This window comes from Crinia signifera, chromosome 2, assembly GCF_055691185.1.
Source record: "Crinia signifera chromosome 2, ASM5569118v1, whole genome shotgun sequence".
NCBI classification, from domain to species: Eukaryota; Metazoa; Chordata; class Amphibia; order Anura; family Myobatrachidae; genus Crinia; species Crinia signifera.
This window is the reverse complement of record NC_139218.1, coordinates 293,973,547-294,045,635: the sequence shown is the minus strand read 5'-3', so window position 1 is coordinate 294,045,635 and position 72,089 is coordinate 293,973,547. Positions and strand designations below refer to the sequence as shown.

The 72,089-nt window shown below is 41.6% G+C and overlaps 1 protein-coding gene across 1 annotated transcript; it reads right to left on the bottom strand.

Moving 5' to 3' along the window:
• Positions 1-24,419: 24,419 nt before the first annotated feature.
• On the bottom strand, positions 24,420-55,528 carry EDNRB (endothelin receptor type B). Its single transcript, XM_083168817.1, has 8 exons — positions 55,288-55,528; positions 54,239-54,735; positions 38,035-38,147; positions 37,610-37,814; positions 36,377-36,526; positions 31,344-31,477; positions 30,037-30,145; positions 24,420-27,507 (listed from the first exon to the last, which is right to left on the bottom strand). Exons 2-8 carry the CDS (start codon positions 54,680-54,682, stop codon positions 27,355-27,357), a joined length of 1,308 nt encoding a protein of 435 aa, XP_083024943.1. The 5' UTR covers positions 54,683-54,735; positions 55,288-55,528; the 3' UTR covers positions 24,420-27,354.
• Positions 55,529-72,089: the final 16,561 nt, after the last annotated feature.

Below are 72,089 nucleotides of genomic sequence, written 5' to 3'. Positions count from 1 at the left end.
ACGAGATACAGTAACCGAAGCCTCACTGAGGGCTTACCTGTTCTTCTCTTGCGATTCGCTGCTCCAGGGCACTACTGCTCCGTCCAGTCGGGTACAGGATCCAGCTCCTTCACCTCCACGTGGGGAGACGCAACAGAGCTTCCTGTGGGGGATCTTCCCTTACATACCCCGCCGCGGTGGCTGCTGGGGCGGGGCGCGCGCCGTCGACGGGTGAGTGCGCGTCGCCCGCTGATGACACGCCAGATGACGTGTGCACGCTCAGCCGTGCGGGGGCCTCGGGCGGCTTCTAAGCATGGAGCCGCGGCTGGGGGCCGGGGGGAGGAGACACCTCCGTGCCCCTCCACACATGTATGCCTGCTGTCAGTGTGTATGTTTGGTGCTGTCAGTGTGTATGATTGGGTGCTGTCAGTGTGTATGTTTGGGTGCTGTCAGTGTGCATGTATGCCTGCTGTCAGTGTGTATGTTTGGGTGCTGTCAGTGTGTATGTTTGGGTGCTGTCAGTGTGTATGTTTGGGTGCTGTCAGTGTGTATGTTTGGGTGCTGTCAGTGCAGTGGAGGTCTGTCATATTTAAAGCATTTTTTTCCTTCTTGCACTGCAAGAGCTTCATTGAGGAGCGTGGCAGCAGAACCAACAGCTACAGGGACTCATTGATATGGGACCATCATGGAAACGGACGCCTCAGACTACTGCCTCCCCTGAACACAGGCCACAAGCAACAGTCAAGGTGAGTGGGGGTGGTGGCAATGGTGCTGGGATCCATTCCTGCACTGTGACCGCAGAAGGGAGGCTGATTAGGAGGTGACAGGCTGTACAGGGAGATATCACCTGTGACTGCCCGGGGAGCAGGGAAAAAAGAGTACAGGAGGCAAGCTGTACTGCTGGGGGTAGAGGGAGAGGAGGCTGGGTCTACTGCTAACCCTTCCCTGCTATGGGGTAAACCCCCTAACCCTGACTTCCACTGCCAAACCCTCCTGCACCCTAACCCCCCTCCCACAGTCTAACCCAACTTCTCCCTTCCCACGGTCTATACCTCTCCTTCAGTAGCCTAATCCTAACCTCCTGTCCAGTAGCCTGACCTCCTCCCGTGTCCTAACCTTTCCCTCCAGTAGATTATCCCTAACCCTCCCCTTGCGCATCCTAACCCTAACATCACTCCCGTAGTAAATTCTATCCCTCCCCTCTGGCAGCCTAACCCTGACCGTCTCCTCCGGCAGCCTGGCTCCTACACTTTGATCCTGGCCCCTACATTTTGTGTTCAGGATGCAATGCACAAGCCCAAACAGAAATGTCATCGTGTTCTAAAGTTTTGTCATGTAGTTACTCCCCCTCGTGTCATATGACCACGCCCCTAACCACGCCCATTTTTCGCCACGCGCCTTAGGTGCGCACCACAGTACCACTAAGACATTTATTCTACTTGCACCACTGGCAGGATGTAAACAGGCAAGGGGTCAGAGAACCAGCTAGTTTATGCAGTGGAAGGGTACGACATGCGCAGAGCTTAAACATTGTTCACCTGTGTGAACACGCTGGGTACTGAGGCAATCAGAATGAGGGCCTATATGATTTGTCTGGGAGTTCGATGGAAAACATTTTCATGTCATCTTGTGTGTACCCAGCATAAGAGTGGAGCTGCTATGTGTGATGGAGTATGAGTAGGGTGTACAAACCATAGAAAAGGAAATTTTCTGTGTTATTATTATTTTTTTTGCAAAACCAAATACATGCAGCATATTTTGTGGCATCACACATAGTATATGCAGAGTGAAAAAGCTGATTGATGATCTGGAACTTCTACTGTAATTTCTCACAGATAACGACTAACTTGACTGTGTTAAAAATAAAATGAAAACAACCGATGTAAAATATCTGAAATAAAAGTACATTCAGAGTCGCATTCCAAAGTAGAAGTTCATTGCACTATGACACAACGTTCTGACACTATCTGATGTCTAAACAGAGTTCCATCATCCTGACATACTACATTCCTATTTTATTTACAATATTTTCCATTAAAGCAAAGATTATTTAGGTCATACGCGTGTCGGGTTGTAGACAGTTTTTGATAAAAATAAAGAAAAAACAAACCAAGCTGAAAAGTATACCAAAAGTATTTGTTACAACTTGGTTCATTATTCACTATAAATAGTTATAGCTATTCCTGAAATTCTAAATTCACAACAAAATGCACAAATAAAAAATAAACATACAACTTGTAATAGAGTACAGTGCTACAAAAAAGAAAAATGATAGTCTATATTTATTATATTTAACTAGAAATATTACATAATTTAGATGTGTAAAGAAAAGGAACAAAAATGATCTCAACATTTTTAGTAACCAAGTTTATAACACATAACAGCAAGACAGGGCAGTTATCACAAAAATAAAAGTTCTCAGCTGCTATTAAATTATATAAAACAAAACCATTATCAGATCTGGGGATAAATATTGATATATTTCTGCTGCTGCCCTTTTGTTAGTTCTGGATTTAAACAAGAGTACTAGAAAAGATATAGTGGAATATTCCACCTTAGGGAGATCATTGAATTATCAATAATACAATAAAGTACACCCAAGATATCAGATTTGTTAAAATCACAAGCATAAAAAAATAAAATGATGTTACACTCACACACATATAGTATTAATACTACTTGTCACTGACCCTTTGAATATCCAGTCTAATAGTCCTTAGGGGGTAATCAATCCCGGCAGATAATTCTGATCTTCGACGTTTTAGCGTAGAATAGATCATATTCGCTTTCTACCTATTTAATATGTTTTCATTTTGTTTCTGACTTTCTTGAACATTTCGAAAGTTGGAAAAGATGTGGATCGGTGAATCCACGTGTTTTTCCATGGAAGCGGACTCTAACGCGCAAATTTAGCATCCGCTTCTACAAATGCAGATTTGGCTTTTCGAACAGCCGAATTTGCATGTGCTACCCAATATTTCTGAGTACTGGAAATATTGGCCAGCATTGAATACTCCCATTAGTAGGAATTATTCAGACAGAGCTTCCAGGTATTATATGGATTACAGCTTCAATATATATGTGTATGTCCCTTTGAATTTTTAAATAGAAATTTTCTTTATTGCTATTTGCAGGGGAGAGCGCTGTTCGTGTAAGCGCTATGCTCGACCCTTATAGCCAAGTGTTGCCGGTACTATGCTTTAAGCTGCTCATGATGTAATAACCGGTAGAGTGCCTGCTCTGTATAATAAAATGTCCGGTGCTGTTATCAACCTCCCCTGAGTGTTTCTTTTCCTGAATAACCGCACTTGGAATTATGGATTATGCTAGGAATAATTATGGTGTTACCCTGATATCATGCATCTTTAAGAAATGTGGCAATGGTGTCACTCAGCGATCCATGTTTTTTCTCCTTTTCCCCCAATCCTGTATAGCTCCCTGGTCATAAGAGGGTAGTTAGTGACAAGAAATCCTTACATGTTTCTCCATTGACAGTAAATATTACAGTTTCATCAGAGGGCAGATATAAAGGATGTGATGATACCTCAATGAAACTATAAACAGATACAAAAAAATGTCTGTATTAATGTCTTAAAAGTCTTATTCCTAACACACAGGAAAGAGATAAAGTTGTGGAATAAGATGATGGGCGTACCCAACACACAGGATGACTTCAAGCTCATAAATGTCATGATAGGCTTGGTTTGTGGAACTGGTAGGGGAGGTGTAGTTAAGTAAGCAGTGGTTAATATGGGATGGAAACTTGGAGGTCATATATAATTCTTTCTCATGTAATGATTGAAAGGGGTATCCCAAAGGAGGTATTGCTAGAAGAAGATGGAGGACACTGAAGAAACAGCAGGTTAAATGAACAATTTCTGATACAGTTCATTGAGGAAGAGCAATACGAGATGGAGCATGTACTGCACACAAGGATGAAAATAGGCACTTGAAAACTGTGAAGATTTGTAGTTTATGGAAGATGTCCAAACTGAGAAATATTGTAAAGAGTTTGCTGACTGATGATGATATGGGACAAAAGAACACTGTAAAGAGGTCATAGGTTGTGGCTGATGATGAAGCTGAAGGATATTGTGAAGAGGTGGCAGATTGTGGCTGAAGACGAAACTGAAGAATACTGTGAAGAGGTTGCAGGCTGTGGCTGAAGACACAACTGAATAATACTGTGAAAAGGTTGCAGGCTTGTGGCTGAAGACTGTGGCTTAAACACTGTAGAATTGAGGACCGTGGCTTTAATACTGTAGAATTGAGGACTGTGGTTTTGAGACTGTGGAATTGACGACTGCAGCTTTAAGACTGTGGAATTGAAGACTGCAGCTTTAAGACTGTGGAATTGAAGACTAGTTTTAAGACTGTGGAATTGAAGACTGTGGCTTTAAGACTGTGGAATTGAAAACTGCGGCTTTAAGACTGTAGACTCAAGAAGGTGAAGCACTGCCAGACCCGGGTCAATACCCCGTGGTGGGTACAGCAGATTTCCTGGTGGCAACTCAGAGGACTAGTGAGGATGCTGAATTGCAAACAGACCGCCAGGGAAGAACAGTAGCTGGACTGGCAAGGGTTAACCAGGTGCACAGAGTAAGAGATCCTTACTGCATGAAGTAACCTAAAGCACACTGGCATGAAAAAGACAGGTTATCCTGTTGAAACGCGTTGGCCCGGAGAGGAGCCTTGCTGTATTCTACACTGGGTATCACTACTTTTGTGTGGCTATGATTGGTGTATAAGGCCAATACCCCAGTCACCAGGTACCGTAGTTTGTTTCATCTTGTGTTCCCAGTGATTGTCGTTGGGAATAAAATTGTGTATCTTCACCTAAAGAGGACCTTGTCTTATCTTTCCATAAGGAGTAATATATGGACTGACAATCCATTGATGAAGACTGGGGTCCCTCTTTAAAGATACCTAGATACGTCTGTACTAGCCATACTTACCTGTGAGTATGGTAAGCATTCAACGTAGAATAAATTTTTCACTTGCGGTGAAATCCCCTATAAATGCTAAAGAAATCTTTATGAGCACCATTCTCGTTTCTGAGCGTGAGTACGGGTACACTTTTGGAGACCCTTCTCCCTGTCTTTGTGTACAAACACCCTCAGACTGTTAGGACCTAACCTAACACATTGTTCACATTCTTTTACATATTCCTTGGATGGAATTGGTACATCTGTCAGAGCAGACTTAGGTCTACAGTCATTAGGTCGACCCCGGAAGGTCGACTGTCCCCAAGGTCGTCAGGGTTAATGGTCGACATGGGTCAATGTCGACATGACATAAGGTCGACATGGGCCAAGGTCGACATGGGTTTAGGTCGACAGTCATTAGGTCGACATGAGTTTTTCACTGTTTTTTGACCCGAATGTCTTACCGTTTCCCCCTTAGATGTGGTGACAAATTTTCATCGCCCCTGGTCCTCTTCTCTACAAACTGTATTTATTCGGGGTTGAGTGGTGACCCCTTTCTTCGGACTTGGCAGAAGAAAAGAGATTGCGCCTTGGGACTGTTATATTTGTTTGTTTTTGTACATCTGTAGGTGTGTATAAACTGTGGGCACCCTGTGGCAGCTGACATCTGATGACATCACATGCCCGCTCCTGTGTCACGGACTCATTAGCATGAGAGCATGTTCCCATATGCTAATGGGTATGTCCGGTGCCCCCCACCCTTCCCCACCTGCTGTGTAGGGTACATGCACTCGGCGAACAGACTGTTTGTCATCGGTGCACGCACCCTGCATCTGCACATGCACAGAAATGCATCTGCACATGCTCAGACGCACACCATTGGTCCCCCGTGCAAACACATGGGGGACCGAAATGATTAGAATAATGTCCCTTGCTTCCTGGCAGTCACTGCTCCGCAACCACAGCACGCGCCCGACAAGGAGACCGCCGGACCTTGAAATGAATGTAAGCCTCAGAATATTGACAATAATAGTTTCTTTCATAGACTGGAAGATTTTTTTCCTTCTTCATGGTCTGCTGTCCCAACAAATTGTGTAAATAGTGCTCAGGGCATAGAGGGAAATAAAGAACAATGCCCAATCTGCAGATATGTTTGTGGTACAATAAACAATAATGATAACGTGAAGGAAACTGATTGGTGGGCGTTGTTATTCCACAGTGTACCTCAATCACCTAGTGTGTTACAATGGAAAGTAGATGGAAAGTATATCAAGGTACTGTATCTTTATCCAAAGTGACAAAAACAAAGGGTGGACTTACCCTGACTCACAAGAAACAGAAGTAGTGTGTTCATATAACGGTTTCTTTGTTATCCATATAGTTCTTTCAAATCCTCTTGGATCTCCAACAATAAGTACTCGAGGTTCTAGTGCCACTAAAATAATAAGGATACACCCATAATAGTTTCTTTTTAGATGATAAAAGTGCACCCCCCTTAAACTGGCTCAGGAATGACAAGCGTACACCACTCACTAAGCAGTGTAGAGGTTTGTCACAGCTAGCAGTTTCTTTGGCACCTGGGGTGAAATGTAATAGGATGAGAGATTCAGAAAGTGAGAGATTTGGTAAGAAAGCTCCAGTTTTTTTAAAGCGGCAATCATTTACACAGCAAAACCAGTTTGCCTTTGCAGTGTAAATGATTGCTGCTTTAAAAAAACTGGAGCTTTCTTACCAAATCTCTCACTTTCTGAATCTCTCATCCTATTACATTTCACCCCAGGTGTCAGGGAGAATTTAAGACTTTTCCTTAAAAAAAAAAAAAAAATAGTAAAATTTACCTGGGCATATGGATTAGTAATTCTTCAATGGATTATAGTGGCCAAAATGTTCAGCCTTTATTGGAATATCTTAAACCAAATCCTATTCCTGTTGTAAATGTTTTTTTTAAATGACAGTCAGTCTGCTTAAAATGGTAGTTCAGTTCAAGATCCTCTATATTCTTTTACTATCCCTGTTTATCTCCCTCTGGTTATTTTTTTGGAAGATTTTTTTAAGAAGTTTATAGGTAGATCACGGTACAACAAAAAGGTACCTCAAAAATTCAAAAGAATAAAAGTATACAAAATAAATATGAAGAGTCATTTGTGATCAAATATAAAATATGATCCATTTTAACAATTTTGTAAATAAATAAAAAGAAGAGTTTGAGTAATGTGATTATTTAAGAAGAGAAAAAGGAGAGCCAGAATAGAAAACGTGAGAAAAGAGAAAGAAACAGTAAGATAAAAAAGGGAAAAAGAAGACACAAAGAGATAGAAAAGGAAAGAAAAAAAAAGGTAGAAAGAAAGGGTGAAACCTTGACAAAGTACAAGAATGAAATAAAAATAAATCATGGCTCAGTCAACAAGGCTCAATATCAAATAGTGAAAGGAGAGGTGATTTTCTGGGGGGAAACCCAAGGGGACCATATGTCATTTTGGGGCAGATTTATTAAGCTTGGTGAAGTGATAAAGTGTCTGGTTTTATATCACTGGCCAATCAGCTCCCAACTGTGAAGTTACAGGCTTGGTTTGAAAAATGACAGGTAGGAGCTGATTGGCCGGTGATAAAAACCAGACACTTTAACACTTCACCAAGCTTAATAAATCTACCCAAGAATTTCTTAGAGCAAGATACAATTGGTTGGGAAGGTATACCTTTAGGTCGCTTGGATCTCACGATCCGGAGAAGGGAAGTAACAGAAGAGAGACCCAATTTGGCAGCCTCATTATATGTCTAGACCTTCCTTGCCTCAAAGTTTCACTATTGAATACAGTGAGCTAACTGGGTTGCAATAAAGTATCGCCTGTAATACCCATTCCTCAAATATAATAGTACATCGTCAGCATATAACGCGATTTTGTTATCAGTTAACCCAACCTGCACACCAGTGATGTCCGAGTTGCTTGGTATTTTCGCAGTGACGAGTACCATTACTAGTGCAAAAATGAAGGGTGAGAGCAGGCATCCCTCCCTGGTACCACTCCTGATTCCAAAAGAAGGGGAGGTGAAGCAGTTAACTGATACAGTGGTTTTTTTTGTATTTTTAATGGATATGCATTAAAATGTCGCAAAAGTAGGTTTCTTTCTTAAATTTATGTAGAATAAGTTGTAAAAATATATATTAAAGTAGTTAAAGGCAAAATGTGCCTATAATGTAGGCCATATAGAGTATTGGAGACGGTTTAGGAATTTCCAGTGTGAGCTTCATTTGTCCTGTTTTTATACCATAGCATGAATGGTGATATTAAGGACTTTAATCATAGGTCACTTTAAAAACTGTATGTCTGCACACAATAGTTTGTTAAGCTTAACACAATTTGTGATGAAATGCTTAGCTCAGAAGTGTGCATGCAACAGGTGCAGGACAACAGAAGACAGGGGAATGAATGGTTAACCTGTCCTGCTACCTGTGATGGACAAATGCAGGGTGTATGAGGGAGCACAGAGACAGAGCCCTATATACTGTAGGTGAGGTACTTTGCCAAGATATTGGTGATATGTAAGAAATACCACTGGGTAAATCCAGTGGTTACCTCTGCCTCTAGTGGTGAGCTCTGTTGGAGAGCTGCAGTGGCGCCTGACGGGCCGGCGGTGATGTCACCTCTATATCGTCTTCCCCCTAGTGCTGCCTCCTGCGTCTGTCCCTGGCCTGTAGATGCCGGTCACGTGAGTGCACCACACCATCTGCATTGCCAGTATGTTAATGGCTGGCACTGGTGCTGAATTTACAACATGGATTGCCTTAGTTAATAACACCATATCCCATGATAGATATCTATTTAACACTTGTCAAGCTGAATATAAGTTTGTATGAATCTGGCACAGGTGGCTACATTCTAAATGTGCTAATGTTGCCTTTACTTAATTCCGAACTATTTACATTTGGCAAAAGTTAGACATGCATTCGTTAGATAGTGGCAAAAATTAGACATGCATCAGGCTGACAGTGACAAAAGTAAGGACACAAGTAAAATGTTGACATGGAAAATCAAAATGTGTACATGGACACTGTAGAAGTATACCATGTCTCCTCGCATGTCTCACAGTGCTCGCCATGCTTTGGGTAAGGTGTTTCACTGCGCTCAGCACTCTATTCCATTCTCCCTCTATGCCCACTCAGATGGTAAAGTATGAACCAGATGGTAAAAAAAAAAGATGTTTGTCGGGATATTGGTTGTGTTGGCATGTCTAACTAATGTCTATATAATGCAGGTCTAACTGATGCTAATGTCTAACTAATGCATGTCAAACTTTTGTCAATATCTCACTAATGCATGTCTAACTTTTGTCAATATCTCACTAATGCATGTCTTACTTTTGTCAATGTCTAACTAATGCATACAGTATCTAACTTTTTGGAGTCGACCTATTGACTGTCTGACTAGACATTGTTTGTCAGCGATCTTGAACTCCAAATTTCTTGCTGTTGTATTATATTTGACTTATGTTCGTATTCATAATTTTGTACCATTTTCAACAATGTACCATGAACTTTTGCTTTATTCATGCTCTATTCCATATTCTTTCGAAGTTTAGATATTGGCCCTTATTCTGGTTCACTCGCAAAGGCAAATTTCTTCTTCAAAGGACAAAACCATGTGCACTGCAGGTAGGGCAGATGTAACGTGTGCAGAGAGAGTTAGATTTGGGTGGGGTTTTACTTCAAATTGAGATCTATATAGCAGTGTAAAAATAAAGCAGTCAGTATTTTCCCTGCACCGAAACAAAATAACTCACCCAAATCTAATTCTATCTGCACATGTTACATCTGCCCCACCTGCAGTGCACATGGTTTTCTTCCATTTGAAAAGGAATTTGCCTTTGCAAGTGAACCAGAATGAGGGCCATTGTCCTTTGAGTACTCTTTTAACCCCTTCCAATGATTTAGTGAAGCTGATAGCACAGCACTATACATACTGAGTAAAATAAAATCATGTCCTGCATTGATGAAACGTAATAACAGTGAAAGTATCAGTTGTCATTCTGTCTCAGCACTGGGTTTGCCATACTGTGAACAGGCAGAGGTTGATCTATGGATTAAGGGATCTGGTTCACTCGCAAAGGCAAATTCCTTGTCAAATGGACAAAACCATGTGCAATGCAGGAAGAAGATGTAACATGTGCACAGATTTAGATGAGTTATTTTGTTTCTGTGCAGGAAACATACTGACTGCTTTATTTTTACACTGCAATATAGATCTCACTTTGAAGTAAAGCCCCACCCATATCTACATCTGCCCCATCTGCAGTGCTCATGATTTTGTCCATTTGAGAAGGAATTGTCCTTTGCGAGTAAACCAAAATAAGGGCCTATGGCTGCCATGCATAAGAATTTCCTTGCAGTCACCTTTCCTGAATAGAAGTTTGTTATTAAAAACAGCTTTTATACATTTTAAAGCAGACTTCAAATAATGTTGCTTAACTTACTGTACATTTCAATTTGACTTTCCTTTTACAAGCATGAATCACTCTGTCAATGGTATATAATTATATCAGTTACTGAGCATTTACATTTTCTCTGTTTGTAGAAGATAGTTTAAGAAATGCTAAAAAAATAATAATTTTGCTATGGTAAGTTTGCTTGTTGGCATATATTTCACAGGAAAAGTGTTGCACGCACTGCTTATTAATTATTTAATTAATGTTTAGTTAGTCTCAGCATCTGAAAGGAACATCTGTAATGGGCGGAACATATGGATGAAAAAGAAGATCATAAATGCTGAAAACCTTTGAAGAGATTCAGTGATTCCCATGAAGCCTGACTGTATATTATTGAAACGGCATCATAATAATTGGAAACATTCATACTTTCAGTAATTTTCAGATTCAACTGTCAACAATGACTAAACTGGAGAAATTAAGTGGTAAAGAATAATAAGTGGTGTAAATATCAAAGGGAGACCAGGTAATTTCTATCTAATTGCAGTTGAAATAGAGGACATGACTTACTCGCCCTGAGTAGCAATAGGAAAAAGCACCAATGAGAAATAGCTCAGTCCCCCAGAAACATGAATATAACACAAAAAATGGGTATTTCTAATCACACTCAATCTCAAAATAAAGGAAGATAATTACGTGTCCAGGAATACTGAAACAAAGGGAAAGGTATATTCATGGTCACTTCAAAAACTTCTTGGGAAATATTGTCTCAGATGCAAAAATCAAGTAAAAGATTTATTCAAATTGTAGTATTTAAAATAAGTTCTTGAATACATTGATTCCAAAGGAGTGGTATCTCTTCTGGTATGTGGTTGTCAGTCCTTATGGGGTCACCCTTTGTGCTGAAGCAAGTAGAAATGTTTACAGAAAGCTTACATTCACTGTGTGAACAATAAACATATAAAGGTATCTTTGTATACAGTATATGCTTACATAAATGCTTACATCATCCTGGTGGTACTGTATATCCTGACATAAAGGTTTCTTTGATGTTCGGTCACAGGACCAAGCACCAAGCAGATATATGAATCTTTTATTGATAAAAAGCTTATATAAAATATGTTGCGGGGGTATACAACAAGATGGCAAAACAGTGGGAGACTGGAATGGTGCCCAATTTCACAGGGTCTAGGGGCATGCTTTTAGGGAAAGGAGAACAGAAGCTAATTCCAAGTTGAAACATTGGCGGCTGTGATGCGCACGCATCACTCTGCTCCATGGGGTAACCGCACAGCACATATACAGTATTACATAGAGAAAACATGTACTGTATGTTTATTTGTGCTAAACCAGCCCCTATTCAACTGTGTGGTCAATGCACTGGCTATCACTATAACTTTACTTCCATGGTACGCACAGCTTCATGTGCGTGCAAGACCCGAAGGCTACTGTGGACTAGGAATGGACTACTATGAATTGTTTTTAAGTAGGATACATACATTTGCTAACTGTGTATTGACAAGGCGCAGTTCTAGGTAAGACCTATTAATTTATAAGCCACTTGTGGGGTGGAATTTGGGGCATGGTGCATCCTGGACTGATTTGGCTGGGCTGCTTCAAGGTATCACAATGTTAAGGTGCGTACACACAGTGATATTTCACTTTCTATTTGACCACTATTTGGATCTGGATTGGTTACAAGGTTCACATTGGATAGTCTTGCCTGCCAAGAATATTTTTCTATTCGATTTACACTACACAGGAGTGTGCATTATGATCGAATCTGCATCAAATGTAGAAAAAGTATTTGATTTTCTATTTGATTTGATTTTGCTTCTATAAGCAAAATTGAATATAAGAATACTGCATATCTCACCCTGTGTACCCTCTATTACACTGCTTTCAACAATTTGTCTTTTTTTTTTTCTTATCCATGTAACATTTTTTCACATATGTATGTTTCTCCTCTGACACTTAGGGGGAAAGATGGGAGTTGTTCTTCACATGGGATGTTGCTATGGGCAACCAATGAGAATGTACTTCTTATTTATTTAGCACCTTCTAGAAGATAATAGATATTATCTGATTGGTTGCCCATAGCCACATCCCATGTGAAATAGAATGCTCATCTTAGTAAAGCTTAGAATGCTTTTAAAAAATTAATCAGATTGGTTGCTATGAACAACATCACCTCTTTTCAGTTTTAGAAGCTATTTACCCCATAGTATCGTATACATTTGAGTGCTCCTTTAATATAAGTTAAAAATTAGAAATATTAATACTGATTTTATTCATTTAAATTAATAAAATCTTAATAGGGAGAGGACAATTGTAAAAAATGTTTACAATATCTATTAAGAAATTAACTTATAAATGAGAAATAATCATTGGGATTTATGAGAACATTTTGCAATTTACCATCAATACATATGTCTTTTAGGGTTTTATTTTTTTGGTATAAAACAGCAAAAAATAAAATAAAAGATACTATAACACATCATAGAAACAAGATGTTGTAGTTCTGGAAACAATCTTGTAATACATGGCACACATTTGAACTAATGATTACCAACGTTTGGTAAACTTCACTGAACTAAACATAAAAATATTTCCTAACAATAATATTTTTATTGGATTCACATGAAACATTACTAAGGTTGACATTTTTATGATTAAAAACACATATGCATAAATATTTTATCTATGGTATTTTATCTGTGGACAGTATTGGACAGTGTTTAAAACCTGTCAAATTTCCGTTCATGCCAGAGGGAATCATTTGTTTCCATAACATTAGTATTACTCTGCTATAGTACATATCAAAATAGAATGATTAAAAAAAAATTACATTTGTATTTAGTTTTTTAATTAAAAGTTATATAACAATTAACACTATTTCAATTTTTTATTAAAGGAAATACCTTATTTTTTTAATTGAAACTATTTGCTCGCAAGAGTAATGCAAACATCAACATAAATATTTTTTAGATGCAATTACAGCTTTGATACAAAGTTACAGAAAATCAGATCCATGTTTTAGGCTAACAAAGGATTACCCTCATAGTATTTGGTTTGTTTGTAAATGAACAGAAAATCCATTCTTGAACATTCACTTATAAATTTATTTTGGCAAAACATAGAACCTGACTTACACAAAATCCATAATGTATTGTGTCATTTGCATAGTACACCAAACAAAATATATATATCTCCTGATATTTAAGTATCTAAATAAAAGCATTTTAGCAGATTATCAGAACAGAAATATATTTTAGATAATGTTGTAACCAGGGGTTAAAGTGAGGGGGGAACGGGGTGGAACTGATTTCCACCACCTCTAATGGTGAGGTGGAACATTTTAAACTCCACATTGGCCCTGAACAGTAATTCTCACAGAAAAGCATTCTAGTTTGCAAGAGGATGCCAAAAACCCTACCACTGGCCCTAATGGGGGTAGGGGAGGGGGGTTAATTAGGTGGCATAGATAAATGAGTTCCCCCACCTCTGCTTGACCACTTTAAGCCCTGGTTGTGACCAGTGGCGTAACTAGATACATGTGGGCCCCATAGCAAAAGTTTGTAAGGGCCCCTATTCATCACCTAATGCTGAAAAATGTATATAGCACATTATACTTTGACAGGCAAAGTGGGCCCCTCACAGCTCTGGGCCCCATTGCAGCCGCACCCCCTGCACCTATGATAGTTCCGCCCTTGGTTGTAACCATGATTTCTAATTTTCCCATTAAAAAACTGTATGAACAAACATTATCAGCATACTGTATATATCACTGAATATGTGGTTTCTCTCACAGAAAAATATGGAACAACCACAACCAATAACATACACTCAGTATTATTAATGCAGTACAAAATACTGTACACCACAGGTTCTAAAACTCATTCCTCAGGACCCCACACAGTGCATGTTTTGCAGGTCTCCTCACAGAATCACAAGAGAAATAATTAGCTTTTAAAATGTGTCAATGAGTAATGAATGCACCTGCCAGATGACCTGGAAAACGTGAACTGTGTGAGGTCCTGAGGACCGAGTTTGAGAACCCCTGCTGTACACTAATTACTGTACCTAACATAGGGGGTGTTTAATGCTGTCTGTTGTTTTGGCTAATGGAAAATGTTGCCGTTTTGTCTAGCTTTTCCACTAATGCAGGTTTGAGTTTGTATAATTTTGAATCTGAAACTGCAGAAAATAGTCTAATACACTGGCATTTTCGACTAAAACACATAGATCGGCAAGAACTTTGCTGAGTGTTTTCCAACCGTGACAATTTTTCCGACAGTCAAAAAGATCAGCACTTGAATTGAATAGGTGAAATGTGATCGGTGAAAAATCAGCATGGATTAAATATTTCCATAATTATTTAAACAATATTTGCAAAGTATTGACAGAACTAGTTTCCTTGTATTTTTATAATGACAAAGAAGATTTAACTGATATGGAGTATTTGTTTTATCAACTAATATACAAATACTACACATATAAACACAAAAACATTGATTACCTCAACATGAGAAAAACTCTTATACCCCTTTCACATCGCACTTTTAAAATGGTATATTGCCGTTTTTTTTCCATTTTAAAACGTTTAAGGCTGCAATGTGAAAGTGCCAGAGTTGATTTACCAGTTAAAGTTAACCGGTATTTCAACACCGTTAAAAAGCAGAGTCCTACATGTTTTAAAGCCCTTTTTTGGGCAGTTTGAACAGCTCTATTTCAATGGCTTGAAACGTGTCCCTTGGGGGTTAAACGGGTTGAATGTTTGAATGGTATTAAATTATTTTTAAAATGGTTTTCACCTGCAATGTGAAAGGTCTCAAGGCTCAGACCCGTTTTAAAGTCCCATTTAAGAATACCGTGTCATTACCCATTTCTGCAATGTGAAAGCAGTATTAATGTATTAACATTATTAAATAAATATGAAAAAGCAATGAAGTCAAATATAGATTAAAATAAAACAGTACACGTGTAAAATATTAATGTTTAAACACACCAGCTTAAAACAGCAATACAGTTAGGAGTTTTAGGCCGATTAAACCTTATGCCAGTGTACATAAAACCACCACTGTGCAATATCAGTAACACTTCGTAAAAATGTCAAAATACATTCACTTTAATAACATTGCAGAATAAAAGCCATAATCACTATTATTTGATTTATGCTCAAAAATGGCAGTAAAAGGACAGTATTCAGATACACATTCTCTATGCAGTTATCATTCAGACCCATTTTTTTTTATTACATAAAGGGTAGATCTACCAATCCTTGGAAAAAAAAAAGTGGATTATTTGCCTAAAGCAACCAATAAACTTTTAACTGTCATTCGAAGACCAGAGTGAATTGAAATCTCTACTAGGTAGACAGTCAACATGCACTAGGTCGACACATGCACTAGGTTGACACATGCAATATGTCGACATGGTCAAAAGGTCAACACAAGCAAAAGGTTAACACATAAAAATGTTGACATGAGTATTTTGTGGTACCAATGACCCGTCGACACCTGTTTACATGGATCCCCAAATAGTGTAGAGCTTACTCTCGCATGGCTCGCTTCAGTCGACATGTTTTGTGCCTGGTGCCTCACTCCACTGGTGCTTTGCTCAACACACTGAGCTCCCAATTTTAGTCCATGTAACGAACAATATGAAAAATTACCCCCCCTCCCCCTCAAAATTGTGAAAAATTCATTTTGATCTCTTCATGTGTTCACCATTGTCATGTTGACCTTTTACTCGTGTTGAACAGACCTATTGCATGCCGACTTTTTGTCAGTGTCGACCTAGTGTATGTTGACCTTTTTCTGTGTCGACTTATCTAGACACTGTAGACCTTTCAACCACTTCCTTTAAGTATTGTTCTACACAAATGACTGAAACTGATTGTTGCTTTGGGCAACTATTCCCCTTTATCTTTAATTTTAGTAACATTTTATCACATTTGTACGAGGTAACTAACCTCTCACATGTGTAATGTTCTGTGCTTGTTTTTCATTTCCCACCAGAGCAGGTAGACCACTGCTTCCCCTCATGGCCATTCAACTGCACCTCATATCAGTCATACTGTTCCAACATCAGTTGTAGGATGGTGGGCATGCCTGAAACATGGTCAAACATTGCTTGATAATAAACCAGCCTTCCTTCTGGTCTTAAGACAGTAGTCCAATCCTTCAAAACATTAGATAAGAGTTGAGGTTCAGAGTTGCTGGAAACTACAATGCTGACGCATAGATCTAACAGAACGTCTGACAGTAATCACAGACCAGACGATAGGAAAGGTCTAGAGCTAGCTGATACCGGGCAATGGGTATCAACCAGGTTAACAGGAAATCACTGGTAGATGAGGCTGACCAGGATGACAGGAAATCACTAGAGGATGACAGGAAATCACTGGTAGATGGTTCTGACCAGGATGACAGGAAATCACTGACAGATGTTGCTGACCTGGACAACAGGAAATCACTAGTGGATGGTGCTGACCAGGACAGCAGGAAATCCAATATGCAGACAGGATTTCAGAACATGATACAGAGCAAGGATCACTCTCCCCAACAGAAGCTATAACCGGCAAGGATCTCTGCTTAATAAAGAAGAAAGCAACCAATGGGAAAGTCACCTCAGCCAAGCCCACATTAATTGCATACAGTTGGAGTACTGCACCTCTGCTCCGCTGTATGCCTGTACACCCTGGCATCCACCCAAATTCTCTGTTGCCCAGCAACCTCAGGCAAGCTACCTGGTGGAAGGTCTTGTCAATGGCCGGTACCAGCAGCGAGCATGTGCCAGTACTGTCTGTATCAAGCTTCCAAGCAGAAGCCAGTTTACATCCCAGTTGCTTAGTAAGGACCAGGACCAAGCGCCACGATTGAGCCACCGTGCTTTGCTACAATGGTATATGTAATATTCCATTAATAATCATGATTGATTGCTTATAAGGTCTCCACCTGATTGGTGTTTCTAGTCCATAAACCTTTTAATTTGACCTGAACGGCGTAGAATTCAGTGGATCCCGAAGATTCATTTGTGTCGGTAGGCACAAGGTACAGGTAATGGCCCCTTTAAATGTGAAACTTAGAGTTTATGGACAGTACACACTTAATCGGTGAGTCTGTATGTGGTACAGTAGATCCCTTACGAAACCCCAAAGGGTAGATTGCATTGGAGGAACCTTACATTTTAGCCCAAGTGCCCCGGAAACCGGAAGCTGCTGCACCCGAGGGATGAAGTGACTGCCTTGCATTCCAGCAGCAGAAATAAAATTGTGTTTACTATGGTTTACATTTTCTTAACCTAGTTCAATCAGGAAAAATCTCAAGTTCTGAGTGGTTTTTGGAAAACATATTAACTAGTTCAGTGGTTAAACTTCTCTTCATCAGCCTCTTTCCAATTTCACCTCATTATAGATGACGCTATGACTTTTTTCTCGATACAACCTAAACAGATTAGTTTTTTTTACTGTTTCTAGGGTTATACAGCATTGCAAGAATGTTCCAGTACTTTGAGGTTATAGAAAGAAAGACTATCTTGACGTTTAAAACAATGTCTCTTGGCTGAATTATGGAGTGATGCTCTGTTGCATAGCAACTGCCTAAGGCACACTATAGCCAGACAAAAATGTTTTACATGACTAAAAAGAACTTTAAAGACCTAAATATGATCAAAGGGTATCTTGGCAAAACACATCTCCCATAATGCTATCATATGCTATGCTTCTATAGATAACATTTCTGCTTAAGCAAATCTGTAATTCTGTTGCAATTACCTCAACTTGCAAAAAAAAGTCAAATAAATGCTCAAGAAAAGATAATAGGGCCGATTCCAGTTAATTCGGAATGAACCGAATTCGGCTACTGCCCCGATGGTCGGGTTTTGAGCATTTCTGTGCAGATGCAAACCTGACTGTGAATGGCCTCGGAGATTTTCAATGTTGTTGGGCCATTTGCAGCGGGGAGGTTGGCCAAGGACGGGATGGGGGCAGTGGCAGCGGACAGACCATGAAAACACTGGGCATTCCCATGGGGTTGCAGGTGGGACGAGGTGTTCCGGAGGCAGTCAGTTGCATCCGCTGCCCTGTCTTTGACCCGCTGCCCGCAAATATAGAGAGGCTGGTTGTAGATATTAAAAAAGTTTTTTACTAAATAACAAGGTGCAAGGTAACTCCAATGTTTTGGGGTATTTGGACCCCTTTGTCGATGACCGCTCTGTCGAGGTATATAATCTTATATATACACATATAAGCATGTCTACATACCAATAAAAACAAATATATTTTCAGAAAATGAACTACCTTTTTATGCCCCCATTTGCTTTGTAAACTCTTAAATGTAACATAATGGAAAAGAAAAACATCATGAAATGTATTGCGGTTCACACAAAATGGAACAGAATACACCAAATTATAAAATAAGTAAATAGGCTTACCAGGAGACAGAACAGAGCTTAAAATACAAAACATCATTTTACATTTTATCATAAACCTTAGATAGTATTTGCAAATGTTGGGGCACATACTGTTAGTTATGAACTAGATCTCTCAACTTTTTATTACATGTAAAGCATCAGGCTGCAATGTTTTGCTACTCTGTTACAAATTTGAATTATCACTTTTATCAATGTGATAACAATTGTGGTTCCTATGTTTGCACCTCTGCATTACAGATGTGTCCTCATACACTGTGGCTTCAGTCATGTCAAACAGCCCCTCTCTGGGGTCTCAGTCTCTGCCTTGCTGTGCTTCTTTCTTGTTCTAAATGTGAATCTTATTCTCTGTAATAAATAAAACTGCAGGGAGTGACAGAATGACATTGCTGTTTTGGACTGATCAATTTGATATATGACATTAGAAGATCTGCGTGAATCTGGATCTATATACGAAATGCAACAATGCAGCAGCCGCCGAGTTCAATTGAGCTTCATCTGTGACTTTGTACATGTTAAAACTAATTCTGGTGCGGTTAAAGTCACAGCCCAACATCTCTACTATAGTGTGAGAAATGTTTTGTTGCATGTGTAAATAAAATGCAGAATGTAAAGAAAAAGATGGTATTGCATACAGTACATCCAAAGTATCCCGATTTGCAGCGGGCTGCGGGACAGTCCCGATAATTGGACATTGTCCCGTTGTCCCACCTGTGTGTCGAGAGCCAGGGACAGCCCAGCTGCTCAGGAAGTTCACAGTTCCAAAAAGATTGATATGACACCGCCCTTCACAGAGGCCATGCCCACATGCCCGTGGCTCCGTCCCGATTAGGAGAACTCTAAAGTTTGTATTGTATTGTAATACTTTGAAACGTTACCCATAAGTGTATGAAAACATCCGTAGGGCAGGGGTGCAACTCCCAGAGACAATGGAATCAACCTCTAAATGGGCACCTGCATATATAACAGCACCTGCAATATGACAGGTAGGAGCTGATTGGCTGGGTGTTTATCACTGTCCACTTTTTGCAGCTTAATACATCTGGCTTCTGGTGACATTGAAAAAGGATGTGGTATGCCCAGTATATGGAAAGGTTCACTAATGGGTAATGACATGATATTGTTCTGTACCCCAATAGTTGCTTTTTGTGAGGACTCCATTATGGTGGGTGTTCTGGCACCCTCGGTCAGTGTCAGGGGTGGGGTGGGGTGGAGGTTGTTTTCACACCTCTTGGAGGTGGCATCTGTTACACTCTCAACAAAACAACAACAGGCTGCACCATATACAGTATCTGTTGCTGTAGTTGGAAGATCCCTGTACAATTCTTACTCAATCAAATCTGACATAGTTGTCAACAGGCCAATGGCTTGAAATGATGGGCATTTTTATCACGAACGGGAGCTCTACAGATTATCCTGCATTGTTCTCAACTAGTGGGCTTTGGACTTGGTGGAAGTCATCACACAAACAATGGCACAGTCAGTAAGTAGCTTGCTCGGAATGCCATATGCAGAAAAGTGGATTTTCATTATGTTGATGAGGGTGGTACTTCTCAGCCTGGGAAGATAATATATCTCAAACCAACCAAACTTTGACATTTACTAAAGTTAAACCCAGAAGTAAAATCATTATTTGAACTGCAAAACACATTTAAATCTGCAAATTGAAGACAACACACCATCAAACCAACTCGCAAGTACAGCCAATAGAAAATATTAAATCCCGGATATTTAGAAACATTGAGAAAACGTGGGACAAAATATAATTTCAAAATAAATCTCCCCATGTGCAGTGTGTTTGCAGGAGCCTGAACAGATCGGGTGTCGCACAGATCACGCTTCTGGGTGAAAAAGTAAAGAAAGACTTTAAAATCTGAAAAACATTGTGTGGGCGGTCATTCCCCAAAGCATCTGTAAACTGGTCCTGGTTCATACAATAAATATATGGAAAAATTGGGTAGGGGTCACCTGTATTTTTTATCATTATTATTGTTTATTAATATGCTGACACATGGGTTCCGCACTTCTTTATAAAGGGGATACAGTTACCATCCCTGCCAGGATGCCCACAGTCAGAATAGCAATGCCAGAATCCCAACTCACGGCCAAAAGACTGGAATCTTGAAATTGAGGGAGTTGCCAATGCCAGATTCCTGATATCCAGCATCCCAATCATAAGTATGTGGCATTAGGCTGGGGTGTTTGGGTTAGGTTTGACTTACGGTTAGGCTCCAGGGAGGGAGGATTAGGGTTAGGCTGCAGGGCGGGGTGATTAGGTTTAGCCTGGAGGGTAGAAAGGTTAGGTTTAGGCAGTAACGGGGAGGGTTAGGATTAAATCATGGTGGGGGTGGGCTTAGGGTTAGGCAGCAGGACGGGTTATGGGGACAGGGACAAGATCAGTATACTTATACCCCTGTCATGAATTTGACCACTGGCAACCAGTCAACCGGTCATCCGTGTGTTTTTCTAACAAAGTACATAAACATGAGCAAAAAAAAAAAAGACTTCTAGTAAAAGACAATTTAGGACAAGTTTATGGTATATAAATATTGCTGCATCAGGGTGGCAGAAACAGTTATGTGCCAGGGAGTATGGAGAATAAAATAGACTTGGTAAGAGAAGAAAAAGCATATGAGATGGATATGGGCCTGTGAGAGGGGACACACAGACAGGGGTGACACAGAGGGGGAATACAGTGAGCACAGAACAGAGGTTCGGATAAGAGATGGCTGACTTTGATGAAGAAGTGGATCTTGATAACCCATTTATAGTTTTGTAGAGAGGTAGTGAGTCTGATATGGAGATGTAGAGAATTCCAGCGGTACGGGTCAGCACAGCCAATATCTTAGAGGCAAGACAGGAGAGGTGGTATTTGTATAAAGAAGAGGGTGTGAGGTAGTGTATAGGAAGATAAGGTCAGATATGTAAATGGTAGGGGAATGGGTGCATTGTAAGTGAGTGTACAAATTATGTTATTCAGACCTGATTGTAGCATGGTGATTTAAAGCCCTCTGATCAGAACGCCACCACCCAAACAGAGTTTAACCCACACTGTGCAATTTAGCAAATGGCTTTTAAAAATCACTTCGATCGGCGTCTACCTGCAATTCTATTTGCAACTCGCTCACCAGCGTATGATTTGTCCCAGTCTGTGCGTAATGCAGAACCTACTCTGCCTGTAGGTTCTGCACCAGATTTTTTCCACTGAATGGCCTTGAACATGCTTGCTTTGATCCATACACATGCACAGTAATTTAATAATCGTTCACCTTGCAAAATCGCACAGCTGTGATCAGGTCTGAATTTCTCCCAAAGTCTGAATTGCACTCAGAAGGAGAAACCATCACATTGCTCCACTAGCAGAGAGGTATGCCACAGCCAGGGAAACCTTTCAATGTGACCGTCGGGAGGTCATCCAGCATCGCACCCGGACTGATAAAAGCTTTATATATATATACACCTTTAGCTCTTCACCCTGCAAGTGACAGAACCCACATCTGCTACAGTAATAGACCAGTGATTAACCATGTCTGGGAGCCAATCAACAGCCATGCCACTGATTGGCTAACAGACAGGATACTATAGTCAGTAATAAACACAACACTTATAGCCAGTCAAAGGCCTGTTACCATAGTACCTGATACACTATGGGGGAAATTTGGGGGAAATTGACTAAGATGGGAGTTCTAATTCACATGGGCTGTTTCTATGTGTTTCGAGAGCATGGGAAGAATGGGGAGAAAATGGGCATACCAATGCAGGATGAGCACAGTAAAGATTTTTTCAACTGGGGAGACCCAATCTGGCATGCCTGTCAAAAGATGTATTACATAACATATCATCTGAGGGCTGGAGTAAATATCATCAAAATTTGAGTTGATCCTCATGTATTTATTTGACAGACACACAAAAAGTTCCAGTATATTATTGATAAAAAGGTTTTTTTTCTCCTTACCTGCGGTGAACCCTGGAGTGGGAGACCATGATGTTTACACACAAAATGTGTGCATCTGCAAAAGGTTGCATGGCTTTGTGGGTAGGGTTGTGGCCTCCACTTGAAGTGGCCATGGCTTCATAGCCCAAACTCCTACTTGGTCACTTCAGGAGTCCAGTAGATGTGGCCTTCCCTGAAAACTGATCTGGGTGCAGTACTGGCTCACACACTGTGACAGGAACCAGGTGCTGTATGTAGTGTTACAGTGCAGATTACCCGGGTCCTGTCACTGAGCAGGAGTATGCACTTTGGTGTTACCACTCGGTGTGACCCTCACCCCCTATGACCCCCTAGTGATGCCACTGCATATATATAGCTGGCACCATGTAAACTAGGGTTATAATTGATTGGGGGGGGATTTCTTTTTGGAGCTTAATGACATCTGTGTCCACCCCAACCACCCCTAATAGCACATCAGTGTTTCCTCTACAGGCTTCTCCCGAACAGTAAATTGTAGGCAAGTACGGCATGTATGGGTGTAAATACATTTAAGCATGTTTTATGCAAATGCTTCTAAATCGCATCCCCTTCTTTGTAATGATGTGTTTCATATATGTACTTTACAGTTTCTTCTTGCTTAGTTATTGTGGCATTTCCATCTTGATCACTTGGTCTGTTTACAAGACTAGCACAATGGAAATTGCCGGAAACGGGGCCTAAACCTGCCAGATTTATCCATCAGGTAATGACCTATTGGCTATCTTTTTACTGTAGATCTATCAACTAGATCAGGCATGTCCAAACTATGGCCCTCCAGCTGTTTGGGAAACTACAAGTCCAATCATGCCTTGCCACAGTTTTGCTATTAGGGAATTCTAAAACGATGGCAAGGTATGCTGGGATGTGTAGTTTCACGACAGTTGAAGGGCCACAGTTTGGACATGCCTGAACTAGATACTTCCAGTTGTATACAAATTTGCACTTGCTGACCATGGTATGTCCAGAAAATGGTGTTAACACACTTGGCTCATCCTAGTTTACAACCCCTGAACACTGACTCTCTGTCACTCACTCTGAGAATAGATTGAGTGAGCGTATGATTTTGATAATCCAATGTAGTGCATATGAATTATGGTTTTGGAGCATTAATAGTAGCAAAGCACTGCATCCACAGTCAATATTGTGTGCAACTCTGAATCAGGATTTATGTAACTTTGGTTTTCATAGTCTGCTTATGTTGTTAGGATGGCAGCCAACATTCACACAGTCCCTACGATCAATCTAAAAGAGTTCAACTGGTTATAAGATCAGTCAGCTAGACCAGGGCATTGATCATTTCACTCATTGGAACCAACCTTTGGTGTTTGTTCATGAAAGCTCTAGAATTCTTCTTCCTGAGAGCTCCTTCCTTCCCTATACACAGAAGATTAGTCTAGGTGCTTTGTTTGGCTTGTCTGTCTACAGCCCCATAATGCACCCTGCCAGAAATAGGGGGGAATTTACTAAGATGTGTATTTTACTTCACAGGTGATGCTGCTATGGGCAACCAATCAGAATCTACTTCTTATTTATTTAGCACCCTTTAGAAGATAGTAGACATGATCTGATTGGTTGCCCATAGCAAAATCACACACGCTAAAAAATATATTTTTCAGAATATTCTACATTAATGTTTCATATTATATTGAAGTATAGAACAAGCATCACATAATGAATAAGCACAAACGTCAATGTAACTAAAATAGCTTTAATGGCAGTTTATTTAATTTGCATGTACTGCATTATAAAAGTTCTATATAGACACATTTAATTTGCTTTCTAAATGAATTTTCTTTTATTTAATAAAATAATACAAAATGAACTTTACTTTGTGAAAAATAACTTTGTTAAATAATTAGCATTTACCCGTTTTGAATATAAAATCCATTCATACAGATACAGAATCCATAGTATAATTGTGACAAGAATACACCTAATGACCAAATGAAGTCCATTACTTAGCTTTTGAACTACATATTATCAATTAAAAAACTGTAGCAATTTCATTTAATTTATTTTTCTTTTTTTTTTGCTTGAGAGACTGCCAATCTCAAACCTATCAGCTTCAAATTTAGGAGCTCAGAGAACGACATGTCATATAAACACAGCATAGTCTGTATATTTTCTTTGGAGTGTATAATGCAATGATAGACATCTGTGGATTCTCCTTAGGGGCCATGCGTATAACTGCTTCCATCCTGAACAACATAGCACAGTTATGTTATAAATACTATAGTAGCAGTAGGGGGCTCCACACTATCATTATATATTTATATATAACATGGTGCCAATAACTGTCTAGTAATGCACATGGGTAAATATTTATCAATGTATACTTTTGATGGATTGTCACATATTGTTTCTCATTTTCTTTTGTCTATAACATTTGAAGTCAGCATAAATTTCCATCATAATACACATTTCATTCATTTACTTTAAACCACAAAACCTGTAGAGACATTAATAGTTGTTAAATGCAAACATAAAAGGGTAAAATTTGTCAGGAAGTGATGCTGGCAACAGGAAGTGATGCTGGTAACAGGAAGTGATGCTGGCAAATAGTGCAGTCTTGAGCCACACATATAATAGCCCTTAAATTATTCATGTTAATATTGTGCACCACTGTGAAGCTGCTAGATAATATATGATTTATGGTAAAATCTGAGGTGAAATCAAAGCATTCCATTACTGCTGGCACATCGTGGGCATCACCTGCATTTTGTCCGTAATTAAATTGACTCCAATGAATAAAAATAACAATAAAAAATACACCTCAATTAGGGGACTGATTCAGTTAGCCAAGGAAGTGACCATAATTTCTGGTGTCTTCTATGCATTAACTACATAAGGCATATTCTGCTCACAGACTGTGGGCTATATTCAATTAGCAGCAGCAATCAACTGCATGTTAATTGGTCAGGGCTATTCAATTACAGCCCATGGTAAGCCCTCAGGCCGCACTTTATGAGAATTTCTGTTCGATCCCAAAAGAGGGTTGGATAGAAAGTAAGTGGCCTTGAAGGTGCCACAGATGCATTAACCCAAAGCTATGGGTGCTTATTCGGAAACCTATTGGATAATGCTCGACAGCCGCAACAGTTTCATTCTATAAAAAGGGGTTGTAATTGAATAGGCTTGAGCATAATAGCCCAAGACTATCACCCTTTTCTTCACATGGTAAATGAAACATCTACATATATATGGGATACTTCTACCCTCAGATAATTCACCCACAATCCCCCTTTGAGATGCCCGGGAAGGTCCCAGGAGGCAGGATTGTATGGGATATACAGCATGAGGTCCTTTTGCATGTGATATATCGCATGCAATCCCAGCCAAGCCTTCCTGGCTTGCAAGTAGCCCAAGAGATTGCTTGTGCAGCCAGTGCGACTCCCAGGCTTCAGTACGATGTGCAAGGGACCTCGCATCACATCGGATCTGCTGTCATCCACCTGCATTTGGGCTCTTTCCTTGCAATTGATCTCAGTAATCACAGGAAAAGAGACCAAACTGCAGGTAAATTGCATAGTGTATGGGGCTTTTACTGAATCCAGCCCTAAGAAGGTGGGAGCAGCATCTGCCTACTGTAATAGGCAGATAAACAAACAGCACAAAGAGATGCCCTATAGACTACTGTACCTGTATACTGTATACACTCATTTCTCATTGTATATTACTGTAAATATTTAGTGTTCCTTTATTTTAGTTATATGACAATGTTTATATTTCTAATATATTTACTTGGAATCTCTGCCCTGGTACTCTTTTTACCCAAAAGAGCATACATTATGTTGCAAAATTTTCTTAACCTTGGTAAATGATAGTCACAACTTTGATGTTCATGTTCCTTTATCATTTATTGCAGCTGTCATGATATGAAGACCTCAAAAGGGAATGTGGTTGGTATCTCAACGCTCAGGAAGTCGGAGGGCAGAAGAATCCCAACACCACCTATCAGAGTACTGATGCTTGAATCCTGACATCCAATATCCCAAATGTAAGTACTGAGGGCCAGATGTACTAAGCTTCAAAAGTGATAAACAGCCAGCCAATCAGCTCCTGCTTGACATTGGCTTGCTGTTTATCACTCTCCATTTTATCACTTTTGAAGCTTAGTGCATCTGGCCCTGTATCTGGGGTAGGTTAGGGTTAAGTGGTGGGCAGAGAGGGTTAGGATGCGGGGAAGAAGGGATTTTTTTGGGCTGTGGTTTGGGCTTAGACTGCAGGCATGGAGGGTTAGGGGGAGAGAGGAGAGAATGTTAGTATATTTACCCTAAAACTATTGGGATTGTGGCCATCAAGGTTGGCCTAATGACTGCTGATATTGCTGTCAGCGATGGCATCCCATACTCAACCCCCATCAAAAGAGGCAACACACATACAAAAGTGGATAAAGTGGGTGAGTTATTTACAATTTAAAAGTTATGCTAAAAATATTCTGGATATACAATATTAAACTTAAAAGGAACATGAGGATGGCAGACTTTAAGTGCTTATACAGTACAATATGTAGTGAGTGATTTCATGTGTATTTTTAATATGAGCACTAAGGTTTCAGGTGACCAACTCAGATATATAAATCCCTCTTACATTTGCTCTTCGTCAATTTAATATTGACTTCAATTAAATTGAGATATCTTCTGTTTCATAGAGAATGGCCTTTTTTACAGGAGTGATAGTCTCATATGCATGTTCATGACCTTTAAACTTTATACAGGATTGCTTCTCTTCCAAATTCATTTCATCTTTGGGTTGACACCAGCAACATAAACATGACTGAAACAAAAAAAAGCAAAACATCACAAATACAGATACAGTTGACACCATAATCTTTCTGTGTTAATTTGTTGAGATCCTCACATACTCATAACATAGGACCTGATTCTGGTTCACTCGCAAAAGCAAATTCTCTCTTTAATGGACAAAACCATGTGCACTTCAGGGGGGAAGATGTAACATATGCAAAGAGAGTTAGATTTGGGTGGGGTTTTTACTGCAAACTGATCTATATTGCAGTGTAAATATAAATCAGTCAGAATTTACCCTGCACAGAAACAAAATAACTCACCCAAATCTAACTCTCTCTGCACATGTTATATCAGAGAGAATTTTTTGTTATCGTGCTTGATTATGATGTGATGATGTGCTCACTGTGAGTTGGCAGTGCCCTCTTTCCCGATTCCCAGTGCTTGCGACATATTTCATTAATCTGCTCTGCTGGGTTACCATTCACTCTTTGGCAGGTATTCAATGACCTAATTCATTGTTTTGGATTTGCTGCACATTCACCAGGTTCCGGAGGGCTGGTGCATTTGCTGCCAGCCCTCCCTCACCCCCTATTCAACGCCTCAGGGGCTCGCTGCCTCTGGCGGCAAATTTTAACCCCCCCCGGCGAATGCCGCAGGGAGCCGGGGGATGGCGGCAGGCAGGGAGATGGAAGCCTGGCAGGGACACAGGGAGAGCCCCCAGAGAGCTGGCAGGGGACTGGGATAAGAAGATGCTGCACTCACTGGTCCCAATCCTGCATATTTAATGATCGAGACCAGTGTGGACCCCTGCTGGCGAATGTGTAAAATAAAAAATTAAATATATATTCATGTGCTGCAAGCACATGAATAAGAATAGCATACCCCTTCACAGAAAAACAATTCAGATTTTTTGACACCCAAAAAAATAAAAACCCCTTTATTTTAAAAAATCACATTCCAGTTCTCCTAAAAAAGATGACGAATGCAAAATGGTGAATCATGGCGAAAATCACTGGAGAAAGCAGTTTTCCATTTGAGCATTGAATACACTCTCGGTGAATTTGACTAAAAACCCCATTGAAAACCACCGGCGAATCGCGCGCGGCGAATCGGCAGACATTCGCTGTTCACTTGCGCCGAATTGTCTCCATTGAATAGGGAGAATCATTTTTTCAGAGGAAAAATTCGCCGTTAGCCCTGATAAATGACAGATTCGCTGTAAACTACGGCAAATCTGAGGCATTGAATACTGGCCTTTATCTGCGACCTCTTGCTTGCCTCGAGTTCTCAGTGTCCATCATGATACCGCATTTCGCAGATAGCGGTTCAGTGCAGTGGGCAGTGAGCTGAGAGGGGGTCAGTGTGTGCTATGAAGGGGGTAGTAAGCTGCGAGGAGTACTGGGAATTTGTGCTTGTTCTCAAATCGGGAGATTAAAAATTTAATTTGTGTTGCATTTATTACACTATTAGTTTCTTAGTGTAATAAATGCAACAGGAATTACATTTGTAATCTCTTTTCTCCACAAGAGGGTGGGGGGGAAGCATATATTTGCTAGTTCTGCTACTGTTCCCAACTATGTTATCTTCATTATGGCAGGGAAAGGGGGAGTGACACCATCAATCATTATTTTGTGAGTTTACAGTATGTGTCTGCCCTGGTTACATGCAGCATTAATCAGCACTAATCTGACAAATATAATTATATGAGTAGACAGGTCACTGTGTTGCAAAAGACCAGTCCTTTCATGTAAAGTCTGTGAGCATTCTCATGACATGTGGTTACAGGGTATTTAATTCTGACACATGTCAAAAACTTATACACAAATTACTACATTTGATAAGAAGTGCGTATACACTTGTCAAAATACTGTCAATTTAATATTTTCTAGCAAGAGGAGTAGAACGTGTGATATCAGCTAATAGAGCACTGTGCTATTTACTAACTTTAATTTCTATATAAATATCAATATCTATCTATCCATCTATTATTTATAATACAGGTTGAGTATCCATTATCCGAAATGCTCGGGACCACGAGCATTCTGGATAAGGGATTTTTCCGGATTTTGGAATATTTTTTTTTAAACATACTTACCTGGTGGTGCCCCGATGGTCCCTCTGCGTCCACTTTGTCCCCCGGTGTCCACGGCAGGCCTCCAGCACCATCTCAGGCATCTCCCGTGGTCCCAGCAGTGCAATGTGCGAGTTTCCAGGCGCGCCGGTGACGACACCGGCGCGCGCACAAACTCGCGCAATGCACTCCTGGGACCGCTGGAGATGACGGAGAGGATGCTGAAGGCCTGTCGTGGACGCCGGGGGACTTGGTAAGTATAAAAAAAGGGTATGGGGGGGTACATTTTTTTTTTTTATTATTCCAAAAAAACATGTTTTTTTGGAATATTTTGGATACGGGATGCCCGGATACGGGATACTCAACCTGTACATACACGCAACAGAACTCACATGTATTTTGCCACGCTTGCTTCATAGGGCTTGCACAATGTGTTTATATCCAATGACAATACTGTATAACAATATGAAAGGGGCCTCTTCTTACCTTAAAGCCATTTTTAAACGTTGTGCTAACCAAGTAAAGTGCAATTGGATTTATACAGGAATTTATGTCAGCCATGTTTTTACCAATGTAGTTCAATATGAGAAGAAAGCTGCAATTGGAAAAAAATATACTGTATGTCCAATATAAAAGTCTTGGCAAATATTATTTGTATATACTGTAAAGTAGTTTATTGTAACAGATAGGCTAGACCTTAACAGAATTGGTTGACCATAGCAACATCCCATGTGAATTAGAACTCACATCTTAGTAAATGTCCCCCATGATAGGAAAAGGGTATAATTAGCTGCAGGTAACCCTTACTCGTGCTTGCAGAAAAACAGTAGTGAAGGATGTATTTAATAGTAACATTCTGGGGGAGATTCTCTAAACTAAAAATGCGTTAAAAACCCAGTTATCTGGGTTTTTACCGCATTTTGAGATGCTCTAAACACCCCCCGTTGGGTCACCGTGACCCATGGCTTCTACCGCGACCCACCGCCGCCCCGCACCGACCCCCGCTGCCCCGCACCGACCCCCCATCACCTGTGTCCGGGCAGCACAGAGCTATGCTGCCCGGACCTGTGACCTCCACCTCCCTGCACTGTGATCCTCTTCTGGGTGCAGGGAGGAGGAGAGCCAGCCCCCGCTGCAGCAGCAGCACCAGCATCGGGTAAGGGAGGGGGAGCCGACGGGAACCGCTGACTCACCACAAAGGACAGCTCTTAATGCAAGAGCTGTCCTTTGCCATAATTATCGCATATGTTAGATATGCGATAATTATGTAGGCGATGTGTGATGAAGGGCGGCGGAGCTGGGCTGTGGATGTTCCCGCCCAATGTTTTTATACAGAGAGTTGATTGCACATAATGAGCCTAACCCCCCAAAAAAGAACCCAGCACAAACACCAGCAATACTATAGTCCAGTGGAACCCTAGAGTTTCAGCATATGTATAAGGCACCCCTAGTCCAAAAATTAAATAAGTTGTGCTTACCTATCACCTCTGGGTTGAGTTATATGGTGGTGGACATAGTTGTGCTTCTAATTGCCCATGTTTCATGATTGGCAGCCATGGTTCTAATTGCCCATATGTTTCATGATTGGCAGCCATGGTTCTAATTGCCCATATGTTTCAGGATTGGCAGCCAACAGCACTGTTTTCTTTATCACTTTGATCATAAATAATTTGTTTTGGTCCTGACCACCAAACAACCCGAAGCACCCCTGTAAATGTCTCGAGGCACACCAGGGTGCCTGGGCACACAGTTTGAGAACTACTGCTATAGTGTATAGGTATAAAATATTTTACCTCAGTAGGTCGCATCTCTTGATATCTTCTGGATCATACATTGTAAACTTAATCATCCGACTGAGGTGTATGGGTAGCCAGCAAATGGCAAACACAAGCACTAAGCAAAACACAGTTTTTGCAACATCACGCCTCTAAAAGATAATGATAAAAACAAGATGCACAGCGGTTATTCAGATTTAGTCCTTTCTTAATCTTGCGGTCTGGTCTGATTGTCTCTGTTTGTGGTACATCTTAAGAAAATGGAAATGCTTCACTGAAGAAAACACATATGTTGTAACATTGAATAAATGTATATTTGTTTTTATTGATTTGAGTTATGTTTTTTAAATAGCACCTGATGAGTGGGCATTGGTGACAAAAACTGGTGATAAAAACTGTAGCGTGCCTCTATTTTTGTTTATATATATATAAAAACCTTGAACTCTTTTATAAAGCAATGTATGCATATATTATATTAATATTTATTTTACAGATTACTGTCACTAATACAACCCCTTAGGTAAAACAGGATGGTGTAGATCTTTTACTCATGGAATGACATATTTGTACAGATCCTCACAGTTAGGCCATTTTGTATGTATCCATTTGGAATGTGACTGTAAAGAAGTAGTAACATTGAATATATGAAGTTGTTAAATCAGGCCATTTCTCTCCCAGAGTGCAACTAAATGTATCATCCACTCACTGGTCATCTCACAGTTCGACTACTACTGTACATCACTTCCCATGCTTGAGTTCAAGATTTTGCTAGTGCTGCACCACTTCAGTGGAATGCACTCCCTATCTTCTTTAGACTCCTTGGCCTTGCAAAGTTTCAAATGGGCACTGAAATCCCAACTACTGTATCTATCAAAGAGTACTCCCTCGCTGCTTACATCTGCAGTGCATCCGGAATGTATTCACAGCACTTTACTTTTCCTAAAATTAGATTTTACAGCCTTATTCCAAAATGGAGTAAATTCATATTTTCCCCTCAAAATCTACACACAATACCCCATAATGATAGTGTGAAAATTTTTGGGCGATTTTTCCAAATTTATTAAAAATAAAAATCTAAGAAATCACATGTACATACTGTAGGTATTCACAGACATTGCCATGAAGCTCAGGTACATTCTGTTTACACTGATTATTCTTGAGAAGTCTATACAGCTTAATTGTCCACCTGTGATAAATTCAGTTGATTGAACATGATTTGGAAAGGCGCACATCTGTATATATAAGGTCCCACACTTGACAGTGCATGTCAGAGCAAAAACAAAGCATGAAGTCAAAGGAATTGGCTGTAGACCTCCATGCCAGGATTGTCTTGAGGCACAAATCTGTGGAAGGGTACAGGAAAATATCTGCTGCTTTGAAGGTCCCAAAGAGCATAGTGGCCTCCCTTATCTGTAAATTGAAGAAGTTCAGAACCACCAGTACTCTTCCGAGAACTGTCTGGCTATCTAAACTGAGCACTCGGGTGTAAAGGGCCCTAGTCAGGTAGGTGACCAAAAACCCGATGGTCACTCTGTCAGAGCTACAGCATTTCTCTGTGGAGAGAGTAGATCCTTCTAGAAGGACAACTATCTCTCCACCAATCCACCAATCAGGCCTGTATGGTAGAATGGCCAGATGGAAGCCACTTCTTAGTAAAAGCACATGGCAGCCCACCTGGTGTCAGCCAAAATGCAACTGATGGACTCTGAGACCATGAGAAACAAAATACTGTGGTCTGATGAGACAAATAATGAACTCTTTGGAGTGAATGGCAGGTGTCATATTTGGATGAAGCCAGGCACCGCTCATCATCAGGCCAATGCCATCCCTACAGTGAAGCATGGTGGTGTTGGTAGCATCATGCTGTGGGGCTTTTTTTCAGCAGCAGGAACTGGGAGACTAGTCAGGACAGAGGGAAAGATAAATGCAGCAATGTACAGAGAAATCCTGGATGAAAACCTGCTCCAGAGAGCTCTTGACCTCAGACTGGACTGGCGATTCATCCTTCAGCAGGACAACGACCCTTAGCACACAGCCAAGATATCAAAGAAGTAGCTTCAGGACAACTCTGTAACCTTGAGTGGCCCAGCCAGAGCCCAGTCTTGAATCTGATGGAATATCTCTTGAAAATCGATGTGCACCGATGCTTCCCATGGAGCTTGAAAGTTGCTGCAAAGAGGAATAGTTGAAACTGCCCAAAGACAGGTGTGACAGGCATTTGGAATCATATTCAAAAAGAATTGAGGCTGTAATTGCTGCCAAAGGTGCATCAACAAAGTATTCAGCAAATGCTGTAAATACTTATGTATTTGTTATTTCTTAGTATTTTATTATCAAAGGAAGAACACTAGAATTCGAAGACATGCATTGAAACTGGAGGGAGGCCAGGTTCAGGGGATATATAAGGAAAAATTACTTTAAAGAAAGGGTAGTGTACAAGTGGAATAGCCTCCTGTCAGAGGTGATAAAGGCTAACGCCTCTATCACACATGAAGTACACTTACGGTAATTTTCTATTCAATACCGATTAGATCGGGATTGAATCACATGTGTAAATTTTGACTATATAGTACAGATCTGTACTGTATAGTCTTGCCTGCATAGTCTATATTTCTATTAGAGTTCGATGCCACCGGGCCGCACATCGGTATTAAATTGGCTTCAAATGCGACTGAAAAAACATTCAATGTCTAGTCGATTTTGATTCGATTTTGACTATATAGTTAAAAGCATATCAAAAGCTAGTCAGAATTGCACCGTGTATACAGGGCGTTAGACAGTAGAGCAGTTTAAACATATGAATATTCTTACAAGGAACTCAAGGGGAAATTTACTAAGCTGTGTATTCTACTTCACATGTGATGTTGCTATGGGCAACCAATCAGATCCTGTCTACTATCTTCTAGAGGGTGCTAAATAAATTAGAAGTGGATTCTGATTGGTTGCCCATAGCAACATCACATGTGAAGTAAAATACACAGCTTAGTAAATTCCCTCTTAATAGTCCAAAAAGGGTTGAGATTGCCTGACGGATAAAAAGGGTGACTAGATAGGCCAAACGGTTCTTCTCTGCCGTCAAATTCTCTGTTTCTATGTTTAAAATAAGAAAATGCTTACAGATATTCCGAGCATCAACATACTGTATCTGCTCTTCTGTCTGGATGAAACAATTTACACATAAACCTGCTATTGGTGATATATTTTAAAAATATGTTAGTTTCCCATTAATTTGGCTACATAACTCAATGTGAAAACAGACATCTGTGTCTTTGATAGATGAGTGATTGTTTTATTACCAGGATTTACTGTACAGAAAACAGTGCTGCTTTCTGATGTTTGATAAAAAACAGGTGCTAAACTGATAATAGCATGGATTCCTCAGTAACAGAAATCCGCTAGTGGTTGGTGTGGTTTAATCATTAATTAAACATCAGCTGATGGCATTTCTTATGAAGTAGTGATGTCACATTATTACTAGAATTAATAAACTGCCTTTTTTATTACTTTTATTTAAATATTTACATGTAATAATACTAACAATAATAATATTTTATTTGTATAGAGTTTTTTCTCCAATAGGACTCAAGGAACTTAACATATAGAATGAATGTAGCACAGTACAGAAACAATGAAGTACAGAATAGCTTTTCAAAAACGATACTTAAGGGAATTACGGAAATGCATGGGGAAACAGAAAAGACTTGAGTCTGTTTTTGAAAGATTCTAGAGTGGGGCCGCTCAAATTGTGCGGGGAAGTGAGTTCCATAAAGTCGGAGCTGTATGGCTCAAAGCTCGACCCTTAAGGTGCCCACACACTAGAAAGATCTGCAATCGTGAGATGTGCGCATAAATTAGCCTTAAAATCTTTTTTCTGTCCTGGACAAAAGATTTCAGGCAAGCAGACATCTTTAGCAAAGATTTTTTTTAAGATCCCGTGTGCATTCCTATGGATCTTTTGTTAAATCTTCTAATCTTTTGTGCAGCATGAAAGATCAGAAGATTCAGCTAAAGATCCACAGGAGCGTGCATCAGACCAAAATCGGACGATTTTCGATCGATTATCGGTAAACATCGGACGATATAGGCCGATTTATCGGAAATCGGCCAATCACCCCAAAAATCGTTCTAGTGTGTGCAGGGCCGGTGCAAGCCCCCCGCCCGCCCCAGGCAAAAAGAAACCGCGCCGCCCGGGGGGGGGGAGATTGGTGGTCATCACTAATGCGGCAGCATGGGGGGGGGGTGCGGGCGATACTGCGGCAGACGCCCGCACCCCCCGGAGCGCTGTACCTGCTGCAGCTTCCGGGTGCTACATATCGTCCCGTCCTCTCCTTTCTCACTTAAACCCCCCCAGCAGGGAGCCGACGGCTAGCGCGGGGGGGCAGCGTCTCCATCCTCGACGATGAAAGCAGCAGGAGCAGGGAGCGCAGGGGGCAGCGTTGAATCACGCCGGGCGGGATGAGGCTGAGCTGCTTTCTGGTACTTCTCTATGGTACCTTGGCAGCTCAGTACCGCCCTCCAGTGGCCGGCGCCCTAGGCAAGTGCCTAGTCCTGCCTAGTGGTGGCGCCGGCCCTGAGTGTGTGGGCACCTTTAGATGAATTACGGGAGATTCTAGGTACTGCTAAAAGTCCTTCACCTACAGATTTCATTAATCGGGTGGGAGAGTATGGAATGAGAAGCTGCTTCAGGTACCTTTGGCCTTGGTCATGAAGGGCTTTGACACTCAGTAAGTTAATATTGTATATGATTTGCCATCTTACAGGCAGCCAGTGAAAGGAATACATAATGGGTTTTGTACCAGCTGTAATTGGTGCAATCCTTTTGCAATAGTAAGAATTATAGCATTCACTTAGGGTGGTATGAGAGAGAACTACTGATTAAAGTTATAATATATATATATATATATATATATATATATATATATATATTTCATAAAGAATTGAGAAAATATAACAAATACAGTACTAGAGATTTACATTTGGAATCATGTATATAAGAGCATCAGAATATGCTGACATATATAGAGGCTACTATTTATTTTCTATAATAGTACCTGTTTTAAGTGCTCATTTAGAGCGATGCCCATTCCACTTTTCTTCTGTAACAACTGACATGTCATCAGAGTATAAAAAATTGCAGTTACAAGCAAAGGAAGGCAGAAATAGAAGGTGAAGAGCCACAGGTCCTTATAGGTCTGATAAACCTAAAACAAGGAAGAGTAAATCAGTAACCTGAGATTCCCAAATAATGCACAATTGTTCCAACAAGACAAGCTGGGCACACACGTATTCAATCCTCGGCTGATCAAGGTGAAGTTCTCCCGGTTAGCTACAGGTAGCTGGAATGTATCCAGCCATGAAATACTGAAAAAAGAGCGCTAATTGAGTGATAACGTAATGAGCACCAAGGCAGGAAAAGTGATGAGCATCAAGCAAGACAGAAGGAAAGTGAGGGATAAAAAATATGTAAAATTACATAATTTTTTTATTATTTTGCCTTGGTGCTCACTGGCGCTCTTTTTTCAGCATTTCAACAATCCTACCCATTATATGAGCTGCTGGTAGTCATTATAGCGCGGAACATATACCTTTTTGTATCCAGCCATGAATCCCTGTGAGAATAATTTATCAGCTAATGCTCCTGCAGTCAGCACTACATACTGTACATACTGTACCTATATTATTGTCAGACGTTCATCTGATATCAGCAGAATGGGACAATGATTGTATAGGTGTGTATCCAGCTTTACTGCATAGACATAAACTATCATTTAATTTTATTAGCTGGATAAGAAGACTGACCTCCAAACAGAAATATGCATACAGGTCAGGTGTCCCTTATCCGGCTATCCAAAAACTGAAATATTACAAAAAACCATAGGTTATCTGAATATCCCTTTTTTTTATTATACCCCCACCCGCAACTAGTTTTTCTGTTTTGCAAACTCCCCTGGTCCCCAGCATTTGTGTTGCCTTTCCTCAGAGGCATTACCGATCCCAATGATACGCACCCGCGCAATGCACCATTGGGACTGGGGATGTCTCAGTAGATGGACACGATGGATGCTGTGGATGCCGGGTGTCACCTGAGTACCAGGTGAGTATGAAAAAAAAAAGATATTCCAATAACTGGAATAATCCCCTATCCAAAATGCTCCTAGTCTCAAGCATTTCGGATGAGGGATACTCAACCTGAAATGTAATCCTTTGTAACCAGCTCACTGTAAGGTACATTTTGTGTTATTTAGCACAATTGGTGTATTTAGTATTGGTAAAATGCAGCTTACCCTCATGAAAGATGTTATTTGTATTGGGTGTAGCATACACGTTTCCAGCTTCAGTCCATTGAACTCAAGGTAATAAATACTAAATCCTATGGCCTCAGGGATGGCTATGACAATAGATACAACCCAGATTAAAGTAATTTCCAACACCATCCATTTGGAAATTCCATTCCCGCCAACACGAGTCCGGGATGTGACAGCTCTGTACCTATATGAACAATGCAAATTAGTATCTGCAAATAAAAGTACTATCATCTTAGGAACTGTATTCATTTCTGTGACATTTAACAAGATTTCCGGTCAAATAAAACGTATTCAGTTTAAAAGAAAACTACTTGAACTCATCCCTTTTACAATGCTCCAGATGTAATTATTATTTGGCAGTTAAGCAAACATCATATATGGTGTACAATGAAAAGAAATGTTACCTGTCAATACTAAGGGCACACAGGCTCAGAACGGTGATCCCCACTGAAGATTTTTGCAGGAATGGAACCAATTTGCAAATTAGTACTCCAAAGGGCCATGTCTGGGTTAGAAGCTTAAATTGACAAAAAAGAGAATAAATGTTAAATTCCCAGCTATAATTCTTGGCCGTTCAATCTGCACCATAGAAACATAGCATTTGACGGCAGGTAAGAACCACTTGGCCCATCTAGTCTGCCCCTTTTTTAAACATGTTACCTCAAACCATATTAGATCCTTATTTATTTTTTGTAAAGATATCAATATGCTTATCCCAAACATGTTTAAATTGTACTACTGTATTGGCCTCTACCACCTCTCATGGGAGGCCATTCCACTTATCTACTACTCTTTCTTGTAAGTTTGCACTAATTGGCTTCAGAGTTGCTTGCAGGTCTAATTTGGGGATGGAAGTTCTGAATTTTCATGCTGTGTATGTGCGCGGCTAAGCTTTCTCAACTTTGAATAACTATGATTGAAAGTTGCATTCATCTCTGCTTTCAACTGAGTGGGTGTAATCGTCTGTTTTCATATATCGCATATGTAGTAAGGGAGTGCCATAGGCATATATTCTCAAGTGCCGGCAATTCGGAGGTGAGCACATGTAGACTCCCACCTGATTTCAGGCAGATATCTTACACCAAAGATTATGCTGGTGCAACTATGCACTGATAATTATATAACTACTTTCATAAGCGAATGTATACAAGCGGCGAAGCTATACACATGTGGAAATCTCTTAATACTGGTGAAGATCTGCATTTATTTCCAAGTATGCAATATGGCCAACTTGTGCACAAAGACAAATACATAGTATACGTAAGACCACAATTCATTGGACCCAATAAGAAATTATTTAATTAGTAATGTCACAATAAGAAAGGGAAACCTAAAAACATTTGTATGAATTAAAAAATATTTATACCTGTGTTTATCATCATCGTCATCATCATTAATAATTTGACATTATTTTATAGTTACCTATAGAATTGCTGAGTTGTATCTAATTAAGTGGCAGTGGCTCACCAATAAAATCAAATTTTACAATAATGCTATGTCATTGTGATAAAGGCTGACACTGCATGTGTTCACATAGCAGAGTTCCTGCTTTGTTTTTGTCCTACAGCTATAATGTTGGTTTCTATAGAAACATGGACCAATCTTGCTGAATGAACTGTTTCACCTATTAGGATATGTATTATTCCCTGTGTGACTGCTAGGCTTGTTGTATAAGCATAACTTCAAAAATTGAAAGGCTAAAAAGCATGATTAAATATGAGACTATTCCAATTCTATCCAACCAAGCCCACCGTTGGCTGAGGTCAGGTCACGTCACTAAATTATTATGTTAGCCATAATTTGGACTGTCCTGTGAAAATCAGACCACTGGAATGAATGACAAACGCAGAAATCTTTTCTAAAATCTGATCACCTTATTGTGTTTTGGGGTTGACGAAATAAAAAAGAACCCAACCTTGATGCACATACAGCCCTGTGTGTATACATTTCTTTCATGCCTTAATAAAGTTACATTGGATCTTTATACCTGGAGTTCCAGTTCTTCCACTATTCTGTTGACAAGAGGGTGAGTGTGAATATTTATCTTTTTAATGGACATTGGAGGTTATTCTGATCACCACGCTCCCCTGTGTGTTCGCACAGGGGAGCGATAGTTAGTGATTGCGCATGCGCATAAACTTTTATGCACATGTGCAGCTTTGTGTGAGTGGGTGTGGTGAAGTACTCATTCACTGTCTGCTTCACACCTAGCAGTGCAGGCTGGGGGTGTGGGGCGGTGGCGAGGGGCTGCACCTATGGAAATGCTCAACATTTCCTAGGCGTCCTTATGAAAACACTGAGTGTTCCCATGTAAATGCGCCCATGACATGGGTGCAGGGGGGTAGGCAGCTGATCCCGTACAGGGCACCCGCAGATGTAAGACACCAGGTTATCATAATAACCTTCAATATGGCCTTTTGTAGAAAGATTATTTTCTTTATGACAATATAGTCAAAGAAATGTTTAAAATTGTTGTAAGAAACATGTTTTCTATTAAAACAGTTTGTTTAATTGTTTGTTTAATGCCAAAAACTTTAGTTGCCTCTGTTTTCAATCATTTTTTATATTAACCGTGTTCTTTTAAATTCTGCATGCCAGTTTGGGCACTCCTGTTCATATGGCATATTTTAGTGAATATAAAATTGTACAATATATAACCAGATCCATGAAGGGTACAATCTTTAATTATAAACAGTATTTTTGCCAACTTTAATGCTCAATTACTTGTTATTTGTTGAATGTGACAGATTAAGAAAAACAGAGAATGAGTTATGTGCAAACATTGTACACATTTTCAAATTATTATACATTTTTTTATTTTTTTTTAAAGATTCAAAATGTTATGGTGCGTACACACGGTGAGCTTTCACTTTCTATTCGACCCTTATTTGATCTGGGTCTGAGGGCCAGATGTATCAAGCTTCAAGAAGTGAAGTGGATAAACAGCCAGCCAATCAGCTCCTATCTGTCATGTCACAGACTGGGTTTGAAAAATTCAAAGTAGGAGCTGATTTTTATAGTTGTTTTTACTCTCCATTTTATCACTTTTTGAAGCTTGATACATCTGGCCCACAATCTGGATCTGTCTGGATCTGGGTTGGTTACAGTGTTCACATTAGATTTTCACTATGTAGTACAGATCTGTACTATATAGTCTTGCCTGCCAAAATGATTTTTCTATTCGATTTGCACGCGCGCATTAGGATCGAATCTGCATTGAATGTAGAAAAAAACATAAATTTTCTATTCAATATCGATTCAATTTTGCTTCTATAATCGATTAGAGACATAGTGCATATCTCACCATGTGTACCCTCTATTAGTGTTACATTTTAAATTCAAGCAGATTAAGACAATGCTAGAGATAGCAAAATCCTTTGATCTTCATAAATTCTCAAGATGTTGTGTCCTATTCTAACAAACTGTATCCCTTTCACCCCTAGAAAGGGTGCAAATTAAATCTGGTGCTGCTTTTAAATCTTATACTTCTTGTCTGCCTGGCCAAATGCTGAATTTTATTAAAAGTGCTCAGTATCCTATGGAGCTGTGAGCAGTATTGTGTGAGCTTGGGCCACGGTAATGTAACTTTTGGCTTGGTGAATATCTTTGCCTGTAGTTCAATTTCCTCCTAGCGGTTTGGACTATCCTTTACAGTCCCCAGACTAACTGCAATAGGGTCTTAAATGTGTAGCGAGAAAAAGATCTGAGAATAATTATTTACTAAAAAAATAGGGTCTGATTCAGTCCTGTTCGCATAGGTCTAAATGAGTCCCCGTCCCTGATGGTGGGGGTCTATACTCTGGACTTCAGAGCTAACACACCTACCTGGGACCATTGTAAATTCCTTTGTGGTTGTCTGAACCTTTAAGAACCTACTGCTGGGCTGTTTAATCTGTTCCTGATTGTATGAAGGAATTCACTGTTTTGATGATCATCGATCTGTTTTGAATTTCATATTGGATTCTTGTTTAACTAACTCCTAAGAAGGAGATGCTCCTACCTACCCTTATGGTTATATCCATATTGACATCTTACTAGTATCATTCATTTTGAAACTACTATTCGCCCCTGATGAAGTCACCTAGCTGACGAAACGCGTTGGGCCAGATTCATATGTTTTGATCACATGCTGTGGATGAACCACATACAGGATACGAACTGAATTGTATTTGTTTGTTTTTATCTTTTGTATACAAAATATTATAAAGGTAAAACCTGTTATAAATAAATATTTTTTACATGATATGCTTATTAGTATATCATAAGCGCACTCTGTACCCTCTCTTTGTTCATATATTTATATATATATATATATATATATATATATATATATATATATATATATATATGGAAAAAGAGAATACCCTTTCAATGCGCTGATTCAGGACGTGTTTGTTGGCTGCAACTCTGTTTGTCCCCTCTGTTAGTAAGGGAAGAGTGGGAATGGATAGCAGCAAAGGACAGAGTGCGCCAATATCTTAACTCTCCACCACCAATAAAAAATTGTAATAACACTTATCACAATTTTCAACAATTTAATACATAATAAAAATTGAATATATTAAAACTTTTTGTTTGCAGTTTGAGTCGTATTTGCAAACACATTGGAAGCATATCTTTCTACACTTCTCTACATGTAAAGGCCAGTCTTGGGAAAGAGTGATCTCTCTCCCTGTTGATTGAACCTGTTTTTTTATAAAAAACTTTTAAGAAAAACGATGCTGCATAACCGCAAATCCCAGTAGGATCCATTCGAGGTCCATCTTGTATGTAAAGTGGAAGTCGTTCCGTGTGTAGTATTATCATACACTACACAAACAACATATTGAAAGTCACCCCTGAGGAAGTCAGTGTGACGAAACTCGTTGGGTGTTTCAATGTACCATGCAAATACGAAAAAAAAAAAGTTTTAATATATTCAATTTTTATTATGTATTAAATTGTTGAAAATTGTGATAAGTCTTATTACAATTTTGTATTGTTGGTGGAGAGTTAAGATATTGGCGCACTCTGTCCTTTGCTTCTATATATATATATATATATATATATAGCAGGTCTGGAATACCGCACTCGAAATACTCAAGTTCAACTCGGCGGTGCTCCACTTTTAGAGGCAGTTAAGTCCCGAATATAACAATACTTTTGTAGGAGCAGGCACTCACCATAGGCAATTCAGGGTTGAAGAAAATAAACTTTTATTCAGTCATAGCTGGAGTCGACGTTTCGATCCTCAACAGGGACCTTTGTCAAGACAATAGATATCCAAAAGGACTGGAGGCACAAGGTAGTGTGTCACACACTACCTTGTGCCTCCAGTCCTTTTGGATATCTATTGTCTTGACAAAGGTCCCTGTTGAGGATCGAAACGTCGACTCCAGCTATGACTGAATAAAAGTTTATTTTCTTCAACCCTGAATTGCCTATGGTGAGTGCCTGCTCCTACAAAAGTATTGTTATATATATATATATATATAATTTACAATATACACTAAACATCGGCCACTCACCTTTCCTAGATTTGGGGTGCCCTATGGCTTGTGGCCCCATTGTTTAAACAGATATTGTAGGGGCTCTGCACTCACTACATTGACTGATATTAATAAATAGTGGAGATTTAGTTAATGAATTGATCAATGCATTGCATTGCATAGTCTGCTGTGAGCTTTAGACCAGATAGCATGCCTGGAATCAAACATTAATGTGATAGCTATGTGTATTGTAGCAATTTTGAGCAATAGTGTTAGGACCTGCAGAAAAGTGGGGTCCTATGAAGGGGGCTGCAGGCTTAAACGCATCAGTTAATGTAGTGAGTGCAGAGCCCCTACAATCACAAGCCATAGGGCACTCCAAAGCTAGGAAAGGTAAGTGCCGATGTTTAGTGTATATTGTTTACTAGATTAATTTTTTAATTAGTCTTATTGTGGTCACATTCTCTCACGCACCCTGTTTTAACATATATTGCATAGCTTATGTTAACCCTTTCCCTAGATGATTAGTCACAGGTGTGTTGGTAACTGCTCACCTTTAAAAGCATAGTCTGCTGTAAGCTTTAGACCATATAGCATGCCTGAAATCAAACATTAATGTGATAGCTAAGTGTATTGTAGCCATTTTGAGCAATAGTGTTAGGACCTGCAGAAAAGTGGGGTCCCGTGAAGGGGGCTGCAGGCTTAAATGCATTAATCAATTTATGAACTAAATATCCACTATTTATTAATATCAGTCAATGTAGTGAGTGCTGAGCCCCTACAATATATATATATATATATATATATATATATATATATATATATGTGTGTGTGTGTGTGTGTATCTTATCTATACACATAAATGACTACTCCATTCCCCATCTCTGAAATATTTTATCTACTACAAGGTCATTCCAAATTCAAATTGCATTTTCAGATAGCATTTTAAGTGCAAAGTAATTTCAGTGTTTATGTATAAACACAAAGTAAAACATAAACAAATGAAAATAATGAAAAAAGGTCCAGGTATTTTTTGTTGTACTGCTTGAATGAAATAAATATTTTAAAAAGGGTTTGCTGGTCCATTAACTTGTATTCAAAAGTACAGTACAATGTGTGTATGTTTTCTGTTGACTTCTAAGTGACCCACGAACAACAAAAGTTCCCATTGGTTAACAACTGTTACAGATTGATGAAGCGTGCCCATTTTTACATTTTTATAGCACTGCGCTAATGTAAATCAGAACATTTCAACAAAGTGTTTATTACAAAGATGAAACAGAACAAGAAAGATAAGAGAGAGCCTCAAATCATCTGGCAGCATCTAATTAGCTTAATAATTATGCCAGAAAATCCAATATCATACTAATCATACTGGCAAGCATAAAGAGCACCCTTGCAAACATGTGTTTTAAATTGTGTATTTTGAACATCAATATAGAATATAGAATACTGAACTATAGAATATTGAAGAATAGTATACAAAATTATTAGGACAATATCCTAAAACTTCTTTAAATAACAAAGAATATTTACTGTCGTACTTCATATAAATCCTCTATCCTCGCTGTTTTTGACTTTGTAAAACTTTTGTATGGATTGTAGGTGTTTTGTGCTGGACATTTGGTTTTACAATACAGTATTACGTAATACGTTGCTTTTTAAACCAGACAAAATACTTTTTACTGCAGACTGTGGGTGGTGGTACACTTCTAGATGATCATTGGCTGTCACAATTGACCCTGTCTTATTAACAGGGTCTGCTGGTTTGACAAGACAATGCATCTCTTTTAAATTGAATGAGACTAAACATGACATCACAGAGAATTGACTTGTTGAATTTAATTTGCTTTGACATTACTTAAGTACAGAATCTGCTACATAATCTCTGTTTGTATATATCTGGGTTAGTAACATTGGAATAATGAATATCTGCATTGCGGGAAACTCGATACTAATTATATATTAATTAATCTTTACTGTCAAACTAAATAAATTTAGATGATAAAATTAGCATGTGAAAGTGCCCATGCAGGTTAGCTAAAAATGGTATCTTTGTTAAAAAACTCAGTCTATAAAATATAAATATATATCTCTCACATACAGTACCATCATAAAACCTATGCCTAGGTAGTTTGTGCCTTATAGTATAATTACATTACTGTACCATTCCTATTGCGTTTGGCCTTCTAATGGAATAGGCAAAAGGCATAATCAGTGAGCATTACTCATAAGAGCATTGGAATTGGTCCTGAGGCTGTCCTGAGAGAAGATGGGACTGTTTCTGAGTGAGTTGGATGAAGCGGAGTAATGTTTTTATTTGTCCATGCGCTTGAGTCACACCAGACACGCTTCCTGATTTTGATTGCATAGGGTCACATAACAAGTTTAGATGCACAGAAGCAGGGAGCATTCTTGGATGATTACTGGGAGGTAATGTTGGATGCTAAAAAGACATATTGAGATGTAGAATCCTATAGGAGTTTTGCGGGGGTGTTGTGGGCATATTTCTTGCAAAAACACTGATCGGCTCACAAAGAAGGCCATACTCAGATGGATACACTGCACCTGCCACACGGGGCAACGTATGGCACTTCTAAAGGTGCACCAAGTGGTATTTTCAGCTCTACAGATGTGCAGGTGTCACAATATTCAGTTATTGTATTGTTTCTTATCTGGTTTGTGGCCTCTCCTGTCTGTTCAGCCTGCTCCATGCTGCAAGGAAGTTCTGTGTGGCCTGAGCTTTGCTAATTACAGCACCTGGAGGAGTCCTTGCTGCTGACAATCTCTGTATAGCTGAACTGTGCTGTGAGATCTGAGCTCAGCTAATTAGTTACACCTGGGTAACTCTCTCCTGCAGGAGAGTTCAGTGTAAACTGAGCATGCTCAGCCCATTAATTAGTTCACCTGTGGGTTCCCTGTGCTTCCTATAAAGGGCAGCCTCTGGGAGACAGAAGCTGCCAGAGTATAGGTTCACACCAGCTCCAGCGTCCTTGTGCTTAGTATATTTCCAGTTTCCTGATTACCATATTTGACCCCGGCTTGTTCCTGACTATTCTCCTGCCTGATCCTTTGGTACCGTATCCAGTGACTCTGTGTATGACCCAGCTTGCCGTTTGACTATTCTTCAGCCTTATCCCAGTGTACCGCGAACTGTGCTTCCAGTGTATGACCCGGCCTGTCCTTGGATACTCCTTTGCATTTCCCTTGTGTTCCTACTTGCCCGCACTGATACCAACTCGGCTAGACGATCACGATTCCATATTTCACAAGCTACCGCCACTCATACGGGGAACCTGACCAGGGGGCCGCGACCGACGTGTCGGGTGCCGCAGAAGCCCATATCCCGCTTGGAGGGGTCACTGGCAGAAAACCCCCGGCACGGTTAGACTCCGCGCCCCTGTGTCAGGTCTAGCCAATCCCCGAGTGGTAGTGCACCCCAAGTTTGTGACAGAATACTCTGGCCCAACTGGAATATGGAGTCCGCTAGTGGTTTGTCTCAGAAAGAACTCCTGGAACTCCTGCTGGTCCGGGTTAACAAGCAAGAACAGGACCAAGCCCTGATTATGCAAAGCTTGCAGACTCTGCAGCAGCAAATGGACTTCGCTCCACCCTCTCCAACACCTGCTATATCAGATCCAGGCACTATTGGAGTGCTTCGCCAGCTAATACAGCAGTTACAGGGGCTGCTGGCCAACATCCTCACCCTTGTCACTAAATTGCTTGGCGATTCCGCTATGGGTTTGGTACCTGCTAGACCCTTAGATTCCAGTCCAGGAACCCCATCGGCAGATGCATTTGTGTCTTGTAAGGACAGGTTTCTGAGTCGGCCTCGTCCTCAGCTGACAGATGAGGAACGCCAGCGGCGCAGGTCCTTGAACTTGTGCTTCTATTGTGGAGCCCAGAACCATTTTATCCAGGATTGTTCCCTCCGTGAGGCCAGGATTAAGAGTACTGCTTCTACGCTTACTCCGGAAAAGTTCCGTGGTTATCACTGGGGTCCCAGAACTAAGATCGTTTTACATAAAGACAGTAAAATTTTGGGCAAGCCACAAGAGGAGATCCTGTCAGTCCCAGCCCCAAGTGGGGGTCTGCACACATCCAGATGCCCAAAGTCTCCAACCCCAACGGGGGTATTCCCAAGCATTTTGCCCCAAGAAGGGTTTTCAAGTGTTGTGTTCCAGAAGGGGCATCAAAGTACTACACCCCAAGTGGATCCTCACAGCGTCGAGTTCCTAGAGGGATCTCAGAATAGTGAGCCCCAAGAAGGGATACAGAGTACTTCACCTCAGAAGAGGTCTCGGAGGGTAATTTCCCAGGAGGGTTCTCAAAGCTTCAAGCCACAGAAAGGGGTTCAGAGTGTCGTGCACCAGGAGGGGTCTCAGACTGTCAGGCTCCAAGCAGGGTCTCAGAGTACCACACCCCAAACAGGGTCTCTGAGCATTGCGCCCCAGGTGGGTTTCCTGAGCACTGCACCCCAAGAGGTGTCTCTAAAGGTGGTACCCCGAAAAGGGCTTCTGAATTCATTACCCAAAGAGGAATCTCCGAGTGTTGCACCCCAAAAGGACCCTCTGGACGTCACACCCAAAGAGGAGTCTCTGAGTGTGGCTTCCCAAGTAGGGCCACCGAGCACTTTGCCTCAAGAAGGGGCTCTGTATGTCACCCCAAGTGGGGGTTCCGAGTCTATCACCCCAAGTGGGGGTTCCGAGTCTATCACCCCAAGTGGGGGTTCCGAGTCTATCACCCCAAGTGGGGGTTCCGAGTCTATCACCCCAAGTGGGGGTTCCGAGTCTATCACCCCAAGTGGGGGTTCCGAGTCTATCACCCCAAGTGGGGGTTCCGAGTCTATCACCCCAAGTGGGGGTTCCGAGTCCGTCACCCCAAGTGGGGGTTCCGAGTCCGTTACCCCAGGTGGGGGTTCCGAGTCCGTTACCCCAGGTGGGGGTTCCGAGTCCGTTACCCCAGGTGGGGGTTCCGAGTCCGTTACCCCAGGTGGGGGTTCCGAGTCCGTCACCCCAGGAGGGGGTTCCGAGTTAAGCACCCAAGAAGGGTGTCCCCAGTTGATCACCTCAGAAGGGGATTCCGAGCCAATCACCCCAGATGGGGGTTCCGAGTCCTTCACTCCAGACGGGAGTTCCGAGTGTGTCACTCCCAGTAGAGATCCATCTGCCCTTGCCTTTGGGCATGAGGACCCATCTGCCCTTGCCTCCGGGCATGAGGACCTATGTGCCACGGCCTCCGGGCCTGTCTCCGTGGCCTCCGGGCCTGTCTCCGTGGCCTCCGGGCCTGTCTCCGTGGCCTCCGGGCCTGTCTCCGTGGCCTCCGGGCCTGTCTCCACGGCCTCCGGGCCAGTCTCCACGGCCTCCGGGCCAGTCTCCACGGCCTCCGGGCCAGTCTCCACAGCCTCCGGGCCAGTCTCCATGGCCTACGGGCCTGCCTCCAAGGTCTCCGGGTCTTCCTCCGCAGCCTCCGGACCTGTCTCCAGTACCATCAGGGTCTCTAAGGTTCCAATGCCTGCCATTCAGGAAGATTTACCTGCCGTGCTGGAAGTCCCTACCCTACCCGAACTGTCCTCCCAGTCCATTCTTCAGGGGAATCCAGTTCAATTAGATCCATCTAAAGAGCCTCGGTTCGTCCAATTTGATGGAAATCTCACCCATTTCCAAGCCCTAGCAGACTATTATTTAGATGCTATGAACTCTGATCCATCCTCTGGGGTTAATTTGGCAAACATTGTCAAGTACTTAGTGTTGTCATTCAAGGGAGAAGCTATGGAGTGGGTTAGTCCACTCATTGAGACTCATGATCCCAGGCTAAAAGACCTAATTTCTTTTTCCAGGGCTGTGGTTGAAAGATTTGGACCCAAGACTCCTGGTGAGAGGTCTATCCTTGCCGCACCTGAGGTCAGTCAGAGTGGTGAGTCAGCTAGACTACATTCTAAAATTCCCAGAGCATCTCCCAAAAATTTTTTGAGACCCGATTCCTTGAATTTAAGAGGTGGAGTTATATGTGTAGGTTCTTCCAAGTTGGTGGTGGATCCTCATGAACGCCCTACACTGATCATGGACAAGGATTCAAGTTCAGAGTGTGGCTCAGATCATGATGTCACTGCTTTGTTGGGACGTCCAATATTCGCTACTGCCCGTTTTGTAGAACCAAAGGCCACATCTCAATCAACCAAATCCAAACGATCTTCCAAAAAGACGAAGCACCGCAGACGACCTTGAAAGTATCCATGTGGGGTGTTCGGAGCCCACCCCTAGAGGGGAGGGTAATGTCACAATATTCAGTTATTGTATTGTTTCTTATCTGGTTTGTGGCCTCTCCTGTCTGTTCAGCCTGCTCCATGCTGCAAGGAAGTTCTGTGTGGCCTGAGCTTTGCTAATTACAGCACCTGGAGGAGTCCTTGCTGCTGACAATCTCTGTATAGCTGAACTGTGCTGTGAGATCTGAGCTCAGCTAATTAGTTACACCTGGGTAACTCTCTCCTGCAGGAGAGTTCAGTGTAAACTGAGCATGCTCAGCCCATTAATTAGTTCACCTGTGGGTTCCCTGTGCTTCCTATAAAGGGCAGCCTCTGGGAGACAGAAGCTGCCAGAGTATAGGTTCACACCAGCTCCAGCGTCCTTGTGCTTAGTATATTTCCAGTTTCCTGATTACCATATTTGACCCCGGCTTGTTCTTGACTATTCTCCTGCCTGATCCTTTGGTACCGTATCCAGTGACTCTGTGTATGACCCAGCTTGCCGTTTGACTATTCTTCAGCCTTATCCCAGTGTACCGCGAACTGTGCTTCCAGTGTATGACCCGGCCTGTCCTTGGATACTCCTTTGCATTTCCCTTGTGTTCCTACTTGCCCGCACTGATACCAACTCGGCTAGACGATCACGATTCCATATTTCACAAGCTACCGCCACTCATACGGGGAACCTGACCAGGGGGCCGCGACCGACGTGTCGGGTGCCGCAGAAGCCCATATCCCGCTTGGAGGGGTCACTGGCAGAAAACCCCCGGCACGGTTAGACTCCGCGCCCCTGTGTCAGGTCTAGCCAATCCCCGAGTGGTAGTGCACCCCAAGTTTGTGACAGCAGGGATGTACAAAAGGGAAGGCTTTATAGCGGCATTAGCATATGGTAACATTAAGGAACCTGAAGTGGAGGAATAACATTATTCCTCCACTTCTGCTTCATTAAATGTTCCCATGCGCAGTACTGATGCTGAATGCAGTTGGCGAATGTGTTTGAATGTGTTCGCATGTGAGTCACACTGCGCATGTATCATACAGAGAATGGTGAGAGCCTCAAGTAATCCTGTCTGACCGATCACCCGCTGGCATCTTACTAGCGTTACTGCTGCTCTAGCCACTGCTGACTCTCTTCAGCCATCTATCTCAGTGGGGTCGACATAACATAACCTTCCTACAGTACATCTTGAAATAATCGATGCATTACGCTGAATAAAGTCAAATTAAACCATAAGGCTGTTAATTTGGAGCTGCTAAGATGTTCAAGGACACAGGTGATTACTGGTGTATTTTCTGTCAGTGTACTTTGTTTGATATTGTGTTCCCTATCTCTTCCTTTTCTCCTCTATCCTTCTCGTGCTAATCTGGTTATATTTCTTATTCCTCTGCTGAAGTTATATATTGAAGTTATTTCTCAAGCGGAGACAGGCAGGGAAAGTGCTCCCTGCCGCTGTGTTGATGGTGACACGCATGTTTGTGAGAAGCTCGTGCATCCCCATTGGATGGAGCACCTCTCCACCGGCAATCACCATCTAAGGGAATCTGGTGATTCCAAGAGCTGGCTGAGATGCACTCCATCTGTATACACATACACAGAAGACTCTGACACAAAACCAGTGTCTTTTTAAGAATCTGTGCATGCGCCAGCACCATTTTCTTTCAGGGCAAGTCACAGACATCAGCACATGGGCTTGATCCATTCTGTCTATCGGCTAGGGATTCTTAGATGCCCAAACTAACCTAAATGGCTATAAGAGAGAGGTACATTTATCTTTCCCTACATAGCTAAGTAGAACAAGTGTATAAGCATGTAATATTCTCATTGGGGCAGTTAAAAGAAATTAAGCCATGGTGGAGACCTGGGGTGGCTGCGGCATCTGCAAATGCATACATACTTGCCGATGCCAACAGGTGATGAGTGACAGTGGTGGAAGGGGGGGAGGTGGAGTTAGGGCCATTCTGCATTTTGGCTGTAAAATCTTGCATTCTAGAGCCAGTGCAATTCTGTTTTACTAATAATTGTTAATTCTAACTTATCCATTTGTTTCCAGCTAAAATACTACAGCAGAGGGCATTTATGATATGCTATTCACACTCACGTTACATCCCAAAAAAAGATGCACGTGATTTAACAGCAGGCGTGTATAAAGTAGTTTTCTTTTAAATATGTATTACATATTAGATTTTTTTTTCATTTTTAATGTTCACAATCCCAAATTTATTAAACTTCTTCAGTTATCTATAACTGATATTCTCCATTATAAATAACATGGGAGGGGATTTCAAAATAGAATTTTGGTCAACTTCTTAAAGATAAATAACATTAATATACAATATGGGGGTTATTCTGGTTCATTTGCAATTCTGCAAATTTGCAGCCTTGCGAGTCCACCAAACCCCTCCTGGCGAATGAATGCCCCCCTCGGAGCGCGGGTTCGCCCGCACAGGCTGTGAATGGATGTTTAGCATAAAAATCCATTTGTATGCCTGCGGCGACCATCGAAAGATGTGGAAGGTACACGCATATAAAAGTGACTTTCAAGTCACTTACATATGCGTGCACGCTGGGACGGATATGGGCGGGCAGCTGACATTTGGTGGTCAGCTGCCAGCCCCCCCGCTCCCGCGTCACCACCTCATTACCATGAGAACGCCCAGATTTCTCATGGGAACGCCCATGGAACCCTAGGCGTTCCCATATTGTAATGGGGCAGCCTGGCGCCCCCGCCCTTCTCCAGCCCCCCCCCCACGTCGTCATGGGAAAGTTCGCCGTGGGTGCACGCACCCTACGCCTGGACATGCGCAGAGACACGCATGCGCAGAGACACGCAGATGCGCAACATCGTCCCTCTGTTCGAATGCACAGAGGAATGAATGGACTATGTCTCTTTTATTTTCTATGACCATCTATACATATTGAATTTGATATAATTTCTAAAGTTTATGTACAATTTCAAACAATTTAGATTTACATAGTATTAAGAAAAAATTTATTAAAAAATGTATCGTCATTTGTGCCTTAGACAATATATCAATTAAACAAACATATTAAGTTATAAATATATAGTATATTGAAAAAGGAGAAAAAAACTTAAATATATTAATACAATTGTAAAGTATTTATTTTAGACCATATCTAAGAAATGATAGTTAATAAAATAAATAAAAATATAATATTTTTATTTTTGTTTTTTATATAAAGGTAAAATAACTGTATTACACACAGTAACTTGTTTGGATTCCAATTGCATTTATATGATTAACTTATTAGGTATTCAAATGTATTAAATCAGCCTTACTAGTCCTTCATAGTGTGACAAATAAACTGATTACCTATTTACTTATATACTGTGTGTGAAACAGGGTAAATACCGTATGAAAAAAAGATTTCAAACGTTTCTCATTACTGTTATTAATGCCTGGCTCTTGTTATAGGTATCCATGTACAATTATCAAGAGTTGACCTTGCTATGCACTTTTCTGTGTTCCTAGAGTGGCTGCACATAGTAGGCTTATGCTAACCAGTTACATCCATGGATATAAGGTACGTTTAATAATTTTCTGTGCTTTTCTTATTTTTATGCCACTTGCATGAACTTTCTGAGTGTGGCACACACATTTTTGCAGGGGTAATAGAAAAAAAGCAACCTTTTTTAGTCCATAGTTGACAATTAACTGTTTACTATTTAAATATGTAAAAGTAATTTTAGAAAACAGCATTTTCCTATGAAGAATATACATATTACAATATTTACTACAGTATTGTTTCTACTAAAGATTATATTTTGTCAATTGATTAGTTTATGCAACAAAATTTTAGCATAGTAATAAAACTATTTATAATAAACATAGTAATAAAACTAGCTATCCTCAAACGCACATGGGCAGAGAACAGTGGTCCATATACACTGTACAGTACATTTGCTTGGGATGCATAAAACATTATAAAAATGGGTACAGAAATAACTGTGCCTTGCCTACTTTGCTATTAGATAATTATTTTTGTACTGACATTACTAATGAAATCCATTACATAACTGCGTAAACATTACACACAATTATTATGATGGATAGTTAGCAGAGTTAACTCTGTTATGTAATATGATTAATGCTCCGCACTGTAGCTGACTTGTCTAAGGTTACAAGATATTTCCTCTCTCCTATAACAATGTCAGGCAGAGTGTATGTAAAGTACTTAATGCCCTACTCCTTCCTGCTAAGTCAGGACACAATCACTGACAAGTTCTCAATGAAATATTTTCATCTAGAGTATACAAACATGCTACACAATAGTGTTTGCTTCTAAGATAGGCAAGTTTATAGCATCACGTTTATATCAATTCAAGACATATAATAAATAATGGTGAATAACATCATCAGTTCCTTTGCTACTACTGAACTTGTAATTACAGCGGTAACTCTTTATCTCCCGGTATAAATAGTTACATATTCATTATAAAGTGATAGGAACTCAGTCCAGCTCCCTGTTGTATTGGACAAGTTTATATTTGTCCAAGATGCGAGTCATACTGATACAATCAGCATAGGTACACTTGATGCTATGCTAGGTGTTATCAGTAAATACACCCAGTGATTGCTGCATGCCACAACTCAGCTAAAGCCTCTGGGAAAGCTAGATGATAGGCGATTCAGATAAATCTATTTTTTGTATCAATGTTCCAGGACTATATTTTCAAAATAGCAACTTCACCCTAATTTACCAGTCAGTGGCTAATGTGTCTAAAAAAACTTACAGCACGGTAGATGCATTAAGCAAGATTGCTAAAATATGTTGGAATTTTTAAATTTGACATGATAAAAATCAGTAACATTTAAGACTAGAATACAACAATTGACCAATCCATTATAAGTACTGTACTGTATATCTGTTCTTACCTTATATATAGTGAATGGGATATTAATGATGATATGGAGCAGATCTCCCAGTGCCAGGCTAGCAATCAGCAAGTTGGTGCCATTTTTCATACCTTTATTCTTATAAATTATCCTCAACAGCGTTGAGTTACCGATAACCCCAACTAGGAATATCAGGCACGATACCAATGTGTTAATATATTTGAAAGTTTTATTGATTTCAATCCGTCCATCACATCTTGGAGGTCCTCTGCTTTTTCCAGATTGAAACATTGTATTTTGAAGTGTACTGTGGTTTGATATATTAGCATTTGAAGTCTTGAAAGCAGTTGACTTAACTGTAGTAGACAAACTTCTCAAATGTGACAGCCTTTCATTAGGTAGTTGTTGAAGGGACGAGCCATTCTCTTCTCCAAAGACAACAGCGGTAGCTAGCAGTAATGGTACCAGATATAAACATTTCATGATAATTCTGGTTGTGAAATTTGGGTATATTTACAGAAATTGGCAAGTATTTCCTATACAAAAAGAAAAAAGAAAATTGGCAAATATCTACTACCAGATATAAACATTTCATGATAATTCTGGTTGTGAAATTTGGGTATATTTACAGAAATTGACAAGTATTTCCTATACAAAAAGAAAATTGGCAAATATCTACTACTTAGTATGAAGTATTCTAATTTTCTATTGTATAGCATAAGTTGCAATATTTCATCACTTAAAAGCAGTTATTTCTTAAAGTTTACACAATTTCAAATAATATGATTTCAATAAAACTCAAAATATTTAACATTTATTTTTGGTCCTTTTTTATTATCTACTATAATATACATATTATTCATTACTTTTGTTAGGTTGTCATAGCTATTCATATATTTATATTTGAGAATGACTTACTTAGTATACTTTGAATGCATCAAAATATTTAAGAAAAAGTTAAGTGTACTTCTACTGCTATTAGTGCAAAAAACTACTAATATTCTACTACTGATACTAAAACTACTACTACAACAACAATAATAATAATAATAATAATAATAATAATAATAATAATATAAAAATTGTACCTTATATTGTATGTCCTGCTCCTATTAATGTGAAGTAGTAAAGCAGTAAATTCATGAACTGACACAGTTCTCCAGCTTGTGAGTTGTCCTGGGGAGTTACGCGAGGCAGAAAATCTCCTGAAATGTCTCAGTGGACATCAGTGTAATGAACAATTCAGACCTTTCTCCTGGTATGTGTGTGTCTGCAAACCACTAGTCAAATACTAGCACATCAGTCACTGACAGTCTCCGCCTGCTTCCTCCTACAGCAACCTCTCTACCCCACTCTTGTCCTTTGTAGTCTGGACAGCATCATTGGAAGATATCAACTTTGGAATATTACAGAAGTCAAACCTGGCTCCTAAAACGCAGTGCGCAGAGGTTTGCTTTGTAAATACTTGAAATAGCCTTAGATATATTATAAAAGCACTGTTTTACCTGATATAAATGGGACTTCTCAACATATGCAAGATCTTCTTGTCCCAGATAAGGTTGATAAAATGGTAATATGGGAACTAGTGATGTCATTTGTCTTTGTCTTTTATACACTAACACAAAATAAAGGGCAGATACAATTTAAACTGATTACTGGCTTACACAGTGCTCTGATCCTTTCTAATGTTCACTTGTTGATCTTGGATGGGTATCAGCAGATTGATTTCACCCAACTTAAGTTCAGTATGTCTGCTCAGATCGGTGTTTAATAACATTATTGACACACGCTTTATAGTGTATTTTTTATTTTCATTCTGTATCTTGATGACAATTTTCTGTAACACAATTGGTTTGTATGGACTTGCATAAAACTAAATAAGGCTATTGTAAAGCAGTTTTGTGTCCTGTGAAGACACAGAATGGAATGTTAGTGAGGATATGAACCAGAGTGCAGCCCCCAGGGCACAGATTGACATCTGCATGTGTATTGTTTTAGCATCCAGATAAACGAAGTTTGTAAGTTTGCCTTACCATACATATATACAAGGAAAAAAGTAAAAAAGTAATATCATGCCTCCTAAAGTGGAAGGTGTGTGTGTGTCTTAGGGGCCTACACATGGGGCGATTTTAACCCATTTTCTATGCGATCTGACTAGATCACTTAGAAAATGACCCTACATTGCTCTGTGTGTAGGAGTCATAGCGATAGCGATGTGCAGAACTGCGCATCACTATCGCTGGGCGATTAAGATCCTGCATGCTGGATAAATCTAGTCAGATCGCCAGTCATGGCCAGTGTCCTCACCGGAAAACACTGGACCTGACAGATTGCTCTGCCAACATCACTGGCACATCACTCTGCAGCGCTGTGTGCTGAGCAATTTTCCTGAGCGATCTAGCATTGCCCAGATCGCTCAGCACAGTCTTCGCGTGTGTAGACCCCATTAGCAATCTGTCTAGATTGCTTAGGAATTAAGCATGGATTGCTATGTGTGTATGCCCCCGAGCGATGGCACTGCATAAAGTATATTTTGCTAAAAGGGGCGCACACTAGAACAGCTGTAGTAAACCAATTGTGTGTGTGTTGTGCAAATACTGTATTTGTGTTTATTGCTAGTTTGCTAATTTATTGCAATTGTTCCAAATTGCCAACTCTTTTTTTGGTACTGCTTTCCTAGCACGGCGCCCATCGCAGTAATCGTGTACATTTTTATATGGCATACAATCTGTGCGATGCCTGCGATTTAGGGTTTTAAATCGCAGGCATCGTATGAAAAACAGTACTATAGTTAGCTACGATGCGTGCGATGCGATGACTGCGATGTATGCATTTAAATCGCATGCTTCACACTCATCGAGTCACTTGTCTGGATTGTATGTAGTTGTAGATGTACAATGAATGCGATGGGTGCGATATACTATGGTGTATGTATGCCCCCTATACGTACAAATTGTCTAATCACCCTAAACAGTGCTTTTAAGCACCCAAATGGCTGCTTACAATGTTAAATGCAGCCCCACATCAACCCCCGGGTGCTGTTAAGCACCCAAATGGGTGCTTACCATGTTCAATGCAGCCCCACGGCAAATATCCGCTATAAACGTGAACCCGAAGCCTGGCGAGCGTAGCGAGCCCCGCGAGGGGCGGTGGTACGCGTCCGACATTTTCATACCCCCACTATCCACGTCGGCATGGAGTTGAGAATAGAAAGTGTGGCGAGCGCAGCGAGCCACCGAGCCCGAAGCCCCGCGAAGGGATGCGGATTCCTGTGAAGCCCGCGAGGGGATGCGAATACCTGTGAAGCTCGCGTGGGGACGCAGATATCCCACTATCCCACGCTTCGGGCTCGGTGGCTCGCTGCGCTCGCCACACTTTCTATTCTCAACTCCACGCCGACGTGGATAGTGGGGGTATGAAAAGGTCGAAGGACGCGTACCGCTGTGCTCGCCAAGCTTCGGGTTCACGTTTATAGTGGGGGTTTGGCGTGGGGCTGCATTTAACATCATGGTTGCAATGTGCACAGCAAGAATTCAAGAAATCTGTAATCCACCAGGAAAACTGTAATCCACCAAGAATCAGGAAGGAGTAATCAGAAATCAGAAACTCACTCTCCAAATCTCAATAAAAATGCACCAGCTCTCCAAGACACCTCCACTTCTCACACAAATAAACCCACAAAGAAACTTCAGGGAAGGAGGTGTCTCACACAGGGGATTGGAATTACAGTGAAAACATGTTTAGTGTTATGTAAACATATGTTACTATGCAGAATAATGGTTAATAAACCAATCAGAGATGTCACTATGCAGAAAAAGGGTAATTGGACCTATTAGTGATGGGCCTGTGAGCGCCAAATGTATGAAATCGCGTAAATCACATCCATCGCAAACATTGTATGTATGTTTACAGTACGAGTGATGCAATGCATGCGATAAAAATGGGCACGATGAAAAAATCACTGTAGTCGCATTAATCACAAGCATCGCATGCATCTTGTGGTGCAGAAACACATAAGATGCATACGATGCTTGCGATTAATGCGATGCTAATCGTGGGCGCCGTGCTAGGAAAGCAGTACCCTTTTTTCGTATTCTACAAGTAATCCAATGATTCTGGCACCATATCTTCATTTTTTATTTTTGGTGAGTGGAATTTTTTTTTGTATAGACACACACGCTCACACTTACAAACAAACACACACACTCACAAACAGACACACAATACTATTTCAACTGTACAGTGCAGTTGAAGTAGTGTTGAACACTAATAAAACCCGTGCACCCGCTAGCTTCCTCTTGCCGGCGGCTGGCACCTGCCCGCTGAACCCACCGGCTAGCTTCCTCCTCCTGCCGCCCAAAATGCTGACCATTAACCCCGGTAGCTTACTCCTGCCAGCTGGCACCACCCGCCCTCACGCTAGCTTACTCCTGCCGCCCGCACGCCCACCCACATGCTAGTTTCCTCCTGCTGTAAGCTAGCTTCCTCCTGCTACAATGCAGCCGCTAGTTCTGTTTGCCTAGGGTCCATTCAGTTTGCCTAGGGGGCTGACAAACCTTGCACCAGTCCTGGCAATGAACAAGGTCAGTCTCCTTGGCAACGAGCAAGGTCAGTCCCCTTGGCAATGAGCAAGGTCAGTCCCCTTGGCAACGAGCAATTTCAGTCCCCCTTGGCAAGGAGCAATTTCAATCCCCCTTGGCAACAAGCATCAAGCCCCTTGGCATCGAGCATGAAGCCCCTGGCATTGAGCATGAAGTTCCTAGCAATGAGCATGTAGGTAAGTGGCACTTATGTGTCAAATGTGTAATGGGCATTATGGTTTGTTATATAAATGTGCAATGGGCATCATGTGGGGCCTTATGTGTAATTGGCATTACAGCATGTGGCTTTAAGTGTAATGGGTATTACAAAGTTCGCTAAAATGTGCAATGGGCATTACGGTGTGTGGTATAATGTTAGGCTGTGCCCCCATTTCGCCGCGCAAGAGCCCCACATACTACAAATCGGGGGGCTCGAAACATGCCCTTGCTCCGAGCACCGCGGCACCTAGCTACACCACTGGCTGTTGAACTACATATCCCAGCATGCCCTGCTACATTTTTACTATTTGGCCATGCTAAAACTGTTGCAGGGCATGCTGGGATTTGTAGTTCAACAACAGCTGGTTCCCCATCCCTGCCCTAGGCAAAGCTACACCGCCCCCTGTATTCCCAAACAGGGCCAAATGCAGGATTTCTAAAGGGAGGTTTATTACTTATGATTTGATAAAGGAAATACTGTAAGGTACTTGTTTCCTAGCACGGCACCCATCGCATTGTATACCATAAGACTAAATATGGTATGCAATGCGATGCGATGCGACGTTGTACAATAAAAAATTGTATGGCCTTGTATGCCATACAATGGCATACAATGGGATGGTATACGATTTTTTATTGTACAACCACCCAGATGGGTCCTTACAATGATAAATGCCCCCCCACTATCAACACCAACCTGAAACCTGGCGATATATATAATCAGCACCTCCTTGTTGCTTTAGCCTCCAGCTATTTTTATCTGAGATATCTGATAGTTGTTATACTATTATTTTTCTTACACAAAGGTATTTAAGCAAATTGGTTGCTGAATCTACAGTATATATACTGTTCACAAAATTTAATTATAAGAACCCACCATTACTTTTTATTTAGAGAATGGCTGACGCCCTCTAAGAATAAGGGTTTATTGCTTTCGATTATCCCAAAGGATTACAACACATACTGTAAGTGGCGCCACTCATCCATAGGAGGAACTACCCCTGTGCGCACATTGAGTGTTAGGGGTGCACAGGCACCCCCTAATGCTGTGCCCACCCTTATGAACACCTCTGCCGCTAGCAATACCAGCAAAATACTTTTGCTTTTAGAACTGTATTCCATTAAAAGAAGCACCTATTAATCAATAATGTGTGTTTGCATCGTTAATTGTACTATAGACCATTTTCATATTACTACATACCTGCGTAATCCATATATATTTATGACTGTATTTGCATGTACTGTTACACAGAGTAATTAGAAGATTAAAACTGAAATAGGCAGATTATGGTGTGGCTGAGATATATTGTAGATATATTGTAGCCAGTGCCAATCGATGATGGTAGACATGCCTAATTGCCTGTGTTAGACACGCCCAATAGATAGAGCTATGCACACCCCTTTGACGGTGCACCCCCTAATAAAATGTGCTGCGCACGCCTATGCCTGTGAATGATTGATTTATCATGTGCTTTACATCAAGTCTGCTAATATCTTAACATGTTGTAACGCTTCATATTAATCAAGTTTAAGATAATTACAGTTTTACAGCTGATTACGTTTTGTGAGCTTTTTTGGAAATTTGAAGTGTACAGTAACAACCACACTCTTTTATGGTCTTTAAATAGACTTTATTGTCATTTTATGTGTGTTTTTCTGAACAGACCCACACAAGTCTCTAAACAGTGACCATGCTATTGGCACCTGCCCTTCATTGTATATATATATATATATACACACACACAGTATATACCCGTTACTGGCAGCACCCACAGCTTTGATATAGTACATACATGACAAGACACAAGACATTCTGGGGGACATTTACCAAAATGGATTCGTAGAAAAAAGGTGTATTCGTAGGGAGAAATACACCTTTTTTTTACGAATTTGTATTTTCGGGATTTACAATCCCAAAAATACAACAATTCGTATTCCTAAAGATGGAACATTCGTATTTGTATTTACAAATACGAATGTCTACACCATCGATAGGATACGACAGAAATCACCATTCAAAAGAATGGTGGTTTCTGATTTACTAAGCAGCCGTACTGATAATACGGCTGCTTAGTGGTGTAAAACAGGCATGCAAATACGACAGGAAAATAGAACACCATTTTCCTGTTCTATTTGCTTTAAGCCTGCACGGATCAGTCAGATCCGTGCAGGCTTCAGTGTAAAAAAATAGAAAAATTAAATAAATAAAAAAAAAAACCGGCGTGGGGTCCCCCCCACAGCCGAAACCAGCACCAGGCTGACAGAGCCTGGAGCCGGTAATTAAAAATCAGGGAACCCGACAAATAGGGGTTCCCTGCTTTTTAACAACCAGCCCCAGGCTCCTGCTCTGGGGCTGGTTCCCAAAATACGGGGGACAAAATGACTAGGGGTCCCCCGTATTTTAAGAACCAGCCCCAGGCAAAACCAGCCAGCAGGGTAATGCCACAGCCGGGGGGAGACTTTTTATGCAAGTCCCCCCGGCCAAAGCATTAACCCTACCGACCAAGGTCTTTCCTGATTGGCCGCTAGGCGGCTAGGCGGCTCCTGATTGGCCAGAATTCATTCTGAGCCCAGACGCCGAAGAGGAAGGATCTCTCCGGCTCTGAAAGCTGGGGAGCGTCGCGGGAGATGCCGGCAGCTGCTGGAAGTCGTCAGCAGCTGCCAGAAGACCTGGATGTCGACAGATGAAGAAAGAAGACCATCCATGGAGGACCTGGGTGAGTAGGATTTCCTTCCACAGGTCCAACATGGATTATCCTCGGACAGGACGCCGACCCCGGAGCCGTCGACACGGAGCCGCCGACACCGGAGCCAGCGACCTACCAACGGGATCAAGATAGGTAAGTATCAGTATGTGTGTAATGTGTGTATTAAACTTTTATTTAAAATGGGTGTCAGTGTGTTTTATTTAACTATTTTTTTTACTGTGGCACTACAAGACCCAGCGGGCCCTTTAATGCCCAGCAGGCTGGGACTTGTGGTTCTCCAAGTCCCAGCTTGCTGGGGAGGCTTGCTGGCACTTGTAGTGCCACAGTAAAAAACAATAGTTTGTTTTATTTTTTACACCACTATCAGCTCGATGCCCACCGCCCAGGGGCATCGAGGACAGCACCAGGCTTCAGCCTGGTCAGGTAAGTCCTGGAGGGGGGGGACCCCTTTATTGGGGGGGTCCCCACTCCCCCAGGGCCCCTGGCCAGGCTGACTGGTCGGTAGGGTTAATGCTTTGGCCGGGGGGACTTGCATAAAAAGTCTCCCCCCGGCTGTGGCATTACCCTGCTGGCTGGTTTTGCCTGGGGCTGGTTCTTAAAATACGGGGGACCCCTAGTCATTTTGTCCCCCGTATTTTGAGAACCAGCCCCAGAGCAGGAGCCTGGGGCTGGTTGTTAAATATCAGGGAACCCCTATTTGTCGGGTTCCCTGATTTTTAATTACCGGCTCCAGGCTCTGTCAGCCTGGTGCTGGTTACAGCTGTGGGGGGGACCCCACGCCGGTTTTTTTTAAAATTTATTTATTTTTCTATTTTTTTTTACACCTTGCAGCCTGCACGGATCTGACTGATCCGTGCAGACTGCTACAAATAATTCGTATTAGCAGCCGTATATACGGCCGCTAATACGAATTCCTACGACATCGGTGGGTTACAAAGCAGTCGTATCTGACTGCTTTGTAAATGACCCTCCGGAACACGACTTTGCATACGACTGAAACAGTCGTATGCAGTCGTAGGGAAAATACTAATACGAAAAACTCGGTTTTTCATATTAGTAAATTTCCCCCTCTGCTTCTCACTCTCAGTGATCACCCCCAGCAATGCAAATAGGGTTACCACCCGTCCGGGATTACTCCGGACAGTCCGGTAATTTATACAAAAGGTGTAAGGAAAAAGTCCCAAGACGCTATTCGCCCTTGCAGCCACAAACCAAGATGGAGGACCACAAGGCAATCCTCTCTAGTAGATTTTTCGGAACAAATGAAGGTCTGATGGCGCTGAGCTTGTGTGTCCGTGGAATATGATCTCCTGATTGTAGAGATATGAAACAATGAAATAAATCAAGTGTAAGTTGATGTACAAAATGAAGATACTTTTGTGGGGGGAAAGAGAGGGAACTTCGTACCCAAACTCACTAAATAGTGGTGTGTTATACACATATAACAGTATCTTTATGGGTCCACCCGTGTAGAAAACATTCAAGACAATATCAGATGATGGAGGACAATATCCAAACAGCGTACCATACTCACTGAACAATCAGGAGCATAAACGCATATAAAGGTATCTTTGCCAGCACATCAAAAGGAGACAGTCACAACAGCCAAAAGATAGGGGCGGTGCCTACCGTACTCACTGATGGGGTAGGTAGGATACACATATAGCGGTTTCTTTTAAAAGCCAAATTCCTCTTCCTCCAGTGGAAATGTGAACCTCAATGACAGAGGTATCTCCAGAGATCGGCACTGAGAGATGACCGGAAGTCCGGGCGGGGGATCATGGAAGCCGCTGTTGCAGTGCCAGGCTCCCAGCATCTCCCGGCTGGCACTGCAACAGCGGCTTCACGCGGCATCCATGATCCACCGCCCGGACTTCCGCTATATGTGTATCCTACCTACCCCCTCAGTGAGTCCGGTAATTTAGACCGGTATCCGTAGTCCGGACAGGTGGCTTCCCCGGACTATACATAGTCCGGGAATGAGTCCCCCTCTCTGCCTGCCACGGCCGCCCGGCTCCCTCCGCTAGTTTTTGAGGTGGCAGAGGTGCGCTGCAGTGCTGTGCAGTGGTGCCGGGCGGGTGGCGTGGCCATGGTGATTTTTTCAAGCCAGCCAGCCAAGAGGGAATGCATGTCAGGCAGGGGGTGGCGCTGCGGCGCAGAGTGACGAGTCATGATGAGTGACTGACTGTCAGTAACTCTGCCGCGGCGCTTGCTGGGAGGAGGGAGGCGGAGTCGGACGGACAGTGGACACACATGCAGACAGTGTGTGTGTGTCACTGTCGACTCCACCTCCTCCAGGCTCCAGTGCTCCTCTGGGATCCTCCTCCGTAATTGGCGCGCTCAGCCTGACAGCCTCGCTCTCTGACCAAGGCAGACCAAGGCTAGCTCAGTCAGCGCGGTGCCCTCCACATCATCAGCGGCCTCCTCCGGCTCCTCCACCCAGGTCCCAGCCTCCTTCACCCTCAGCCTCCCTCCTTCACCATCCATCACCCGCAGTCAGGTCAGGCTCAGCCTCCACCACCGACCCTTGCCTCCACGTCAGTCAGTGAGTCTCATTGTTACATGTCAGGCCTCCTGGTTATGTGTCAAGCTGGTAATTGACAGCTGTACTTTTGTTTATATCAGCTTGGGTGCCAAATTTGTTCTCAAAATGGGCAAAACCATGTGCATTGCAGGTAGAGTAGATGTAACGTGCAGAGAGGCTACAAGAGGGGAGAGTTTGGCTCTAGGGGGAGGGTTAGGCTACAGGTCAGGAGAGGGTTAGGTATGGGGGGGTCAGGCTACGTGACTGCCTCCTTCTGAATTTGGCTGCCAGTGCCTGCAGTGCTGAGCCTGGCTGTGACTAAGTTTGTTGGGGTTGGCACACTGGCACTAGTAAGTTGAGTTGACTTATTTCACTCTCGTTGTGTTTCTGTGTGAGGGCAGAGGGCCACACTATCACCACAGTCCAGGCAGGCAGTCCCCTGTCCCCGTCTGCGCCACACCCAAGTCACCTGGGCGATGTTGAGTTGTGCCCGCTGCAACCACCCAGCCCCAGCCAGGCCTGCTCCAGCCAACCTCCCAGCCAGGCCCAGCCAGCACTTAGCACAGCCACAGGAGCTACTCTCTCTCTAGATTTACAACTGTGGCTGGCCTGGGCCTGGCCCAATACAATAGTATGTTGTTGTATGATGAAGATGATCACTATTTTTCAAGCAAGCTTTTGAAAGCAAATAATAGTGTAGTCAAGATTTTGGAATAATGTGTAATGGGCATTATGGCATGTGGTATACTATGTAATGGGTGTGTGATGTGTAATCAGCATTACGGTGTCTGTGTTGTCCCTATCTTAGAAAAAAATTGAGTCCCGGCATAACAAGTAATAAGCATAATGTGTAATGGGCATCATGGTTGATGGGGTGAGGCTTAACAGACGGGGTGGCCCAGGGTAAGTAACCCCTGGGCCCCCCGCCTTAATCTGGTTTTGGCCACAATCTTCAATGCAGTGCACACTGAATCCATCCAGTTAGAGCACACGGGGTGTAGAGGAGTAGAACTGCAGGTGGAGCTATTATGGAGGCAGAGTGGAGGCATCATCTGGTCCTGCTGAAGCTGCTTCTGGTTTTAGTATCAGAAAAAGATCATGATCCTTAAGCAGATGTTTCTACCAGTGCTGGTTGAAGTGTTATTAATGAATCACTGATCTTAGCTGTGTGATGAGTTGTTCATTCATATCACTGTCTGGCAAGCGCAACAGATTGATTTGTGCAATATGAGTGTAATAATTAACTCTGCCAGCAGCTGTGCCCCCCTAATGGCAGCCCTGGTTGTTGTATTATACCCATCCATCAGATTTGCTATAGTCGCTCTCACTGTAGACATCCAGTTTCCAATATAAACTGCTACATCTTTGAGTTTAAGTCCAAGGGAAGGAATGGGAGATCTTTGGAATGCCAGCTGTTGTTGTGCTAATTATCTTAGCATGCCCTGCTGCAGTTTTGCTATTTAGCCATGATAAAACCATTGCAGGAAATGCTGGGATGTGTAGTTCAGCAACAGCTGGAGTGCCAAAGGTTCCCCATCCCTGCCTTAGGGGAACCCTAGTACATGTGACCATATCATCCTCTATGGGAAAAGTTGCTGCCCAGGTTTTAGGAGTTCATACTGTTATCTCGGTGTTTTGTAACAATAGCAATCTAATTGTGGGTATATGCATAAGTTAATCACATACCTTCACAGCCCTGTTGAAGGGGCTCATACATCAGGCAACTATAGGAACTATTCCCCATTCTGGTTTCGGTCATCACCAAAATATAGCATTCTTGGTCCATCTAATCCAACCCAGAAATGGTTGAATCTGAAATACTGTATGTTGGATTTTGCCGACCCCATGATTTATGCAGTATACTAATTTGGGGTCTATATGCTCAGATGCAGAAATTGACACCAAAACAATATGGTGACCATTTCCATGTTGACCTTTTGATAGAAGTGTTTATAGTTTAATTTTATCAATTAGCAAAATTCAAAATGAATAAAAAAAGAAAGCAATGCTAAATGAAATCAATATTTGGTGTGACCACACCCTACCTTCAAAACAGCACAAATAAACTTGTGCACAGTTTTTGAAGGAACTCGACAGGGAGGTTGTTTCAAACATCTCGAAGACTTGTAGATTTAGGCTTGATGAAATCCTTCTGCTTCCAGACAGACTTCTGTTTTCTATAATCCCAGACAAACTCGATGTTGGGTACTTATGTAGTATCTGGACGCCCGATTATCGCATCGCATCCGACCAAATCGCATGCGATGCGATGGACCCGATTTTCCATAGGATTCTATGGGAGAAAGGGTCCTTTTCATTTCCCTACTATCCAACTACGCATGGAGTTGGATATAAACCTGTGGCGAGCATAGCGAGCCACCGAGCCCGAAGCGTGGCGAGCGTAGCGAGCCCCGCGAGGGGACGCGGATTCGTTAAAAAGTATTCCGCATCCCCTTGCGGGGCTTGCTGCGCTCGCCACGCTTCAGGCTCGGTGGCTCGCTACGCTCGCCACAGGTTTATATCCAACTCCGTGCATAGTTGGATAGTAGGGAAATGAAAAGGACCCTTTTTCCCATAGAATCCTATGTTAAAACGGACTCAGTCCATTTTAACATTGAATCCTATGGAAAAATCGGGTCCATCGCATCGCATCGCATGCGATTTGGTCGCATGCGATGGACCCGATTTTTTAATCGGGCGTCCAGATACTACATAAGTACCCGATTTTGATATCAGGGCTCTGTGGTGGACATATCATCGCTTCCAGGACCATGAAGAGGTACTTATTATCTGGGCTCCCATGTTAAATGCACCCTATTTTTTCATACCCCTACTATCCAACTACGCATGGAGTTGATTTTATATAGTGTGGCGAGCGCAGCGAGCCCCGCGAGGGGACGCGGTCTCATAAGTAAAACGGGGACCCAGATATTACATAAGTACCCATGAAGATAGTTCTAAATAATATTTTGCCTGATTCAGGTTGGATCGCATATGCTAAGCAGTTTGCAGCAGCTTAGCATATGTGATCCTTATGCAATTAATGTGATTGCAGTTCTAGATGAACCTTGCAACCATTGATCGCAATATTCATCTGCGACTGCAATTCTGAGTAAGTTTTACTTGCAAATGCAACAAGTCTCTGGCCTCGTCTAATCACAGGACATCAAACGGGTAATCGGGAAACTACAGGTTGCATCATCTATGTGATCCAACCTGATTCAGGCTCATTGTGTGTATGTTTGGGGTCATTGTCCTGCTGCAGATTAAATTTGGAGCAAATAAGATGCCACTCTGTTGGTATTGCATGATAGATCAGTACCCTGTATTTGCCAGCATTAAGGACACTATTAATCCTGACCATTTCCCCAACTCCATCTGCTGAAATACAGCCCATAACTTACAAGGAACCTCCACCATGCTTCACTTTTGCCTGCTGTTGCTCTTTATCGTACTGGTCTATAGCGCTTAGGCGAACAAAGTACCTTCTGTTACAGCCAAATATTTAACATGTGGACTCTCCAGTCCAAAGTAATTTTTCTATACTCTAGTTTCCATGTTGGGCATAATTCTTTCATGAAGACCCCTTCTAGCCAGACTTCCCAGAACAGTGACAACTCTGAGCTAAGGCAATATTGAAAATCTGCCAATATTTAAGAGAATAAGCATGATGTATGTTTTATCTGATGTAACAAGTGAATCCTGAGCAGTCTCTGAGTGCCTTTGTATTTTTGCACTTATTCATTACTTTGAAGTAGCATAGTATTCTCAAAATGGCAAAGTTGAGCAAGGGAGTGTCAACTCAGCAGCGGGTTGTGCAGGGCTTGACATAAGTGAATATATAGCACCTGGTACACACTTGCAATTTTTAGCAAATAAAGCTTACTTATGACTTTCTATCAGGCTTGTACTGTTCAGTACAACTGGGCTCAAATGGAATCACCCACATTAACTTACTTGGGAAATCGTGGGTGCGGCACAGGCGGCAGCATTGCAGTTGAACAGCCAGGAGGAGAAGGTCGATGGGTGCTATGCCGGGCGACTGTTACATCCTATGTGCCGCCAAGAGCAGTCGCCACAATGCAGCAGTTCCAATGGTGGAGGTGCAGCCTTTGCAGCTTGACCTATGACCTAGTCACGCTGCGCAGGCCACATGCCTGGTCGAAAACAGCCAGGCAGGATCTGAGTGGGATTGGATACAATACTGGGATTGAAATCCTGGACATTTTGAGGCCAAATCCCAGGAACCCCATCCCGGGATTGGCCACCCTAGTCAGCATATCTGTGGTCCGCATTCCGGTGCTGGCATTGTGACTGCTATCAGAACCGACCCTGGAATACCAACAGCCGGCACCCCAAACAGTGAGTATGTAGGATGGGTTAGGGTCAGGCCAGGTAGTGGGTTTGGTTTAGGCACTAGATTTAGGATTAGGCTGCTGGGAGGGGGCAGGTTAGGGTATGGCTGTGGGCAGTGAGGGATAGACACTTGCAAGGGAGATTAGGGTTATGCTGTGGGGCAGTGTTTAGGCAGCGGGTTAAAGGGGCATGGAGAAGGTTAAGCTGCAGGGGGCTAGTTAGGATTAAGCATTTGCAATGGAGGGTTTGGCAGTGAGGATTCGATCCCATATGGAGCCCCTATCAGGATTTACTGTGTTTGGGTGCCAGCAGGGGCGGATCCAGGATAAAATGACAGGGGGGGGGCACCATGATAAAAGAGGGTTTGGGTGGGGGAGGGGCTGTGTTAGTGGTGCCAGTGTACATGCTAAGAGAGCGGCAGAGAGAGGGTGGAAATGGGATTAAAAATAGGCCCTGGCATTTAAAGTATGCAGGCCCACCATGGCGACAAAAGTGAAGGATGTAGTTGTGTGCGTGCCGAAGGCGTGCTCCAGAAAAGGGGGTGTGGCCACTCAACAGGGGGCGTGTCCTTGAGTGTAGTGTACCACACCTTATACAACTTCTACACATTATGCAACAAAATACTAGACCCCATTATACTTGCCCCTTACAAATTATGCCAAATGGAATGAGCCAAAATTCACATAATGCCACATGGATTGAGCAAAAATTCAAATAATGCCACATGGATTGTGTCAAAATTCAAATAATGCCACATGGATTGTGTCAAAATTCACATAATGCCACACGGTTGAGCCAAAATTCACATAATAACACACGGATTGAGCTAAAATTCACATAATGCCAAATGGATTGAGCCAAAATTCACATAATGCCACATGGATTGTGTCAAAAAAATCACATAATGCCACATGGATTGAGCCAAAATTCACATAATGCCACACGGATTGAGACAAAATTCATAAAATGCCACACGGATTGTGCCAAAATTCACATAATGCCACATGGATTGCCCTTCCACGAACAATAAGACTCTCTGCTCGCCTCTAAACTTTCAAGCGTTCCCTGAAAACTCACCTCTTCAGGCAAGCCTATCATATTTAAGTTCTACACGCATAACCCTCTGAGGCACTTATGTATTATAAAGCTGCCTTCTGGACTTGTAACTTGGTGGGACTGCTATGCTATTACTGATGCCTGTCCTTGTGTTTCCCTCCTATATCCCTATAGATTGTAAGCTTGCAGCAGGGCCCTCTAACCCCCAAGTCTGTTGTTACCCAGTTTACTTTATCACTGTCTACTATTGTAAAGCGCAACGGAATCTGCTGCGCTATATAAGAAACTGTAAATAAATAAATAAATAAATAAATAAAATGGATTGAGCCAAAATTCACATAATGCCACATGGATTAAGCCAAAATTCACATAATGCCATACGGATTGAGTCAACATTCACATAATGCCACACGGATTGAGCCAAAATTCACAAAATGCAATATGGATGGAGCCAAAATTCACATAATGCCATACGGATTGAGCCAAAATTCACATAATGCCACGTGGATTGAGCCAAAATTCACATAATGCCAAACAGATTAAGCCAGAATTCACATAATGCCACACAGATTAAGCCAAAATTCACAATACACTTCATAAACAGGGACATTGTCTGCCAAAGGCACACATTAAACATTTACACCATAATGTCCATTATACGTTAAGTTACACACCATTATGTCCATTATGTATTATGCCAAACACCATAATGCCTATTAAAAATTATGCTACAAAAGTGCTGCTTATCTACATGCTCATTGCCAAGGCTTCCATGCTCATTGCCAGAGGTTCCATGCTCCTTGCCATGTGGGATTACATGCTTATTGCCAAGGGGGAATACATGCTTGTGGTAAATGGGGGACAGCTGCCGCCAAGCAGAAGTGATAGCCACTGACAGTGGCAGAGCCTGGCTGTATTCAGGTCCCGGCTATTTGAAATAATACCCCTTTCACACCAGAAAATGCATTCCCAGGTTGGCCCCTTTTACACCAGCCTAGTCCCTGCATTTTCTGGTGTGAGGGGGAGAGAACCCCCCCCCCCCCCCTTTAACCAGTTATCTCATTTAACCGGTTATATCTTCGGAACCAACTGACCCATTTACATGAGACAAGTATCATATTGAAGAACTTTTGAGTGGGCTTTGAATGATTTTGGTCCAGTGAAACTGGAACATTTGGTTCCAGAGTAATCTGCCCTCAAAGAACATGAACAGCCATGAAATGACATTTAAAGAAAAAAATCGGTTTATCTGCAATATCTCTGGAACTGATTAACCGATATGGACCAGCCTGCTATCATATTGAAGGCCGAGCAATTTTGAATTGAATGCAATCAAACACAAGCTTCTGTGATGCCAGGGGAGGAATTGGCAGCCTTCGGAACCGGGTAGGGGTCGGAATGAACGGGTCCCATATTATCCTATGGGAAAAACGTTACAGATTTGCCAGGTGATATCTCCAGTTCCCAGGGGGCTAGAGACACAGGGTTAGGCTCGTTGGAAAGCCCTGGTCCTCAGCTACAAAATAAATGACAGGGCGCATGTGCCCGGGTGCCCCCCCCTGAATCCACCAATGGGTGCCAGTATTGGTGTTTGACCTAGGACATTCCCACTATCAGGATCGCATATGTATCAGGGTGAATGCAGATAAAATTGCTATACCTCACTACAGTACATACCTGACATTCGCTTAATCAGCAGATACCAATAGCAAAAGCGACTCACAGAGGAATTCCTATTCAGGTGTCTAATTAATAGTATGCAGCAGAGATTGCAGACTACGCTGATCTGAAAATGCAAGTCACAGGAATATACTGAGTGGATATACTGCACTATGATGTTTCCTCTATCCTTTTGAGGCACTGCCTCACCTAAAGGAGAATATGAGAGTGGCTCCTTAGTGACGTAAACCATCCCTCACTTCATGCAAGATTGTCTACTAGTTTTGTAGACCAAGAAATTTGGTACGAATTAACACTAATACAGTTGGATGTCACTTTATTGTTAACAACAATACACTATTGTGGCCTTTTTTTCTTACTTTTTGGGGTACACCATCCCGAATTGAGTGTTTTTAAGCGCCTTGGATACCTGCCAAAAATCTGTATGGAACTGTATGTAAATCTGTTTGAAGTGGTTCTTCAAATGATCTTGGATGTGTTACTAGGGCTGCTTATATAGCGCACAATCTTATATTCTGGTATCTTTCTTGTTGTATTTGACCATTAGCAAAAGCAACTAAGTTAGTATTTCTATATAATATTTTGTTGGTGGAGTGAATTGATTTATGTTTAAATTATTTTTCTGGGGAGCACTGCCTGAAATCTCCCTTCAGATAAAAATAGTACATAGCTGGAAGTAATCGTTTCTTTGATTGACATTTTTAGAATGCATAGCGCAAATAAGCAGTTCTGAGAATTTAAGAAGTGATAAAAAGAAAAGTACAGGA

What these genes read in the sequence shown, in the direction of transcription:
- EDNRB (XM_083168817.1), bottom strand. Translation starts at nt 54,682, where the DNA reads ATGAAATGTTTATATCTGGTACCATTACTGCTAGCTACCGCTGTTGTC. An exon ending in TGTGCCCTTAGTATTGACAG is followed by an intron (nt 37,815 to 38,034) that starts GTAACATTTCTT and finishes TTGTTCATATAG; the next exon opens with GTACAGAGCTGTCACATCCC. An exon ending in CGTTTAAAAATGGCTTTAAG is followed by an intron (nt 27,508 to 30,036) that starts GTAAGAAGAGGC and finishes TTTTTGTTTCAG; the next exon opens with TCATGTTTATGTTGCTGGTG.